This window comes from Leiobunum rupestre, chromosome 2 (genome assembly GCF_980474605.1).
Source record: "Leiobunum rupestre chromosome 2, qqLeiRupe1.1.hap1, whole genome shotgun sequence".
NCBI lineage: Eukaryota > Metazoa > Arthropoda > Arachnida > Opiliones > Sclerosomatidae > Leiobunum > Leiobunum rupestre.
Window position 1 is genome coordinate 40,238,674 of NC_143385.1, and position 72,089 is coordinate 40,310,762.

The 72,089-nt window shown below is 35.4% G+C and overlaps 1 protein-coding gene and 1 long non-coding RNA gene across 2 annotated transcripts; one reads left to right on the plus strand and one right to left on the minus strand.

Moving 5' to 3' along the window:
* Nucleotides 1–20,307: 20,307 nt before the first annotated feature.
* LOC149957507 (uncharacterized) lies at nucleotides 20,308–20,687 on the minus strand. Its single transcript, XR_016478445.1, has 3 exons — nucleotides 20,635–20,687; nucleotides 20,435–20,554; nucleotides 20,308–20,370 (listed from the first exon to the last, which is right to left on the minus strand). It is a non-coding gene; the product is annotated as an uncharacterized LOC149957507 (long non-coding RNA).
* Nucleotides 20,688–57,501: 36,814 nt separating this feature from the next.
* Nucleotides 57,502–59,241, plus strand: LOC149957508 (uncharacterized). The gene is made up of 7 exons (XM_090167068.1): nucleotides 57,502–57,655; nucleotides 57,716–58,244; nucleotides 58,300–58,447; nucleotides 58,498–58,636; nucleotides 58,691–59,009; nucleotides 59,068–59,168; nucleotides 59,228–59,241. Exons 1-7 carry the CDS (start codon nucleotides 57,502–57,504, stop codon nucleotides 59,239–59,241), a joined length of 1,404 nt encoding a protein of 467 aa, XP_090023194.1.
* Nucleotides 59,242–72,089: the final 12,848 nt, after the last annotated feature.

Genomic DNA, 72,089 nt, shown 5'->3' on the forward strand with positions numbered 1-72,089 from the left:
ACCGTCAATGGGAAAGCTCTCAGTATTCGAATCTAGGGTACGAGTTTAAATTATCTTTGGTGTTATTAACCACTGGAATGAGCTACCCTCTGCCGTCAAAACTAAATCCTCGGTTGGTTCTTTTCAATCACGTTTGGACAAGTGTCGGGGCTGGATTTGCTAGTCAATTCCCCATTTGCCTCTTGTAGACATCTGAATTAGTTCTATATTTTTGTATAGCTTGTTGTACTATTTATCGCTTAATCTATTTAGCTTACCCAATTCACCTGTTCTTATCTGTACATATTGTATATTGTTGTTTCGCTTAGTTTTCCTATTAACCGTATCACTTAACGTCTAATCCATCACTTGCCCCCTTTTTTTTGTTTAATTTTTAATATTTATGTGTATTTTTTTCTGTATTGATAATCTTGTTTTGTATTCCTTTATTTTTTATGTTATTCTGGTCTTCGACTGCTTGATGTACGTAATATAAGTGCGTACTCAGGATCCCAATAAGTGAATCTCACTTTCTAAATCCTGACAATAAAGTATTATCATATGTAACATAATTACTCATAAGTATGCCACTGTACCTTTATTCCATCCAAAAATCTTCACTAACGGTTTGTTTCACCACGAACCAGTAAAAAGGTGGACTACGTTAGATTTTAACCTTTTTATTAATCCTAGTAATTTTGGGAGTCACACTATTGGCTACTAACATATTTATTTAAGCCAATGGAAAACCTCTAAATTGAGAAGGAATTTTTTGCGTCGGAATTTCAGTCAGCCGAATGCAAGGTCTATGGAGCTACGCTTCGCTAATATAGGTTTGCTCGCTCGGCGGTATTTTCTCTCCGAACATTCGCGACTTCTCATTGGTTACTGGTAATGACGTTTCTCGCAGCCCTTCGAGAACCGACGGCGCGAGGCTAAAGTCAATGGAAGTGCTCTCTTTCAAAGGTAAATAAAAATTAATTATCTTATTTTCATAGTTCATTTGTATTAAATTTTAATGTTAAACGTTTAATAATATTTGGGGGGTTATAGAAGTTTTTAATGTTTGTTTATTTTGAGGTTTACTTCTCATCCTGTAAAGCTAGGCTTAAGAAAGTGAAAGCTAACTCACTTTTAGCCATAATGTACTTATAAAAATTATACTCAGAGAAACATTAAATAAATAAATAGTGTAAAAATATGAATAAATATAAAATATATATTTAAATATAAATTTAAATAAATATTACACTATAAATATTAATATAAATAAAATACATTATTGCTATTGGGAAGTCAGTTAGGGTTTGGTAACAGAATGTAAAACAATTTTTTTTTAGGATAGGCTCTTTGGAAAATAAAAGAGGCATGCCTGGAACAAGGTGCGCTGTTGCAACATGCAACAATAGTCTAGTTTCAACTAAAAAGAGTGATAGTACAAAACATATTATGTACCACAAATTTCCAAGTGACATAGATAGGAGGAAAATTTGGGTTTTTAAATGCAGAAGAAAGGATAAATTCAATCCATCTACAAGCTATATTTGCTCACAGCACTTTAATATAAGTGCCTACAAAAGAGATCTTAAGTCTGAGCTACTGGGAATTTCAAAACCGAAGAAACTATCGGATGATGCTATTCCTACCGAAAATTTTGGATTAGAAAATAAAAACTGCAAATCAACGGAAAGAAAATCAAGAGCACAACGCAGGAGTCAGCAGGCCACCATAAATGACTTGGTAAATAAATCTAGTCCTTCGGAAATAAACAACCTCCATAACAAAGTACCTGTTGTTGAAACAAACTGTGATAATACGGACCATAGCCTTGATAATATGGATCATAGCATTGATGATAGCCGTGTCAATATGGTTCTTAATTGTGATAATTTTGCTTCAAAACGTAAAGCATGTTGTAAATGCGAGAGATTAGAGAGGCAAAATAAAATATTACGACGTCATTATAGTAAACTGAAAATGAAAGAGATAAAAAATGAAAGGGAAATTAAGGAATTAAAGATTGAAAATGCAAAAGACCGCATAATTAGTAAGGAAGAAGTAAAGCAATTAAAGAGAATGAAGATTCTGAAGAAAGACCAAAAGAAAAAAAAGAATTTCTAGAAAAGTGCAGCAATATTTTAAGTTATGTTTTTTCACCTAGTCAAATAAAGAAACTAATGGGGAAAAAATGGTTAAGTGGTCAGCTGATGATCTCTCTAAGGCTTTTACTCTACGATATCTTAACAGAAGAGCTTATTTGTATTTAAAAAATGAACTGAGATATCCATTACCAGGTTTATCGACACTTCGGCGATATGCGTCAAAACTAGATTTAAGAAAAGGAATTTTAAACGATGTTTTAAGCGTAATGAAACTCGCTGGATCTAAAAAGTCAAATGTAGAAAAAGTATGTGTTATAACATTTGATGAAATGAAAATTGCCTCACAATACGAATACGACGTTAAAAATGATCAAGTGGTAGGAAAACACAATCAGATGCAGGTCGCAATGCTTAGAGGCTTATTTTCGAATTGGAAACAGCCAGTTTACATTGGCTTTGATACAAAAATGACGAAAACACTGTTGTGTGAGATAATATCAGAAGTATACAAGGCAGGGTATTTAGTTGTCTCATCTGTTTGTGATATGGGTAGGGGCAATATGGGTTTATGGAGAGAGATGGGTGTATCTATACATAAAAATTGGTTTCCACATCCTATAGTCCCTGACCAAAGCATTTACTGTTTTGCTGATGCCCCACATGAGTTAAAATTATTAAGGAAAAACCTTTAGAACTATTGCTAAAATTAGATAATAACGAAATTAAGATGTGCCCCAAACTTAAAAAAATTCATTTAGAATGTCATGGGCCTACTAGGCAAAATGTTAAATTAGCTTCACAATTAATGTCAAATACCGTTTCCAAAGCATTATTAAATTTACTACATATGAACCAAAATCAAAACGTTTATGATATACAAACTAAAACTCTGGGCGCATTTATTGGAACTGTAGATAAATGGTTTGACGTATTCAACTCTTACACTGAAAGAAACTCAGTTGAAACAAAAAGTGGTTTTGGACTAAATCTAAAGAAACAAATAGCAGCTATTGATGAAATGAAAGAGTTGGTAACTAACATGAAATGTAAAGGGAAAAATTGCTTACAGCTGTTTCAGAAGGGTATAATCATATCTATAAAATCTCTCAAAGATTTATTTTTCGACATGAGGAACAAATTTAATATAAAATTCATCTTGACTCATCGCTTGAACCAAGACTGTTTAGAAAACTTTTTTTCCCAGGTTCGCACAAGAGGGGGGTTGGATGATCATCCAACACCCCTTAATGCGCTTTACAGAATCAGAATGATTCTTTTAGAAAAAAATCCTGGAATTCTAAATGATAATGGTAATACGGTTGACATGAGTCAAGATGAATTTTTAGCTAATAGTATTTTGCAGAATGAAAACCACTTTTCAGAAATAGCTGTAAACAATAATGATGCTTATTTATTTGGTGATATTTTAAAAAAAGCTTCAATAAAACCTACCTCAGATATATCCCCTTTTGAGGATTTTAGCAGAGACATTTTACGTGATAATTCTAACTTAGCTTTAGTAAATGTAAACCCAACAAATGTTCCTAGGGAAGTTGCCAGCCCCATTTTAAATTCAACAGAAATAGGTACTAGTTCCTTAAACGTTATTTTAAAAAGTACTGAAAACAAAGTAGCCCAAGATGATAATGATTTTTCAAAGCTTGAGGAAAATGGATTGGAATATATGTGTGGCTTTATAGCCAAAAAATTTTACAAGAAATATGATAATCTAGATTTAAGAGACCTTAGTCGTAGTGATCATTGTTATCAACTACCATCTTGGGCTACAACATTATCATATGGAGGTTTAATTGTTCCTAGCGCTGCTTTCTTGAAATCAGTTATTTCATTTGAAAACATTTTTCGTAACTACTTTCCAAACAAAACCCTAACTGATGAAATTAATATCGTTAAAAACATATCAAATTTAATTCACCGAGAATATGACAATTACCCTTTAGATTTAATTAATGCTTTTGTGAAATTAAGACTTGTCATAAGAATGAAATATCAGAATTCAATCAAACCCAGCCAGGAAGATGGTACAAGAAAAAGAGCCAAAAAATTTAAGAAAATTATTAACTAACTGTTTTAAACCCCAAATGAGATATGCTTTTAGGCTAATGTTATTAATATTTTACGTGATATTAAGAATGTATTGCTGATATTTTACCTGATTTTATGTAATAAAACTTTTATAATTTAAACCGTTTCTAATATTTTTCAGTTTAGAAAAAAATATATAAATTTTAACCTATAATTTTAAGTTTTAAAAATTTAAAGTCAAAGTCTTATAGTCGGTAGTATAGAAATCGAAACCCGCGCGCGATTGAGGGCTGCATCTGACGTCACGCACCAGACCTTGAAACGGAACTCTAAGAGAACGAAAATTTACCTCATGCGAGCGAGCACCCGTTGAGCCCAATGTAGCTTTATTGAAATTTATAAACTCGCTCGGTTTGTGCGGATGAAGTTAAATTATGAGTAATTTAGAAAAATAAAAGGTTGGGGAAAATGACCAATAAGTAATCGCTTTCCGAAAATGGAACAAGTCGTCGAAGTGGGATATTCCACCAGCGTTATTAAAACCCATATCAAGCCTAGAAGAGTTAGGCCCAAGGTTAGGCCTAGGCTCAAAAGAATCTGCAAAGACCATAGCAAAGACTCCAACCTTATAGATGCGCCAGAAAAGCTCAACCTGAATTTCAACTATTTTTTCCAATAAACCTGCTTCTTTTATTTGACAATGCAAATTTATTTTAGAACGTGAGTCTCCGAGAACTTCATTAACTTGCAAATTAATTACATTAACAGAACTTGACACTATATTATAGTTCATTTTAGCTCCTAAGCCTTGGTTGTTCAAACCGGTTTGTTTACTAAAATCAAAGATAATTTAAACTCGTACCCTAGATTCGAAATCACTCTCTCGCGCGTTGCCGATAGCGTTTACCCACTTCCCGCCGGAACTCAGAAAAAATTCGCTCCATGGTTTGCGCCTTACCGCAACCACGGCCAACTTCGATCACGCGCTGCCACGCTATATATAGCGCGGCAGCGCGTGATCGAAGTTGGCCGTGCCACAACCGATGGAGCCCGATTTTTCTGAGGTCACGTGCCGGAAAAGGGTAAACGCTTCGTAACGAAACCATCAATGGGAAAGCTCTCAGTATTCGAATCTAGGGTACGAGTTTAAATTATCTTTGCTAAAATAATGGCCGTCGGTTTATCCACGGCCAACTTTGATCACGCGCTGTTCGCGCTACTACAGCCAACACATTCGTCGAAATTCCGCGAGCAAGGATTTTCCCCCCTATAAACTGTACTATAATGTGTAGGAGTTCAGCGCCACGCTCGGTGGTTATATTGTCCCCAATGTAAAAACTATACTAAAAATAATAATCCGCTAGGGGCGCTGACGTCATACACATCTTTTGCTCATAGGTTAACACAGGAACGTCAACGAATGAGATGGCCGCTGTAGCGCGAGAGATGCGCGAGAAATCAAAGTTGGCCGTGGTTTATCAGACCTAGAGCTAATTGGGCGACGGCATTATCAAGGAGGATAGCAGGGAGAGCCGACTCCGTATGTTTTTTGTTAAGTGACTGGTAGACCTGCTAACACTAGCGGCCCCTGGTTAGCCTGCTGAAAACCATTAGTTGGTCGTCTGCTAAATCGGCTGTAACAAAAGGCTTAAGAGAAGTAGGCGGTGAAGCGGTAAATGTAAAATAAATCGAAAGTTTGAAACTCTAAACAAGAACTCCAATTTAAGAACACGTTTATCGAAGCTAAAAAAGTATAATATACTTTTTAAATGTATAAAGATCAGTTTATTGCAGGTAAATAAAGGTTTTTTTTAATGTATTCTAAATGTGCCTAAGTTTATCTAGTTTTCTACTAGCGGCATCACGTTTCGAGTTTTTTTCTATCTCTTTTTTTGCTCTTTCTTTCCGTTTCTTTTAATAATAATAATAATAATAATCAGCTAGGCTAATACCCAAGGCACCACCTTAGGCCTAAGTCATCAAGCGACTTTTGAAGCCTTTAATTCAGGTGGCCGGGTTACAATGCGTAGGAGGGTGGTGGCAAGCCCTGCATGCCACACGATCGAGCCAACAGCTCCCTACACTAACTATTACCGTTAACCTTGACAAGTTTTTATGGAAGGGGAAACCGAAGAGCTCGGGGGAAAACCCCTTAAACCAGTGAGGAGAGAACTTGCAAACTCAACGCAGAAGGAGTTGTTCCGAGTTTTCACCCAGTGCCACAAGCTGGGATCGAACCCGGCTCCTCTTGCTGCGAGGCGAAAGTGCTAACCACTCCGCCACCTCACTATCAGTGCCGGATTAAGAATTAGGCACACTAGGCACTTGCCTAGGGGCCCCCGAGGGTCAGGGGGCCCCGAAAGATCCCACGTCAATACGCTAGTTCAAAGAATAAATTATTTGAAAAAAAAATAAGCTTATTTAAATTTAATGACAGTTTTACGGCATGTTTTTTTTTCAAAATGAAAACAATCAACAACTTTGAAACTATTTTGATTATTTTTTTAATATTTATAATATAAATGAAATATGAAATACTCTTCCGAAAAACACTAAAAAACGAATTCGAGTAAGTCGAGATAAGGTACCGCGTAGCAGTGACGGACTGGCCATAGACTGGGCCTGCCCGATGGCAGGTGGGCCCCATGATAAATTTGGTCAGTGGGACACCTTAAACCTTCAACAATATGTCAACATTATAGTAGCTTCAAAGTATAATAGAAGTTCCAAAACTTTCAATATTAAATTCTATTTTTACTGAATAAAACTAAAACTTAATATTTTATTTAAAAAAAAAGTTCCAATGGCGGTTCAGCGTGGATTCAGTTTCAAAACAATTTTAACCATTTTTAACACATTTTCAAAAGTTTGGCTAAGCCCGAGTATTTGTAATTGTTAGATGAATTGGATGTAAAAGCAATTATGGACAGATTCGCACAGTCATCTAGTGTATTCCAACGATTACTCAAAATATAGTGGAACATGAAACATGCTTTTAAACAACCGGTTAATAAGTAAAAATTCGGCACCGTATACCTATTTAAAAAGCTAGCATTTGTCTAAAATATAAACTAATAATAACAATCTGTATAATTATGTTTACATTTAGTATCGACTGTATATTGCCTTTAATATGTTATCTGTAATTATTAAAAACATTATATCGCTATAAATGGCGACGAACCAGCGACCTACGAATTGCCGTTTCAAAGAGTATTCCAATTGAAAGGAACTGTTACTACTAGAAAAAATCGGGATATATTTTACGCGAAACAAGGGAACACCTTTATTGTGGGCTTAGGTAGTCCAAATGGAAGAAGCGTTGGGACCGCAACCCACAGGTCGCTGGTTTGATTCTAGCCTGAGGCATGCCCAGTGGTATTCCTTGATTTAATTAAAAATATTTCAGCATTTATCCTTCTAGTTTTCGGCAGTAGCGTAGTTCGCACACAATTGAGTAAAAATAATTAAAGCGAAAAAATTATTAACATAAAACAATATTTCAGGGGGAATGTTCCTTTTTCGGAGGGTGTCTCCCCCCTGTCTACGCCTCTGGTTTTGGGTGGGCCCCCTTTGACCCCTGGCAGTCCACATTTTTAGACCCAGTCCGCTACTGCCGCGTAGCCTCTATTTCGTTTTACGGTGATCTATAGAGGTAGAACCGTACCAAAACGACTACCTTGTAACCTTGCATAACCAATCTCTTGTCCACTCTGTGACTCCGTGTCAGGCCGCTCAGCAGAGAGGGGGTTGCCCCACCCTTGTTCATTTTGTTTGTCCCCAACATAGTCTTTCATATAAACATCGTTAGTATTTGAATTGACAACATTTTCCCAGCATTAAACAAATTTGAATAGTCAAGCTATAATTTGGATAATCATGGTCCAGTTATTACTTCCTTTAAGTGGGTGCTATGGCATTTTTATTTATTTTTTGGTTTAAGTTACGTTGTGAGTTGTCACATATGGAATTCAGGAACGTATGTAATTAAGTGCTTGGTCTTAGAGTGGTAGGGCGAAAAGTTAGGTTTTTGCCTAGTCAAATAGAAAAAGGTTGGTTTTTGGGTTCAAACAGAGTTCAAATAGAGAGGAGCATGCAGTGGCATAGCCAGATGGGTGGACCAAGGGGCAAGTCCACCCCCTACGCTACTGAGAGCATGGACGCCGGCAGAAATAATTTCAAGTCATACAGCGAACTCGCCCGATGAAATATACAACATTTACACACACAACGATCCGATAAATGAACGAGCTATAGCTAAAGCTTAGTAGGAATAGGGATATAAGTTTCCCGAAATTGATGTAACACACATTTCAAGTAACTGGATCACTCTTCTTCGTCACTGCACTCCCCAAAAAGTTCAACAGAAAAAACAACAGGGCAAGGCCCAATTCTGGGGGGGGGGGGGGGGAGTAAAGAGGTATTGTATTAAAGGGGCCCCCCCGATAGCCTAGTGCCTAGAGGCCCCCAATGGTCTTAATCCGGCACTGCATGCTCTTCAAAAATCATCTCACTTCATGATGCAACCTCAATCGCAGATAAAGCTTAATTATTTTAAGTTTAATTTCATGACAGATATTTGGTAAATCAACTTCGCTTAACGAAGCTGAAATTGTTTCTCCTATACCTGTCAAATGGGTAATTTTCAGAAAAAGGTCCATAAAAATGTGTTCCATTTTTTACAACTGTCTCTTATACAAGTACTAGCTATGTTCTTTCACCTTTGGCTTCTACCCTTTGACCCCTGCTTGGACTAGATTCTAAAAGAAATTTAGCTTTTCTTGGAGTTAGACTAATTCTTGGACTAGATAATGAACCTGATAGCAAAAATTGTGTTACCCAACAATTTATAAATACTCATGCTCAACTATTTTATTACCCATTACAAATGTGGCTCTTTGACTACTTGGACTAGATTCAGTTGCAAAATTAGAGTCTTTTCATGCTTCACTAGATACAGTAGGTATTAAGCTAGGTAATGAACCTGACAAATATAATACAGGTATAAAATTTATTTATTATTCAGTAGTTTTTAAATAAAAAATAGTATAAAAGTTTAGATGAAATAGTATTAACGGTAAAATGAAATACTGTAAAAGTATATAATGCAAAGCATGTAAAAATATTAGTATATAGTATGAAAACTGGGTTCGAAGGATGAAGCCTGCAACAGACTAAAATGGTTTTCGATACCTCGACAGTTATAATTGTGAAGTTATACTTGTATAAACATGGCTTTTAGTTTTACCAGAATCTGTGCTAGGTTCTTGCAATTCTTGATTCTTATTTTCAAAATATTTCAGTGGAACAGCATTCCGAAGTAGTCTCGATCTATGTTTCAGAAATATACAATATATATATATATATATATATATGTCCATTTTGTACAGAATTGGCATTAACTTGCACATACCTGGAGCTGGGGTTGAAAAACTGACTATTTTCGAAGTGTTCGCTACAAACCTTTTTTTCTGAACCATACACATAGCACTCTTTCCCAATTAAATCTACCCTACCCGAGTTTTCTATCCATTTTTTACATCTATTTTATATAAAAAAATATATCAATGAGCCAAGGCTTACCTAAAAATAAATAATTTATTATAACTAACCTCTGTTTGTCTTTTGGGAAGCCAAAAAAAAGAAATTCCAGTCTTTAATTTACCCTGTGCATTTTCGCAATTTAAACAAGTTGGCAAGCCAAAATATACCTCTCCTCGGAAGAATTGTCCCTAGTGGTATTAATTTCTCGAGATAACCCTTAAAGATATATCTCCGCAATTTAGAGTTATTTGTTAAAAATATTAACCCATTTCTATCCCGCCCGGTATAAAATTTTTATTATAATTAAAATAATTGAGACGAAACGACCAATTTTAATTTATTCACAATATCATAAGTTAAGTAGTTACAACAGTAAGTTAGACGTACTATAACAATGCACAATTGAATTAAACCCTTTTACAGAACAAGTTTATCAGTTAAATATAATACGAAGCAAATTTTAATGAAATATCTACAGAGGCTTTTTGGAATTACTCGCTTACGAAATACTTGCCGCATCTTTAACGCTCATTTTATTTCAACACTCGCCCTTGATGAATATACCGTAGATATCTGGTAGTGGACGACTCGTTCACTTCCTGTTGACGTTGTGACGCATACCACATGAAAAAGACCAATGCCGTCCAATTTCCAATATCATATAATGACTCGCACACCCAAGAAATCATTGACTGCGTTAGAAATCGTAGATATCCAAATATCCACACCAAATGTATTTACAAGAAGCAAAAACCTTACCATCAACAAAGCACAGAGAGCCACTTGACTAACCGCCAGCTTTTAAAGCAATTAACGTTAAATTATCTCCTTTGAATTAACAGAACTATATATAGGTCGTTAAGAAAGTGGACCACCCACAGGGTCTACCCTTTAACCCTCTAATCTCGGCTGACTGCGCTAAAACAAGATTTAACCTTTAAAAAATACCAGATTAGGCCTTCATAAATTCATTAATAAAAAAAGACTTTATTACCTATTATGCTTACGATGCCTGTCTTAATTTCAGTGAATCTAAGCAGCTATCGGTGGTTCTGTGGTAGAGCGCTCGACTGCCAAGCCGAATGGTCTGGGTTCGAAACCTGGGTGGCGCATTTGTTTTTAATCAATAGAGAAACGCTAAATTAGAATTTCTTCGATGCAATAATTTCAATTTCAATTCTATTTCAATTAAACCAAAATTTCGTACTCTATTAAATACGCTTCCGATAAAGCTGAAGGTCTAATTTTCAATAAGGCGTAACAAGTGTTGGTGGTTCTGTGGTAGAACGTCCGCCTGTCAATCAGGAGGTCTCGGGTTCAAATCCCGCCCGATGCGATCGCAAATTGATACTAAGACGAATACCGTGTACAACTGGTGGAAACCCTGCCATTGGACGTTGAGAGGTAGCATTACACTCAGCACTCGGTCCGTCCCAAAGTCATTAAGAAGACGTTGGAGAGAAAACGCCCATATAAACACAACAGACTCAACATGCACATCCATCAGAACACAAACACAACAAATTCAACACTCACAACCTACGCATAAACATTACAAAAGCCGTAATACACCAAACCGTCACGACGGTGAGCGAAAAAACACCATCCAAACCAAACCGCAAATGCATCCGTTAACGCTCACCGTCACACGGTGGTTTTGCCAACCCTTTGAGAAACTGCGTACGCAGTGATTACACTTTGCACCGAAAATGCGAACGCGTTCGCAGTCCTGACAGACAGACACACCCACAGACCCACCCACAGACAGACACGGTCGTTGTATAACCCCTCCTAGGGGACTTTGTCCCCTCGGAGAGGTAAAAAGTACAAGATTTTCCACCGTAATATTTCCAATTTGAGGAAATACTCTTATTTTTTTTGACTTTCGTCAGCCATCATGAAATTCTGATTGCATAACCCCCCCCCCCCCCAAATTGTTCAGCATGGTAACCAGGAGGCACCAGGTTCGCGTTTCAAAAATCACTTTACAGCTTACACCCTCCAAAGGCGGAGTCGGCTCTCCCTGCTATCCTCCTTGGCATTATCGGCATTTGAGATTCGATGACGTCTAATATGATATCAAATATGACGTCAAATTTTACGTAGGGTACGGATGACGCAATATCTGTGAAACAAACCGTTAGTGAAGAAATAGAGCTAGTGGCATACTTATGAGTAATTATTATACATATGCTATTATTATTATCATCTAAATATTGTTCATAGGGATCGAACCCAACATACTTAAATTTTTTTTTCGTACGTCAGTTTGTCTTCATCAAGAAGATAATTAAAATAATCTTTAAACATTTCTTACGTTCTTTTAAACTCATTTTTATAGAACGATAAAGTGCAAAAATGTTGCTGTAATGGGAAATATAAGGCTAAACTGAAAAGTCGTCTACTAAAAATGTCCCCAGAGATGCCCGGCAGCCTTGCACGGGGGAGAGCATCGGGGATGTATAGTGGGTAAAAGAGTGTCTACCCCCTTTAGCGAAAACTATGTATAACGGTGAGCAGCAGTTCTACCAAAAGTAAATATTGAGATAAAGGCTAATACTATCGCCTCGACCTGCGACATCTTATTTTGAGGGGTAAAAAATTCTTGGCTTTGGTGATGCCCATAGAAATCGGATAACAAACTAGAACGATTTTTGAAATTTTGTCGTGGATTCCAATTAGAACTTTTAAAAAACCCTGCCTTTGACCCATGCTTTTCGTTTGGCTGGCAACGAAAGTTACGCCATCGGTGCCAAACTGGTAATAACTAACACTCTATTTCGCCTAAAATTAAATGGCCGACTTTAGCTCGACGCTAACGCGGTTTTTTTTTAAAACTTTAAAGTAACTTATGTTTAATTAAAGTTGAAGAATGGCTCAAAACTGCGTAATCAAATCGTGTAAGAGTACATACTCAAAAGAAAACATATCTTTTCACTGGTTAGTGTTAGAAATAGTTTTCTTTTTATCATAATTTCCAATCGCTAAGAACGCACTAGAAAACGCGTTTCTTTCAAATCATAGAAAGCTAGTTTTTTTAATTAAAAAATGAAGAATGGTTCAAAATTGCGTAAATAAATATTTTAGGAGTAATTACTCAAAAAAAAAACATCTTTTCACAGGTTACTGTTAGAAATAGTTGTTTTACGAGCAATGGTTATGGGGGAAGCCGGTGCACAGTAATGGTTTATCGCGAATATCTACGTTAGTATTGTATGTACGGCCATAAACCCAATTATGAACATTAGGGTCCGGCTATTTCCCACAAACAATGTTCTATGAACATTTTACATACAAGCAATCGTTGTGTCGTATTCGCAGGGTTGGCAAGAGCCAGCCAAACTGGATTAAACCACCCTGGTCTAAGCCGGATTTAACCACCAAATAAAATCCATGGTTAAAACCACTTTTTTTAAATAAAAAAATTGAGAAATTAATTAGAAACTTTGACAAAACTTAACCTTCACTTTTTGTCGCAAGTAGGGTATAAAAGCGGGTAAATAAGTCTGCTATACCTCACAATGTAAAGGTACTGTCACGCGCAAAAACGTAATTTTTAAATCGGGAAATTTGAGCAATGAGGGCTTGATATAAGCAATTTGATCATTTTTTATTAATAGTTTTAACCGGTTTAAACCACCGGTTACAGCCGGATTTAACAATACTGGATTTTTCAATTTTTAAAAAAGCCGGTATTCGCGATTTTAACGTTCTACCCGAAAGTGCCGAAACGCGTCTTACAATTTTGCGCCTTCGTTGACTTAAAACGCATCCGACGCTCTTCATGTAACCGCGTTTAAAATTTACCACCCAGCTAACTCCTGTTATTTTTGCAATAAATCGCTTGAAAATGAAGCTATTGTGAAGGTCGTGTGCGACAAAATGATGGGAAAGTCAGAATAATGGGTCACTTCAATTTAAGTTCATATTGACTGCCGTAAGGAATAAATCCAAAAGACCAGTATCAATGTTTTGAAAAGAAAACACGACACCGATGAGACTGTTCGACATGTAGAACGCGAGCGAATCAACCTACCAAATGATATAAGAAATATTCCACTGGCAAATTTTCCCGTTTATATGAACATAAATGTAATATAAAATACTGTTGAAAAATCGTTTATCGCTTTATAACATTCAAAAATAATATTTTTAATGCGCCATGTAGATAATCGAACATCTGCTCGTCTAGGTAAAGTTTGCGTTGTCAACGCGCGTATTAGAAAGCAAAATGAGATTTTAGAAAGTAGGTTGTAATTCGGAACGATATTAATACTTTTCGCGAATTTGGTCATCAGTGAATTATAAATATGACTTGAGATAAGTTTCAAGGTTTATTTAAAAGCTAGTTTCATAACTTTTCATAAATTGGTTCGTTCTACAAATAACGAAATACGTGGAATTTTAGGCGTTAAATAAGCTTAGAACGTATTTCGTTATTTGTTTCTTATTACCAGGAGCGTTCGCCATCATTTAACTAAGATTTAACGATAGTAATCGGGTTTTTTCGTTTCAAAATACCAGAGATGGGCGAAACTCTGAGGTAAAATGGAAAGAGTGAATGAGACGTCACTCTTTCACTCTCCCTCTCGCTTCTAACACTCACTCTGCAGAGTAGATTTCTCCCCTCTTTCGACACTCGGAAGAATGTAGTTTCCCCCTCTTTGGCCACTCTTCTCGATTCCCTCCGGCGAAAGAGGGACACTCTCGAAACTCTCAAGATTCCCCTCGCATTGTTATTCCAGCGCGCTTAAGAAGGCGGGAAATTCGAATTTCAATAGTTTTTTAACTCTTTAATGGGCGGGAAATTCGAATTTCTATTTATTTTTCCGCCTTTAAGAAAGACGTTAATTCAATTATTGTGTTAATATGTAATCGAACAGATCATTATTATAATTATTTATAATTTTTTATTTATTTCACTTAATTGTATACAAATCAGTTTAATAATTGATATTAAAGCAAATTAATCAATGCTGAACTAACATTTCATAAATAAAAAATAGTGTTTTCGGATTCAGTCGCCGTTATGATTATGATTATAGTAAAATAAATTAATACCAACTATAAAACGTTTATATTAAGATTAAAATGTTTTGTGAAAACTGTTCCAGTTTTAGTTTCAGACATTCAGTAGAACTGCTATTTGCTTTTAGGATTAAAATCTCTTAAATTTTTAAAATAGGGTTTCATTAGCATTGTTCTTAAGCTAAAGGAACTGGATGATTATAAGACCCCTTTTCGATAATGTATTCATTAAAAAATACAAAATTTTCCTTCCTAAGCGAAGCGGCGCCTAATGGGCTGCAGTCCTTTCAGCAATAAGACAGCTCTTTTCTTAGCCCCGTCCAAAGACTATATAAGCTATCGCTACATAGACTGGACTCTCAGGCCTTCAAAAAGGTTGACAACTTTAACCACCAGTGCCACCTAGTATCAAGGCAAATAACTAAAAATCCTGACATCTGTTGTTCGCTATTGACAATTTTAAAACGCCAGCGCCACGTAGTTTCGAGGCAAGAAACTAAAATAAAATTTCTGACACCATTCCGGCAAATTATAATATTATCATAAGTAACATAGAATTTATGTTATTGGCCTTGTAAAATTTCGTTTAAATTATATTATATAAATCAGAAATATTTCCACTTTTAAAGAGTTATTTTATTCAAAACATATATTTTTTTTGCATTATGGTTTAATGCAAGTACAAAATAAATTTATTACTTTTATGTAATTTACACATAAATTATTAAAAGGAGATTATAATTATATTATTGGAGTTTTTTTTGGTAATTGTTTAGATAAATAATATTTTTTCACTAAAATCTTTCATAAAAACTCCCAAACGCAAAGTGTATTTGTGACGAAGCCAAAATTATGATATTTGTTGAATTTATATAGGTAGTTTTTTCTTTGATCTTTACAGTATTGGAGAGTGCCATTTTATTCCATCCAAAGTTTTTTCATTCTCGTTGTTTTCTTTATTTTATTCCAATGGTTTAAAATGGGCAGGGTAAGGCTTTGTAGATAACCTATAAATAAATAAATAAATCCAAGAGGTTATGGGTAGCAAACACTCATTTGTATTATATATCATTTCTCCAACTGTCAAAGATTAATTGACTCAGATGACTGACTTCAGACTTCTCATTTCAGGTGGACAAATGAATAGTTGGTTAGGTCAATTCGTCCATGGTTAGGTTAAATAGGTTAGTTACGGTTGTTTAGGTTAGTTTTGCTAGGTTCAGTAAATTAGGTAATGGTAGGTATACTATTGTTAGTGTTATTAGGCTTCAGAATGAGCAGTAGGGCTTAGGAGCAGGGGGCAAATGAGTAGTTGGGTGACCAGTTCGACAAATTAATTGTTCGAGACAAGGTGCTGAATGAGTAGTTGGCCTTATGAACAGTTGAACAAATGAGAAACATTAGAAGTTAAGCAACGGTTTATTGCCGTATACCACCCACAATCCAATCAGTCAGAACGTGTAATTAGAAACTTGGCCTTTATGATTTAACATATGTTAAAGAACATCATGATCTTCGCGATGCTCATCTCCAACAGTTCGCCATGGCTATGCGCTCCGCAATCCATGAAATTTTAAATCAGTGATTAATTTTTTATCGTTTGTCAAAAACTATTTTACTGTCAGTCAGGGAAAAAATTCCTGTAATTTTTTTAAAAAACTGACGGCATTGCAATATTTGCTGCTTAAAGTGGTTTGGAATGCAATTTTCTTTGAAGAGAGCCTTTTCAATATAGATACTGCCATTCTTTGCTAATATATGCAAAATAGTAGCTATTTCAGCATAATTAAGATAGTAAGCAGTCCTCTTTGTTCTTCGGGTATGTCTTGACATTCAATACTTCCATCAGCTGTTATTAAATAAATAACAGTACCTCCAACAGCTTCTAAAATATCATCTATGTATCTTGGATCAGTTATGCCTCCAGTGTTGAAGTGACAAAAATTCCATTGACCCAAGGTTTGAAATAAAAATCTGTCATCCATGATAATAATTCCTGAAGTTTTGCCCTCGTAATAAGGATTAAGTGTATTTCCAAGCCATTTCCACGATTTTACATTCATTTTGTAGTTTAGCTTTAAATAATGGTTTAATGAGACGATAAAAGCTGCTGGTGCTTCACATCAATGAAAAGAGTAAAAAAATTATCCAGCGTTTAAGCTACTGGAGACTAGAGGGAAATTACAGAAAATTTCATAGAATTTGTATTACAGACTTGGTGCTCTTAAAGCTTGGATTGCACCACTGGTTATGTGAGTGAAGGATTTCTGCTCTTGCCATTCAGATGGTTCTTTATCACTCAAACAATCTTTGTAAACTTACAAGCTGCCACAATTCATCTTTATACCAGTCATGCAAGGGAGGAAGTTGTCAGGTTCTCTGGGATCCTTTACAAAGTCAAATTTCTGGTTAAACATCAACTCCGCTTTATCTTCAGATTCTCACTAAATGTAACTGTTAGTGAAAGCTCTTCTACGTTGAAAAGCTGTTTTTGCACTCGAAACTGGTTCATTCCTACAATAGAGGCCAATGTGGTTGAAATGGCTTGAAACTTAGAACCCGACACTCCTTGATTCGCCGATTTGTTGTCCATGGAATTGGTTGACTGAGAGAGTCTATTAGCGGTTCGTTGAAAGATTCGATGCAAAAAAAATTATTTAAAAACGTGACGGTCAATAGGTTAGCATTTCTAACAATAACAATTTCTGGTTGAGCACATTGCGTCACTAGGAGCACATGGTTGCTTCAATCCTTCCAAACAAGCGAAAGCCGTGTCCATACTGAGGGGCCACAACTTGTCTATATTCGGTAGTTAAAGGTTTTCTACACAAATTACAGATCATCTGGTGTTGTTAGATACTCGAGAACCTGCTTGAATAACATCCCATTCACGATAATAGCATGGTCCCGTTTGGCTAGGAATGTGAAGAGCGCTCCAACAGCCGAAGGCTAATGAAAAAATATTTGTATTACTGGCAATTACGAAAATATTTCATTTTATCACGACATAAATACCAAAAAGGCTTCACTGACAACCATGATTTGCAACAACATGTCAACTAAGCGTTGCTTCATAGCAGTTCCAGACTTGGTGTTGAATTGATGTTCTTCAAAAGCCTTGCAAACATTTTATTGTATACAATATAAAATGTTGCAAATAGAAAGATAAACAAAATTAAAAAAGGACTTACAATAACCAGAACATTAGAGATGGAGGAATCCCCATTATTGGTATCTACTGGTGTTTCAAACCATGGTATTGGAGAATAGCTTGATAAGGGACAACTCACTGAACCCTTGACTGTTATAAACAAAACAAAAAATATTATTCAAGAATATAATGGACATAACACAGTACACACACCATCTTTAAAGTAATTGAGCGTTCCTCTTTTGATCTCGAATCATTTGATCCTTTGTATCCATCCTCTGTAATAGTTGATTTTTTTTTCATCCTTGAGAAAGCCGAAGATTGAACTAATTAGAAAGATGGAACTTCCTTTTATCAAATTGTCATTTGTAATGTCAGTAGTCAAGCTTGAAGGTTGAAAAGAAATTACCGCAATCAATCACATCCTGAGTTTTTGTTAGTTGCGTAATTAATTGCTAGTGATGCAACAATTCAAAGATTGAAGGCCATAACAATAGGTTGCAAGTGTACCTCTAAAGTTTCAACAACCTAAATGTGCTACTTTTAGCAATTTGGTGTTTGGTTTTTTGCCCTTTTTCTTTTTCTTGTTTTTTTCCCGTTCCTCGGATATATCCCAATTGATGAAAATAACCGCATAATAAATTCTCATTCTTAAATAACAAGAAATTATTTTTCTTTTGAAACCTGGACAAATATCATATCCATCAACACCTTCTGTTTCTTGAATTAATTTTCTTAGGATATCAGGTTCATGCATTTTTTCATTAAAGACTTTTATGAAAATTTTTTCAATTTGTAACATGAAAGCGGTCACAACGTCAGAGGGAGAAATCAAACCTCCAAAATCTCCTTTTTTATAGGAGTATGCCTTTAGATGGGTGAATGTTTGGCTTTGAATTTCCAAAAACTCTGATTCGGTAAAAAAGCGGCAAATGTTTTTATCAGATTCACACTTATGGGAATCTCTCACTTTCTTTATAACACTGCCTGTCACGTATGACAAAGCATTCATGTCCACCGTGGTTCCAAAAGCCTCAGCCACTGCCTTCCCATCAATTTCTTTAATACCAGAAACCCTTTTCTTCTTTTGAAGGTTTGAGCCAGTGTCTTCCTCTTCTCCTAAATCCTCTCTTGAAACCGTATTTGGTTGTTTATTCAACGACTTTAAACTGAGAAGAATGTCAGCAAAGTCTTCTTCACAGTTTTGGCCGTCGCTGCTCAGCAGAAAAGACTGTGTCAACAACTGCTTAAAAGCGTCCCTGAATTGCATGGCATTTGGATTTTGGCGATTTCCTCCTTTTTGCCGTATGCTGCAAAAATAATTTTCAAGAGGGTCCTGGTTAAACCGCCTTGTAAACAAGAAATTTGCTCCTTCTTGATGGAGATCGTTCCATAGCCCTTTAACGGCTGCTATGGTGAGTAACCAGCCACCAACACAGAAAATCCTGATGCTTGGTTTAGGCAAGATAAATTTGATTGATCTGAGCATTTCCACTGACTCATTTAGAGTTTTATGGTGGGCAGAGTTTTTAGTCATCATTCTCCGAAGCTCCTTGGTAGAATTGTACTTTGAGGAATTGACTGCATCAAACATTCGGTCTACTTTGCTGATAAAATCTGCTGTGTACGCAGCTTCTGCTTCAAGTTTTCCTAAAGTTTAATACACAACAAGGATTATAATTAATACAGCTGAAATTTATGGTAGAAATTTAATTGACGTACCAAATGCTATGCAAGATGACATTCCTGCCGATACAGTGTGGGAGAAAATTTGGGCAGCATCTTTCACCCTCATCTTAGAAAATGATGTAGGGTGGATGTGCCTTTTCTTTAGTTTTGGAGCTAGGCGCAGAGGTCTTGTGCAGTCGTACTGATAGAACTGATCGACATGATGGAACCTCACTGGTTTGCCAAACACTTCCATCAAATAGGTTCGAAAGTTGGTTCTCAGGCTTTTGAGCAAATGGGGAGGATCATAAAGTCCATAAATTTTTTGGCCATGGTGCATGAAAAAAGGTTGTTCCTCGGATAGCTTCAGGCGGTTAAAAAGGGACCTATTCGCTGGACCTTGATCAGCAACAAAATTAATAATTATAATAATGATATCTTCTTTAGTTTGTTATTAATGTTATTACCCATTTGGAGATCCTCACTCAATTCATTGTCCAGTTTCACCTTACTGGCCGGTGAATACTTGGTCAATGAACTCCCTTCATTATCATTGATAAATATATGATTAACTAGCCCTAAAATACAATATATTAGTCATTAATTAATATAATTTGGTTTTTTATGCATAAGAAAGTTACTTGTTAAATCAATGGATGATTTTAAAGGTGTAGATGACATAGGTATTTCTTCCTGAGAAATTTCCTGGATGTTATCTATATTATTGAAAAATTATAAAGGGATATTTAATTAGTTCTATATACTACATACTCAATGATTTACAAAAAATACCTGTCAAACTGTCAGACAGAGAGTGTACTGGTCGGTTTCCAATGCCACTTAAATTATTATCTAAGGAAGATACTTAATGATTAGAATAATAATACCTCCATTAATATGATATTCATGTCATTACCAAATGGGAAAAGATCTCTTCCACTCAATCCATTGGCCAGTTTAACCTTACTGGCTGGTGAATACTTGGTCATAGAATCTTTAGTTAACGTTCTTTTCACTTCAAGTGATGCTGAACTCCCTTCATTACCATTGCCAAGTTACAAAAAGATAATAAATTAGTTCTATATACTCTATACTCAATTATTTCGGAAGAAATACCTGTCAAATTGGCACACACAGGAATTACAATTCCAACTAAAGTTGGAACAGCGTTCCATCCCCGACTTTTTTTAGAGTCATTCATGAAACAGGTAGTTTCAAAATGATTGGCACACACAGTATATGACTTATTTAACAAGACATAACTTTTCTCTTTTAAGTCACTACGACCAGAGTTGGCCACCCAAAACTTAGATCTATAAATTAAAGCAGCTACTTTAGTTTTTGGTTGAATAGAGCAATTTATTATCTCAACAAATAACAAGCTTACCTTTGTTCATCTTTAGGAAATTTAAAAAATGACAAAGATTCCCTATTGTTCCTGGCGTTTTTACAACTTATAAAAGCGCAAAAAGAGCTACTGCTATAGGGTTCTAAAAAGTTCTTAGCCATTGATTATTTTAAGTTTTAATTTCAAACTTAACAAAAAAAAATATTTTGGAGCTTAGCAAAAGAAAACCGTTGAAGTTGAAGAATTTTGAATCATGAAGAGCTAAGTGACTGACAACCAATTTCTTTTTTTTTTAATGAATATTTCTTTGCCTCAATACTTGATGGCGCTGATGCTTGAAAAAAAGCCATCAACTTATACTCCATAGACCACGCCAGTCTATGTAAGCGTAGCTTTATATAGTCTTTGGCCCCGTCGTCGAAAAAGGGTCCTAACATCTTTATCGCTTCCCCCTCGTAAGCCCCAATTGTACGCGTCGGCGAGCGGACTGGGGTTATTTCAAGTGCCTTGTACCTCCTGCCGTTTTTGACAGTGCTATTTCAATAATGGATTTAATCCTTCGTCGTGGCGAGGGAGGGAGAGCGAGCTGACCGGTCGCTATCAATAGAGGGATTACCAATGGGGAAGTCAAAAATAATAACCAATACAAAACCGATTAAAAAGAGTCCATGACGACTCGAAATTGATACATTAATTTCTTTAAAAAAATTGACACCTTAATTAACGTAGTAACATACGATCTGCGCTAAAAAGTTTAATTATGTAATTTCCCCAAATCCGCCAAATCCACCAAATCTTTGGTCCGTTAAATATATATATATGAAGTTTTTTGTTGTTTTATCAAAAGTAACATAAAACATAAGAAAGTAAAATACTAGCAACTCTGTAACCCGTAAGTTTGATACTCTTTGTGATTTGAATTTTTAGTCGATTAGGCCGTCGCGCGAGTCTAAAAATGTGTGTTTTTTTTATATATATTGGAGCGCGCTTCTTAATATTTCAGTGAAGAGATCGCGTGATTTGATGCGCGCTGTCTGAAAAAACTACACGCTCCTAACTTAAACAGTACAATGAATAATTTCATGTTGTTTTTAATGCAAATTCTTGAAAGAATAATTACAAGTTAATACTTGTTTTTAAATTAAAATGACTATTAGTTTCAAACAATGTGTAAACCTGTGGTTATAATTAAGGGGGGCATAAAACGAGAATGAAGGCGCAGAAATACATAATATTGCTTGTTTAAATCCGCATTGCTTAATCAGGATGAGAAAGTACATAGGAAAACGGGGTAAGTTATATTTTTGTATACTATTCCATGTGTCTGGCTCTTGAATTCCTACTTTAAAGTGGCTTGACGAAAACGCAACGGTTAAAATACGTGGTTCTGTTTATGGAATTCTCCGCTCACCGAATACGCGTTTTCCACCACGTGGTTTTGTTGACATTCTTTTTTCGTCACGAGTGAGATGACGTTTAGGTTAGGAAACTGAGGATTACGGGACATTTGCTTGAGCAGTTCGTTTAAATAATCGAGCTAGTCGGCGCTTTCATATTTAACGTAAGCCAATAATAATAATAATAATAATTTAATTTAAGTTATTCCAAAAATAAATAGCCACTGAATACGCGTTTGGTTGTGTAATATATTTCGTAGTAGGATCGTCCTGTTATAAGTGTTTTGTATACAGTTCGGTGGCCCGTCGCGTTCCCCTTATTGAATAATAATAATAAACATGAAATGTAGAAACATTTATTTGATTTTATTTCGAACTATATACACAATTTTATTTTTATTATTTTGAAACACCTAAAATTGGTTTCTAATTTCCACCGCCGTTAAGTCCATCTTGCATCGCTTTTCCGGGGGGCCTTTAAAGAGTAAGTGTTATAGATTAAAACAAAATCTTTTCAAGCGCTTCACTTTCGATTTCATCATACTTTTGTCGTCCTCAAGGTTCAGCCGTCTCATTTGGAGAGGTCGTCGCCTTCTCAAAACGAGGGGACCAACACTGATTGCCGGAGGGCTGGGACTATCCAAGCCACCGAGCTCCCAATACTTTTCCGGGGTTTTGGGGGGAAGTGCGTGGCTAGCCCGGTGCTTGGAAACGTTGTCTAACGCTGCACGCCTCTCGTTGACGGGCAAATCTTCGTAATACTGCGGGGAAAAAATATTTCGGTTAATACGGTCATTAGTTAATTTTGTATATGTTATCTGAAACAGTGTAAGTAGAAGGAAAGTGAGGGCGAGGCGTCAGTCCCGGGGTCGGGGTCAGGTTCGGGATCGGGGTCCGGGATTTAAGGGGTGAAATGAGGGTAAAATCGTCGAAAAGTCAATGTATTTAGGGTATTCCTCGCGACGATTTGTTTTCCCGTATATCAACATATTATGTCCAGGCCAACTTGTTCATTTATCTACGCTTATCTCGAAAGATACTTGAACGTATATCTTATCAAGTTTTATAGTACGGAATAAGTTGAAATGATGTAAAAATTGATAACCTAGGCGGCGCGTGCGCAGATTACCCCGGGGGACGCGGTTAATTTGAATTGAAGTGTTTTGACGTCATTGAATATTCGTTGTTAAAGTAGAATGGAAATATTTTTAAACTTCATTTTAATATCATTGTAGTACGCTTGGCACTTGAACCAATCTCACGAGTATTTCTTAAAACGAATATCTCGATCGCGTTTTATCGTACGAAATAAGTGGAAATTATGTAAGTTGTATGATTAATAACCTAGGCAGGAAGATAGCGCGCGCGTGCGCGGATTACGTGGGAGGCGCGGATTGCCCGGGCGCGCGGTTAATTTGAATTTAAAACATGGATTCCCTCTCCGAAATAATTCATATACCCAAAATTGGAACGCAAGTTTTTCTTTTTAGGGGAATCTCTATGGGAGTTTAACATTACAATAAAGCTAATAGGTCCAGTTTGGGGTACTTTTGGTCCGAAATGGGGTACATAGGGCCAAAAATGGTGACTTTGGTCGTTTTAAGGGTACTTTTGGTAATTTGGTCCATTTTTGGGTACATCAGAAAAGCAGTTGGAAAAACGAAGAGCCTATTTTTTCCACCCATCTCCAAACTCCAAAAATGTATTGCTTTAATTTATTTATCCCTTCCGTAGGTATAAAATAAGATAAAAACCACTTACCTATATTTTAATTACGGTAAATTAAAAATACTTAATTAGTGTACTAAGTTACGTTTAAAAGAACCTTTTGTAACAATTCCAATATGTAAATATAGGTAAGAGACAAGGCTACCATCTATAGAAGCGTTTTACAGTTCATTTAAAAATATATATATTTTTTTTAAATCATCATCTCGTTCGTAATTGCCTTTCTATCTCTTCAATTTTAAAAGTATCCTAATTAATTCTATATTTTTAACATTAACAAGTCTCCAAATTATACCAACTTTTAACCAATTTTCCCCAATTGTACTAATTTTTAACATAATTTCCTAAATTATTCTAATTTTACCATAAGCCAACTTAATTTCAAAACTATTGTCTATTTATGAAAATTGAGTTTTGTACGTATTTTGAATCGTTTCATTTTTATCCCTAAAATGGGTGATTTGTAGGAAATTTATATTATTTTTATTGGCTTTACGATATTTCAAGTTAATTTATAAAATTTATAAATGCCCCCACACTCTCGATCTAGCTCCCTACTATACGTGTCGATTTATAATATCAAAATTGAACCGTCATGAATAATCCATATAAACGTAAAAGACGCGGGCGTCTTGAAGTCCAAGTTTCGTTTCCACTGAAATAGAAACAACAAGAGGAAAGGGTCTTTCTGGTGACCTAACATTTAACATTGCTGGACGTTTTATATTTATTGTGTTCTGTTACTTATAGTCATATGGATTTCCATTCATTCGAGGAAGTTAGTGAAATAGTGGAAGAGTATAATAGGACGTGGTTAGATATGCCAGAAATAAAAGAACATTTGGACGAAATAAAAAAAGCATTTAAAAAAGTGGGAATTGAAGTTAGAAGAAGCTTGTCAAAGGGAAATTGTACTGAGAAATAAAGTTAAAGATATAAAAACAAATACAATTGGATTGAAAATATTGCAAGATAGTTGGAAGGGAGCAGAGAAGTAAAGGGATAATATTGTATGTCATTTATTGGCTTAAGACCTGTTAAATAAAATATGAAATAAAATAAAATATAAAATAAAATATGAAATAAAATAAAATGTAAGTAGGAATACTCGGTGATAATTCTTAACTTTGTCTTAACTTTGTCTTAATGTATGTATTTTATAGGAATTGTTCATTTCCTGTGTCTGCTGACAAAGGGTTAATCGTTTATTTTATAAATTAATTTATTAAATTAAAAAAAATATATATAAATATAATAAAAAGTAAATTACATAAATCCATCGGAATTGATTTGCGGGTGTTCGGGGATTTGATAAACATCGTTAACATTTCTTATTGGACGAGGGTACGTACGTTATAATGCTATATAAAAATAATTTTTATCTAATTGTGGTAAAAAAAAATAGAAAAAATGTTAATAACTTCTAAAAAGTTTTGAAAAGGTTTTGATATATTTCAAAATAAAATACCGGAGGACGCGGTTAATTTGAATTTAAGAGTGTTTTGACGTCATTGAATATTCGTTGTTAAAGTAGAATGGAAACATTTTTAAACTTCATTTTAATATCATTGTAGTACTTAAATATGCTTGGCACTTGAATCTATATCACGAGTATTTTTTTTAAACGAATATTTCAAGTTTAAGTATGAGAAACGTATCGTTCTCAAGTATTGTAATTGTACACGTGATTCCGTATGAGGACCGGATAAATTCCTATATACGTAACGCGATACACTTCAAAATGCGTATACGTAGAATGGAATTAATTTTAAACCCCATTTTAATAAATAATATATCGAAGATCAATAATTTCAGAGTATAAAAAGGGAAAACCGTATAATAGTTAGACCAGATTTCGAAAGTTCACCATCTGTATTATATTGGAAGTGACTCCGAGGAATCTTAAAATGTAAGTAGGAATACTCGGTGATAATTCTTAACTTTGTCTTAATGTATGTATTTTATAGGAATTGTTCATTTCCTGTGTCTGCTGACAAAGGGTTAATCGTTTATTTTATAAATTAATTTATTAAATTAAAAAATATATAAATATAATAAAAAGTAAATTACATAAATCCATCGGAATTGATTTGCGGGTGTTGGGGGATTTGATAAACATCGTTAACATTTCTTATTGGACGAGGGTACGTACGTTATAATGCTATATAAAAAATAATTTTTATCTAATTGTGGTAAAAAAAAAATAGAAAAAATGTAAATAACTTATAAAAAGTTTTAAAAAAGTTTTGATATATTTCAAAATAAAATATAAAGAATAAAGAAATTATACACTAAGGTTCATAGTATAGCTAAATATTAGTTATTATTTCTATAGTGAAATGGCATCGAATAATCTTCGATCTTTATCTGGAGAAATTGATACACCTTCATCTATTACAAATTCGGTAATCTATATAAATAAAATAGTTTTGTATTTATATTATATAGTTACTAAGTAATTATTTTATTTATATTTAGATAATAGGAAGTAATAATGAATCTATTGAATCCAATGTAAAGAAAATGCATCAAGATATTAACTTGGAAAATCCAAAAGATGATTCACCAGTAAGCAGTATTCAGATAATTAAAAATCATAAACAAAAACCGACTGATTACGGTGCATCAAGAGATTATATTTGTTTATCTTCGAAAAAAGGTGAATCATTAAACATCAACAATGCGGTAATTTACTTATAATATATTTTATATGAAAATAATTAAAGGTTTTATAAATGATTAATTTATATTATAGATTATAGGTGGATCTAATAGCAAAATAGTATACGTCCAGGTAAAGTATTGTTTTATTTAGAAGTTTAAATTTTAATTTAATGGTTTATTTTAGAATAACTATATGTTAAATGATTTATTTTAGAATAGCGTTGATACATATGGTGGTAGGACAACATTATAAAGTAGGTATATTGATTTAAAAAAAACTATCGATTAATTAAACATTTTAATAATATTTTTACATAGCTTCGATAGTATCCAGAGATTGTACGATTGTTATTACAAAATGAAACTAATTTATTTTATAATCTAATTTGAATTATTTATCAATAAATATAAAAAATTGTTTTGTTTTGTATTTAAATGTACACATTTTCATGCAAAAAAAAAGTTTTTTTTATCATTTTCTAGTAAGCGATTGTAAATTAGTTATTTTAACTCTTGCTAATTCTAATTCCTAGCCATTGTATTAGTAAGCAGATTTTTGCTCGATCCATTGTTACGTTTGTTATATTTTGTGTGATATGGTTAATGAAAATAAAAAAAGGTCTCGACTAGCTCATTTCAAATGGGTATACGAATACGTTAAATTACATTCCGATATACAAATATATACTCTTTACGTTCAATACGTTTAAATAGCTTTCTAAAATGTAAATATAGGTAGTAAAATACTGCAAAAGCCTCTGACTCTACGTTCAATACGTTAAAATAGATTTCAATACGTAAATATAGGTGAAAAAATACTAGAAAAACACGCATACTATTATTTTTTTTTTAATTTTTGGAAATACACAACATCCCCCAGTTACTTCGCAATATGACGAACTGGCTGCTCTCTTTGTCCCTAACATATCACAATTTAAACACAAATATATGCGTGGTAATGCTTTTAATACACCTGGTGGAATTCTTATACTCAAAATTCTTTTAGATTGGAAATAAACAGCTTTACGATACTTCAAACAGATTGAGTATCCGTCACAGTACCATGCTAACCCTCCGTCAGTTGGAACATGAAAAACTGAACCGTCACAATATATACAGAAGTAGCTACCAGTTCTTAATAATGACGTGATTCCGTCTTTCTTCAATTCTTCGACAGATATTGCATTCACTAGTGGTAAATACACGCGTGGTTATAAATTCATATATAATTCTTATAATAGTTTCTAGTGAAGGCTACCATTAATTAAGAATTAACAACATCACCAAACTTTAACATTACAACTAAATAATTAAATATAAAAAATAATGTAATTTCTAAGCTAGCTTTAAAAATACCCGAAAACAATCTTACTTTTGAAAAATGACTCTTTAATATCATAAATCGTCTGTCATACTCGGAAACAATTATTTGATCACTGATGTCGTTTCTAATATTTCTTCAGCTTTTAAAGAAAAAAAGAAATACTCGAGAATGGTAAAATAGTCTATATTGAAATTTAAAGTGCGTTTAAATTGAAGTGATTCTTATTTTGGATTCCACTTTCACAATGGGAAAAGCGTCTTTCTCAAATGTTGTAATTGTACTAATAGATATGATTTTAAGACCTATTTTAATCAATAAGATAGAATCGTTCAATACTTTGCAGGTATCAAAAGAGGGACTCTTTCAAATGGATAAATCCGTTCGGTCTAATAGTAGATTACGCACCTACAATCCATGATGTTTACATTTAAATTCAAATTATAACGAATTGAAAGTTTGAAGAAAATATTAATTTAGTTTGTAAATTAAATCCTTTTATAGTACTTTGAAGGACTCTTTATACGTTTTGAACTTGAATAAAATTAAAAACAATAATCTAAGATACCCTTTAAAGTTAAATTCCTTTAGAGTTTATCAGTAAAACCACTTACTTTAAGTATTTTTTAATCCGTTCGGTCTAATAGTAGATTACGCATCTATAATCCATGATGTTTTCATTTAAATTCAAATTATAACGAATTGAAAGTTTGAAGAAAATATTAATTTAGTTTGTAAATTAAATCCTTTTATAGTACTTTGAAGGGCTCTTAATACGTTTTGAACTTCCAAAATAAATTAATGTACTAAGTTACGTTTAAAAGAACCTTTTCTAACAATTCCAATATGTAAATATAGGTATAAGGATTGAAAAAATACTTAAAGAAACTCAGCGTAAATTAGAATGGAAATCGGCTCCGGTAACGGTTTGGCAAATTTTAATTCTAATCTCAGGTTACTGTTTTTTACAATATGCAAGTGATTAGCGTTGTTATTAAGCTCCGAGGTATCCAAAATCAAAAAGCAGGCTTTAATTTTCTATTTTTGTTTGAAAATAACCAAAACTATGCAGTTTTTTTTAAAAAGAATCTCGCAAATTATACTAACTTTTAACAAAATATCCCCAATTATAATAACTTTTAACCAGGGATAAAAATGAAACTATTCAAAATATCTACAAAACTCAATTTTCGTACATAGACAATAGTTTTAAAATTAAGTTGACTTATGGCAAAAATTAGAATAATTTAGGAAATTCTGTTAAAAATTAGTAATTTTAATATTTTTATATTTTTATATTTTTTTTATTTTAATTCATTTTATGTTATATTTTATTTTATTTCATATTTTATTTTATATTTTATTTTATTTCATATTTTATATTTTATATAACAGGTCTTAAGCCAATCAATGATATACAATATTATTACCTTTACTTCTCTGCTCCCTTCCAACTATCTTGCAATATTTTCAAACCAATTGTATTTGGTTTTATATCTTTAACTTTATTTCTCAGTACAATTTCCTTTTGACAAGCTTCTTCTAACTTCAATTCCCACTTTTTTAAATGCTTCTCCATTTCGTCCAAATGCTCTTTTATTTCTTGTATATCTAACCACGTCCTATTATACTCTTCCACTATTTCACTAACTTCCTCGAATGAATGGAAATCCATATCACTATAAGTAACAGAACACAATAAATATAAAACGTTCAGCTTAACTTAATTATTAATTTAATTAAACTCATTTATAAATTTTATAAATTAACTTGAAATATCGTAAAGCCAATAAAAATAATATAAATTTCCTACAAATCACCCATTTTAGGGATAAAAAAAATGAAACGATTCCAAATACGTACAAAACTCAATTTTCATAAATAGACAATAGTTTTGAAATTAAGTTGGCTTATGGTAAAAATTAGAATAATTTAGGAAATTCTGTTAAAAATTAGTACAATTGGGGAAAATTGGTTAAAAGTTGGTATAATTTGGAGACTTGTTAATGTTAAAAATATAGAATTAATTAGGATACTTTTAAAATTGAAGAGATAGAAAGGCAATTACGAACGAGATGATGATTTAAAAAAAAATAGATTTTTCAATGAACTGTAAAACGCTTCTATAGATGGCAGCCTTGGCTCAAAAATTTATTTTCCTTAAAAGGTGTTATACATTCGATAAGCAGTGACGAGAATTCCCGTCAATCAGAGTAATATTTTATTAGTATATCTCAAATTTTTCTGAGTTTTCATCAACATACCAAGAAACAAGATCCCCAATGCAGAAAACTACGCGAAAACGCGCCGGTGTCGAAAAACGTGCTCATTCGCTTAAAAACTACGCGGAAAACGCCCTTATACGGAAATATACGCGGTAAACGCGCTCGTATGCGGGAAAGTTCCCGGAAAAACCCCCACTACCCAATGCCACACGCGTCTTATATAACAGTTTATCTCTTTAAAGTATTGAATCACTCGACATAATAAAATGAAGTTTAAAAATATTTCCATTCCACTTTAACAATGAATATTCCATGACGTCAAAACACTCTTAAATTTAAATTAACCGCGTCCCCCGGGAAATATTTTATTTTATTTCATATTTTATTTTATATTTTATTTTATTTCATATTTTATTTAACAGGTCTTAAGCCAATAAATGACATACAATATTATCCCTTTACTTCTCTGCTCCCTTCCAACTATCTTGCAATATTTTCAATCCAATTGTATTTGTTTTTATATCTTTAACTTTATTTCTCAGTACAATTTCCCTTTGACAAGCTTCTTCTAACTTCAATTCCCACTTTTTTAAATGCTTTTTTTATTTCGTCCAAATGTTCTTTTATTTCTTGCATATCTAACCACGTCCTATTATACTCTTCCACTATTTCACTAACTTCCTCGAATGAATGGAAATCCATATGACTATAAGTAACAGAACACAATAAATATAAAACGTCCAGCAATGTTAAATGTTAGGTCACCAGAAAGACCCTTTCCTCTTGTTGTTTCTATTTCAGTGGAAACGAAACTTGGACCTCAAGACGCCCGCGTCTTTTACGTTTATATGGATTATTCATGACGGTTCAATTTTGATATTATAAATGGACACGTATAGTAGGGAGCTAGATCGAGAGTGTGGGGGATAAAAAATTAATCTAGGTGAAAAAAAAATATTATAAATAAATACCGATTCAATATACGAACGAAACTTAATTATTAATTTAATTAAACTCATTTATAAATTTTATAAATTAACTTGAAATATTGTAAAGCCAATAAAAATAATATAAATTTCCTACAAATCACCCATTTTATGGATAAAAATGAAACGATTCAAAATACGTACAAAACTCAATTTTCATAAATAGACAATAGTTTTGAAATTAAGTTGGCTTATGGTAAAATTAGAATAATTTAGGAAATTCTGTTAAAAATTAGTACAATTGGGGAAAATTGGTTAAAAGTTGGTATAATTTGGAGACTTGTTAATGTTAAAAATATAGAATTAATTAGGATACTTTTAAAATTGAAGGGATAGAAAGGCAATTACGAACGAGATAATGATTTAAAAAAAAAATAGATTTTTAAATGAACTGTAAAACGCTTCTATAGATGGTAGCCTTGTCTCTTACCTATATTTACATATTGGAATTGTTACAAAAGGTTCTTTTAAACGTAACTTAGTACACTAATTAAGTATTTTTAATTTACCGTAATTAAAATATAGGTAAGTGGTTTTTATCTTATTTTATACCTACGGAAGGGATAAATAAATTAAAGCAATACATTTTTAGAGTTTGGAGATGGGTGGAAAAAAAAAGGCTCTTCGTTTTTCCAACTGCTTTTCTGATGTACCCAAAAATGGACCAAATTACCAAAAGTACCCTTAAAACGACCAAAGTCACCATTTTCGGCCCTATGTACCCCATTTCGGACCAAAAGTACCCCAAACTGGACCTATTAGCTTTATTGTAATGTTAAACTCCCATAGAGATTCCCCTAAAAAGAAAAAAACTTGGGGTTCAATTTTGGGTATATGAATTATTTTGGAGAGGGAATCCATGTTTTAAATTCAAATGAACCGCGCGCCCGGGCAATCCACGCCTCCCAGGTAATCCGCGCACGCGCGCGCTATCTTCCTGCCTAGGTTATTAATCATACAACTTACATAATTTCCACTTATTTCGTACGATAAAACGCGATCGAGATATTCGTTTTAAGAAATACTCGTGAGATTGGTTCAAGTGCCAAGCGTACTACAATGATATTAAAATGAAGTTAAAAAATATTTCCATTCTACTTTAACAACGAATATTCAATGACGTCAAAACACTTCAATTCAAATTAACCGCGTCCCCCGGGGTAATCTGCGCACGCGTCGCCTAGGTTATCAATTTTTACATCATTTCAACTTATTCCGTACGATAAAACTTGATAAGATATACGTTCAAGTATCTTTCGAGATAAGCGTAGATAAATGAACAAGTTGGCCTGGACACAATATGTTGATATACGAAAAAACATATCGTCGCGAAAAATACCCTAAATACATTGACTTTTCGACGATTTTACCCTCATTTCACCCCTTAAATCCCGGACCCCGATCCCGAACCTGACCCCGACCCCGGGACTGACGCCTCGCCCTCACTTTCCTTCTTCTAGTGTAAAATTACAAATAGAAAATAAGTTATACTTTATCGCACTTCTCGCAAGATTGCCCCTTGAGGGCTGCCTTCTCTGTTTTGGTCCTAGGAGCGCGTTCCTTATATTTGAACGGCGGAGTCGGGGACCGTTTCTCATCTTTCGGAGGGCAACTTTATTGCAAACAAGTTCATTAATATCTAGTGGCGGGTTATTTACTACCAGAAAACATACCGATCGAAATCAGAAACGTTTGACCTGATTAAAGGCCGTTTCATATTTGGGGGTCCCCCAAATCCACAAAGAGCTACTGACGAGCCGACTCCCCAATACTTAATTGGAGGAGTGGGTGGACTCGCCGAGTTTCTTGGCGGTCGCTGGGGTGACGACATTCTGTTCCGGCGCGTCTTTTTCTTCAGCGGGATCATTCAAAAGCGGTATCTCCTCTCCATCTACCGGAATTAGTATTAAATTAAACGTTTATCATTTCTTGACGGATAAAGATATTACTACTTTTAGCTTGTTTCAGTGCTTCAATTTCATCTTCAAGAAGCTTAATATTTGAAAGAAGCTCCTTCTCTCGTTCCTCCGAAGCTAAAATATGTTCCAGAAAATATAGCTTTTAAAAACTACTTCCTAAAATTTATAAATTTGCTAATAATTACCTTAAATTTTGAAACGATGGTATTCCATAAATAAAGAAAATAGCTCTATCATTCTATTTTAGGAAATTAGAAGCGTTAAGATTCTACCACGTTCCCTTGATAAACTAAAATTTTAAAATATTTACCCGTCTTCCCAGCGATAAAAATTGTGTCTTTCTCAAAACACATGAAAGTAGAAAGTGGCAAACGACAACGAGTATAACCGTAATTACCGTATATATAGGCGAGGGGGCATAAATGACCTTGGTACCTTTTATAGTTAGATGAAGGGCGAGTAAAACCCGGGCAACTGTTCTCCAGACTTTCAGGCACCTAAATCATTTCGACCAAAGAAAGACAAGTTCGTCGATTGACCAATAAATATTTGGTGTCAAAGAGAGAGGGGGAAAGAACCTCAACCCCTTTTAGGTTGAGATTGGCTGATGGAGTCCAGACATGGAGGCACCTAATTGCGCATCTTAACAAAAAGTAGCGGGGAATTTTAAGTGAAAGCTGTATATTTTGGGATTTGGAAGGAGACTGGAGTCTACTCCCGTTCTCTCCGAATCGTTTCATTATGGAAGGTATGATCCTCGTGACGTATTTTCGTCCCCGCGACAGATTGTCGGTTGTTGGGTTTTGGAAACATTCCATGAAGTTGGTCAAGTGAGGGGGTTAGCCGGGTACAACACCTTTTACACATCAGCTCACACTAGCGTCCTAATATTTGGCGGATTCAGTAAATTGGAGGGATTAAAATCCAAGAACGTTGGTACTATACTGTCCGCCAAAGATATGAAACGCTAGTAAAAACCAGGCCTACAGATTGAAACACGTTTTTTCTATTTATCATAAAAGAATCGCGATAAAATCTAATTAACTGGTGTTCGACTTGAGTACTACAAGCCTAACAAATTAATGAAAAATTATTTTCGAAAAGTAGCTACCTTTATGATCGGGGAAATAATGTGGAAAATATTTGTTACATGTTCTGAAACAATTCGGTACAAACAAGTCGCATCTTTAGAAATTTGATTTCTCCGTAATCCTAGTTGATCCAAATAAGGCTAGTTCTACAGGTGAAAGCTACTCCTGAGATATTAAAATTATTTTAAAAACGTCACGTTAAATTTTTTAAAATTGAAAAATATTTTGTAATTCTTCTATTTGTAAATAATTTGTTTTAAACTTTATAACCATGGACAATAATAACTTTTACATTTATAATCGTTACTTAAATTAATATTAAAGTTAATCAAGTTTTTAAATAAAAATTGAGAATATCGAGTATTTCGAATGATAATTATTTCTTAGGGTTTTTGTTTGACTTAAATAATTCTTATACTTTTTTTAGGGTTTTGAGGTTTAAACCAATACATGGTGACGAATTTTTGAAACTGACGCATTATCAGTAATCATTTCGAAATTTAAAACAAAATCACGGTGTAATATTTAGGTTTTTACACACAATCCTAAGGACTTGTGTATATTAGTTTCACGTGCAGTGTAGCCGATGCCGATGCCGCCGTGTCGCTCATATCTCTTCAAGATTTAGTCCCATTTCACCCAAAATCATTTCTCGCAAACTACTTTTCACCCAATCCCATTTGACCCAAGTCCATTTCACCCAAATCTATTTATCCCAAAAAGATATAAAAACGACATCATACGATTCTTCGAACTTCTAACCCATTTCATGTTAACCGAAACACCAACTGCGATAAACCTACTACTTTAACATCTTAATATATGAAACTTAAAAGAACTTGTTTTTTTAAAAAGATTAAACATGCAATACAAATGTATTCAAATTTAATTTAATTTTCAATCTATTTTAACTTGTTTTTTTTTAAGATTAAACATACAATACAAATGTATTCAAATTTAATTTAATGCCATAAATAAATAACTTTATGAATTTTGGGTGAAGTGGCTCTGGGTCAAACGCTACCACTCTTATCTTTTGGGTAAAGTGGGAATTGGGAGAAGTGGGTTTGGGTCAAATGGGAACATACCCTCTTCAACAGTTAGGTCTAAAAAAGTCTCGTTCGAATGTACATACCTCAGCATCGATAGCCTTAAATAAATTTTTGAAATCGGAGCCGTAGAAGTTGGGCAAATGCCCAATTTACTATTTTTGGTGGTTTCGCTTTGTGTGGTAGATTTTTTTATTTAAAATTAAGTCCGATAACGTTAAAAAAATATATTTGGTTAGGTTAGGATTCGGCGGATCTACAAACTCGGTTATATCAGTAAATATTAAATTTAAGTATAGTTTTAAGGGTAATTTATGGGACCCCAATTTTCGCGGATTTTTATTTTCGCCTGAAAGTCGTTCCTTAATTTAAGTCCGATTTTCATGTAATTTTTATTTTTGAATAGCTGAGGTTTCAATATAACCTAGTTTGCGCAGAAGTAAAAATAAGTGTGACACTCAACGTGTGAGCAGAAGTAACCAGTGAGAGTGACACTCAATGTGTGACCATAAGTAACAAATAAAGGTGTTACTCAACGTCTGGCCAGAATTAACAAATAATGACCAGAGAAGTTTGCTGAATAGCTCAAACAAACTTAACACATCAGGAGGATTGTGTGTATTCTAACCGTCGTACGTCTGTTTAATTTCTGATCTACGTATGGTAGAAGCGCAAAACAAACATGTTTTTGTAAAATGTGATATTATTTACACCCAAAAATCAAGACAATATAGTTCGGAAATTAATAAACGAGGGTATTAATCTCCTTTTTTCTTTGTTTGTAATCGCATCGTGCATTCCATATACGAAGAAGCCTCTTTGCGCTCCTAGAGAAAAAGGAACATCAAACTAACCTATAGTAGAAATTTGACAAACGAAGAGAGTTGTACTTATGTTAATTACGTAACTTTCGACATTCGCGGACTCAGGTTGACGCCATGTAAAAAAACTGACAATGGGCCAGCTTTTTGTGTGTAATCACTATATAGGTAGAAAAATTATTTTGAACAAAGTCTTCGTGTCTGTATGAGTACCTTTTTGCGCAACTAGATGCGGCTTAGCTCTTTCATATATTAGCATTTAATAAGCTTATTTAAACAAAATATGATTACCAACATTTCGCGGTGGAAAATATTGACATATCAATTTAAGGTAATCGTATTTCAATTAAATACCAATACTATCGGGCTCACATTTATTTTATATTTTAGGGTATTTTGTATTTAGGTTTTAGATTTAATAATTGTTAGGATCTATCTAATTTAAAATGAATTTGATTGAGATGTTAATACTAATTATAATTACGGGGGACACAAAAAATGTGTAAGTTTGTATTTCTGTGTATTAAATTTTTGCAGGACCCAATGCACGGCAATATCAGGGCCTATATTTTCCTTCAATTCTGACACGGTCGTAAAAATCCTCCTCCATTTATTATCTTATATTTCCTATATTTTTATCATAGTCTGTGATGTAATACAATATAATAGTTATCAATATGATAACTATTATATTGTATTATAATATATAATATTATTATTGTTGTTATAAAAATTGAAAATTTATTTTGCCCTTTTACGCAGTTTGTATTTTTGGTTCGCCTTAGGATTTGATAAAAAAATAGCTAATAGCTTCAGAAATATTTCGATTTAAATTTTTCCCGTGTTCTTTCCGTTTAGAAAGTGCTTTCTGAAAGTTGAGACGCGTAGGCACCAAGATCATGGTATTTCCCATCGCTTCATTGTATCTTGTCGCCTTAGTGGCTTGACCATCTACGCCTTGGAATTGTCGACCTTCCGCGGGCGGGTCAAATATTGAAAGCTGGAGACAATCCGTCGGCTTCGATTTGCACCAATTTAAGCATCGAAACTTATTGGAAGGGGGTGGTGATGAAGGGCCCAGATCTTGGTATAAAAAGGCAACGTAAACAGGAATGGGCCACAGTTTCTTGTCGATTCTCGAGTCTTCAGAGATATTTTTACGCCGTTTTTCTTAGTCTTAACTAATTTTTTGTCAGTTTCTCTTAGATTTTACTATACGTTTAGAGATTTTAGTCTTAGTTTTTCTAAGATATAGTCATTGCTTCGGAGACCAAGATGTAAATATTTCAATTTTATCCTGTAATTTCATTTCTCTTCCTAAGGTTATTCCAAAGACAGCTTTTTTTATTCTATTAACAGCATAAATATTCCTTCTCTGTTTTATTTTTATTTTTAATGGTAAAAAAATATATATATATAAGAATCTATTTCGCAATTTTTTCTGTATGTCGACAAAACGCGTGCTACACTCTCGTAACATAATGTCAAAAATACAGTAGTTTTTGCGGTTTATTTGACAGTTAGCTGCAGTTTCCGGTAAAAAAACCACATTTTTCTGTAATTTAAACAAGAGCATACTGTTTTTCGGAATAACGGCAATTTAGATTCAAAGTATCTGTAATTACTGTATATTTAAAGGTTCAATACTGTTTAAAAACAGTAAGACGCTGTTTTTCGCATTTTATTTTATCTTGCAATTAAAAAAAAACAGAATGTCGCTGTTTTCAGGGAAATCTTTTTACCGCTGTGATATAAACAGCACGTTGCTTTTCTTAAAACGGCACGTTGCTTTTCATAAAACGGTATGTCGCCTTTATTAATACGGTACGTTGTTTGTAATAAAATAGTACGTTGTTTTTAATAAAACGGTACGTTGATCTTAATAAAACAGTGCGTTGCTTGTCAGAAAAATTCTACATTACTGTCCATAAAACTGTACGTTGCGTTTCGTAAAACCGTACTTTGCTTGACATTAGACAGCACGTTGTTCAAACAGTACATTGTTTGTCAGAAAACAGCACGTTGCTTTAAATTAAACCGTGCGTTACATTTCATAAAACATTAAGTTGCTTTAAATGAAACTGTACGTTGCTTTAATGGAACTGTACGAGTGTACGTTGCTTTAAATCGAACTGTACGAGTGTACGTTGCTTTAAATGAAAATGTACGTTAATTTAAATGAAAATGTATGTTGCCTTAAATGAAATCTGATGGCGTACTATTCATTTCCCAGGGGTGTCTCCAGACGAACTTTTTTGGGGGGCACCGTATTGGTTTGTTCGTTGGAAAAAAAAAGTAAAAAAAAATAAAAACCTCGAATTCCGTGTGGTAAATATCAATTTCCATGGGCGTTTTTCCCCGATATTCCTTTCCAGAAGCTAGTTTTGCCGCCAGAGGTCGCAACGCTTCCGTTCGTATGTTATAATAAATCGTCGTGTTCTAAATTTCTTCAAACTTTATGTTCTCTGGAAAATTGCAAATACGTTGTTTCAATCGAAACAGTATATACAGGGTGTCCACTAAAAATGAACCAGGGCGAATATCTCAAAATCTTTTTTAGGTACGATTTAGAAATTTTCAGGTCACATTGAGGATGCAGGGGGAAACCTACTTTGAAATTTCGATTACCTTGAACCATGTCTTCAAGGTCATCTCAAAATTACCTCGAGAACCGTTAAGCATGATTCACACTATACCACTTAATTGTCTACAACTAATTGTAAACAAGTAAATTGTATAGTGTGAACAGAAAAATTGTAGCATTGGTCACAATTTTTTCTGTTCACACTATACAATTTTCTTGTTTACAATTAGTTGGATACAATTAAGTGGCCCAATTAAGTGGTATAGTGTGAATCCTCCTTTAGTGTTAGAAACTTGGTTCCACTTGGAAAAGTGTTCCATGTGTTGTTTTAAGTCTAACTATCTTTGATCTGGTCGAATTTGACCAATAGGAAGCCGAGAAATGTTAGACGGAAAACAAGAAGGTCATTAAGTAGATTTGCCTAGCAAATTTCAGTACTCTAACTTGAGTATCTTTAGAGCTATCAGCTCCCGAATCTCGTCTTCGACACATTATCAACTTAACGACCTTCTTGTTTTTCGTCTAACATTTCTCGGCTTCTTATTGGTCAAATCTGATCAGGTCAAAGTTATTAATACCTAAAACGTCACGTGAAATACGTTTCTAATTGGAACCAAGTTTCTAACACTAACGGTTCTGGAGATACATTTGGGATGACCTTGAAGACATCGTTCAAGGTCATCCACATTTTCATAGCAGGTTTCCCCCTACATCTTCTATGAGACCTGAAAATTTCAAAACAGTACCTAAAACAAATTTAAGATATTCGCCCTGGTTCATTTTTTAGTGAACACCCTGTATAAATGTCATGGAAACATTACGTAGAATCTAACAAAATAAAAAATGGGTGATTCTAAGTATACTGCTATCATATTAATTTCTAGATCATAGACGCTTATTTGTCATGGACCACAACCCTATGGAATTTAAATGTACTAATACGACCTGGTACGTAGCCTCCACTACCGATCGTTCTGTTACTCTCAAACTGTTTGCGTTACAAATCAAACGTTACGTCAATCGATAAGACATAATGTCGCCATTGTTAATCATTATGAAATTGGAGTTTAAGAAGTTGGTCACAGTGGCGTAGACAAGGGGAGGGTTTCCGTGTCCAACCCCCCCCCCTTGGGCCTACCTTTGACTGTACTAAATTTTCACCCCCTTCTTTTCCCCTTCCTTAACATTTACAAACTTTGACCCTCCCCTTGAGGAATTTCTGGCTACGCCACTGGTTGGTAATTTGCCCATTTCAATGATTTTGGCAGAATTCTATTACACTTTGCAGCTACTGAGGCTAGAAGGGTGAATCAATTTTCCCCATTAATATTTAATTTATTTAGTTTTTTACGATTCAGGTGCAACACTTAAGCAGATACAATTTCCTTATACAGGGCTTTTGTTGCTTGGAAAAGTGGCTTATTTCAAAATCTATGTTTTCTAGAAAGATGAAACTTTCAGTGTACGCTCTCTATACCGGGGACACTCAGTAACGAAATTTCATCGAAATTGTAAAACATTTTCACGTTTTTTGTAAATGTGATTTTCATCGTTTGGTGTTACATGAAAATAGTCAATGAGAAACGTTTAGAGTGTCATCGAAAACGTAGAAATATCGCTGGTGCTAAGAAAAAAACCCAAAAAAAAAACAATTTTTCACCGAAAAAACGCGACTTGAAAAAGCGACGAGTTGGGCAAGCTAAAAGAAATTTCCATTATAATAAGTAAAGTTGGATAATTTTTTTTAACAGTCACAATGTGGAAACCTTTTGTTCAATTCAATAAACAGCACAGTAATATCTAGGAGACAGTGATGGAAGTAGGTGTTAAGCTTACATGATTTAAATTACTTGTGTGAAAAAATATTAGAATTTTCAAGAAAAAGAAAATTTTATTAACCAATTACTAACAAAATTTTGTACAGGATGTATGTTTTAACTTGAACTTTTTTCTTAACACACCATCGGATTGTGTGCACCAAAATGTCCATGACATCTTGTTTGCCACATGAGCGTTTTAGGTCTTGAATTTAAACTAGATAACATTTTTTCTCACGTAATTGAACGATTTAAATCTGACATAGCACGTTTAATTCTATAGTATGAACTAAACATTAGTTAGGAAACCCATGTTCAAAATTGTTTTGTGATCTTCTTTACTGTTTCAATTTCTTCTTTCCGCTTAAAATCGAAAACATTTTTATCAAAATTGCTTGTTCTTTGCTCGTTTTTCTTAGTTCGCTGACAAACATACACAATTCCTAAGTTTCACTTAGTTTAATTTAATCGAAACGCAGTATAATAGGTATTGAAATAAATATTTCATTTCCAATTTAAAATATTAACCATTGTGACCGATATATATCCACAGTACTTTAATACTACAGTACCACCTAGAACGAAGTTTGCTAAGCGACTACCCGCTTGTAGTACCGCTTAAGTGGGGGGCCTTAGTATTTTCACCCCTATGAGCTGCGCTATACGCGAGTCGCGGCTTAGTGAACATCGCTCTGGGCGGTGCTGTTTTTTTTTTAACAACCTACGGTAAGGTTTAAGACTTAGCCTTGGTTACATTCCTTTTTTACAAGAAGTTTGGCATATTTCCATTTCATTGGCTATATTCGGTTTGAAATCTACATACTTATCTTCAATTTAGGTCGATTTGAATTAAAATCAGAAGGTTAAGCCAGGTTTTCATGGTCGATTTTTAGCGGAAATCAAACGGCAGAAGCCGACGCGGAATTTTATTTTTTGGCTTATCTTGTCTTGTCACGTGTGCAGCAATCACCCAATAGCGCGGCGTAAAGTAGTATCTTTTCTTATATATTTTTTTCGCCACAAGGGCTACACGTTTATTTTTTTTCAACAATAGACGTCTTCGAGTTATCGACGCTCAACTGTTCCGCTAAATTTCGACCATGAAAACCAGGCTTTAGTTGCTTTGCAGTAACGTAGAAAACTAAAGTTTTAATTGGGTTAATTAGCCATTTTGCGTCAAACCAAAATTTATTACGCACTGAAGATGCATTTGAATTTCGCATCACATTCAACGTATGGCCAAAAGTAAAGATATGCGTGTGACACTTTCAACCTAAAGTCATAATGAACCCAAAAGTCTGAAAAAAGTGTGAAACTTATCGATGCCGTATATACTAGCTGAAAGACCGCAAGAAGTAAAACCACTCATTACATAGTCAAAACCATGTAACTCATTACATAGAGTTAAGACCACGTAGCTCATTACCAAGAATTAAAACCACGTAACTCAGTACTAAGAATTAAACCACGTACTTAGCAGTTTCCCCTCAATAAGTACATTCAAGAACCGATCAACGCGACTGAGAACGACCAAACGGGTATCCAGGGCCGTGCTTAGGTGTTCAGCGGCCTTGGGCGAAGCGGTCTTTTTCTATGGGCGAACATATTTTAGTGACCCTCGTATATGTACTTTTCAATGATAAAAGTTTAGCGGCCCTGGGCGGCTGCCCCGCTCACCAACCCGTAAGCACGGCCGTGCAGGTATCGTACGTTTCCAAGACATACTCTTTTTCAAATTTAGTAGGCGGAGCTAATTTAAGGGAGTAGTCTTAGTCGACATCTGTCATTATTGTAACGACTTCGGGGGCGGATCCAGACCATCCAGTAAGGGGAGGGGCGATCATGGGCGCCAGCAGAAATGTTTGCAGGGTATGGGAAAATGGCAAGCTAACTAGAATTTGTGTTATAAATTGTCAAAATATTCAACTACAACCAATCAAGGTTTAGATGCTTTACTAGACTTACAACTAAACTATGTAGTCTTCATCAAATAAATATATTTCAATAACTTGAAAAGTTTCTACAATTAATTTTTCAACATTTTCTAAGATCGCCCCCATCGCCCACCCCCCATGGATCCGCCACTGAACGACTTTCTCAAAACGTCATCGGTTGTTTCGTCTGCTGCCTTAATACAAGTCGGGAAAATGCCGAATGGAGGGAAAAGCACTAAATCACCAGAAAAAATAAGGTTAAATGTGAAATATTTGCACGAAATTAGTATAAATGCCGTAAAAAATAAAATTTTGGACGAAAGCAATATTTAATGAACGTTTTTATTGGTGTTTTACTGAAATCTTGGAAAACAACGGCGGCCATGCTTAATGACTCCTCATGAATTATGTTACACTAATGCTAGGGTTCCACTAGCCTTCGTTTTAAATTTTAAGACCGAAAAAAATAGCACGCGTCAAAGAAGAGCAACGGCCGATAAATGCGTTAGTGGAAACCTAGCTTAAGCTTTATTTTAGTATCATTTACCTGCATAGCAGTTGACAACGTCTTTGGTGATGGCACAATTGGAAAATAATATTCCTCAGTCATCGTAATTACTAATGAATAACTTACCGTTTTTCTTGCGGTATACACTAGCTTTACATTGAGATCTGTTAATCCAGAATTAATAATTGCTTTCCTAATAATAATTTCTCTAAATTTGGAGCGAAGCTGAAGTTTGAAAACAATCTGTACTTCCTTCTACACCCGCCATTTTCATGTAAAATCACGTGACAATTAGTTCCGATATCAGTCAATAGAGGGCGACAGAAAAGTTGAAGTGGGCGAGGTTTTCTAAAATAAGTAGTCGGTCTCGCCACTAAAGCCCAAGGCTAGGTTTGGTCGTTCTCAGTCGCGTCTATCGGTTCTTGGTACATTTTACGTTTTTCCTATGCGATATGCGTTTTTTAGGTAGACGTTTTTCGTACATAGTTATTGTATTCTAAGTAAGTGTACAGAGTGATTAAAGTGTTACTAACAATACTAACAATTAATATACATATTAAATAAAATATTGCTCATAGTTAATGTACAGGCTGATTAAAATATTGCCCATATTTATTTACAGTGTGATTAAATATTTATCATAATTGATGTAGAGGGTGATTAAAACTTGCTCATAATTAATGGTACTGGGTGTTTTAAATATTTGTTGTGATTTATGTACAGGAAGGTTTAGTACACGTCGTGATAATTTTCTTGCAAATGTATATTATAGTATGATTGCAGATGTTATTCAAGATTTAATTTCACATGCAAGATCTATTTAATTATGTACACAGTAGTTAATGACTTGAAATTGAACTATAATATGGAAGATGTACTTAAAAATTGAGATTGTGTGTACTCAGATGTACGTAACATCTTAATCTTCAGCTACGTATACCATATTCCTAGAAATTTTGCCACATCTCTTTTAACGTATTAAACCTAAATGTTTGGTATGATAGAAATTTACGTGAACCTAGAATTATTTCGTAAAGAATCAAGCTCCAATTTAATTCAAATTTCTAGTCAACAACAGATGAAAGTAGTTTGTTTTTGTAGGCGACTCTGTTTTATGATATACTGCGCATCAACGTGAGCTGAACTTAAACCTGCCAGTTATTTTTTAAAGCTATATTTTTTTTAAGTAGATGTAGAAGCCACCTACCTTCTCGCGAGAAATTCCTTTCAGTGTTTTAGTCGGTAACTAGCATATTATTTGATAAAAATATAGGGACCCCCTTAAGCCCTGGGGCCCACCTGCTTTGCATGGTCTGCGAGGACCTTTTTTACACCACTGGACGACCTAGATTTACTCTACCCACCTCATCTTTCCTCCGCGATAAACTATAAGCATAAACAACAATGTACACAGAAACTATATCAAGAAATTCATCGCTCGAACCAACACTCAAATCTTATCTAGCTCTATTTAACTCTCTATCTATTTTCAAAACTTGACATTTATACGTCAAATACACAGTTGCGTAGTGAGGAGGGTAGGGGCAGACGCCCCGGCCATCGGATTCTAGAAGACGTCCAATAGTAACTGATAATGATTAGGTTTCGTGGCTGCGCAATTCGGGAAGCTAGGGACGTGGCTTGAATTGTAGTATTTTACCCAGGGTGCCAAATAACTGCTGATACTCTGTTACCGGCCGTTTTAAAAATGATGATAAAAAACCGTGTGTTCTGTTCGTAAAATTCGTTTAACAAGTAATCGGCCTACTCATTCAAAGGTTTTGTGTCAAATTTGTCACGTAAAATTTAAATGTATTTTCAAAACTGAATCCAGATGTTTCCTCATTCCGTAAAACGTCAGGGGGTCGTCCAACCACACACCGCGGTATCGGCTCTTAAAGCCTTAGACACCAATAACTCGCTATGTGATTAATCAGAATATGTGAATAAACACGGATGAGATAATTGTCCGGGCTACGCCAACGGGGGGGATATAAGGGTAAAGGGACAGTCGGACAGAACACCTGAGGCGGAAGTCTGACAACCACGCGATAAGTGGTGAGCGGTCGTCCTCACGCGGCCTTCCACATTCTGGGATTACAGGAGTTCGCCACACTCCCGGCTCGGACAACACTCTAAAGCTTGGTTTACACTAACGAATTTATCGGCTGTAACCTAACTTTGACAAGTGCATTTGTTTTTCGGCCGAAAAAAAAACAAAAAATGGAACGAACGCTAGTAGAAAACTAGCATAAATCCGTTCGCCAAAAATTAAATTTACAGTTAATTTAAGGCTTGTACGAAAAATATTCATATAGCGCGCAGTGAAAATGACGGTTATTTTTGACTTTTAGGTAGGTATATTGAAGCTATCCCGCGACTTTACGAAATAGATAAGAAAATCAGACTTTTTACGCTTCTTCAGTGCGCATTAGCTATGTGGCGTTTACGTTGAGTAGCCGCTTTGCCGTTGGCTCACATCCCAAAATAAGTAACCCTCGTTCATAATTTTAGAGGAACAAACAAATATTTGTGTAATATATTCCCTTCGCCATTCCGCTTTGCGAAGTACAAGTGATTACCCGTGAATCATCCGACAAAGCATTGGCCGATTACGGAGACTTTCATCGTGGATAAAGTTTACATTTTGATCAATTGTGGTAAGTGAATTTTGATTACATTTAATATTATAATGTTAATGATATTAGAATCTGGGGTGTGGCGAAAAGTTTTTGGTGGGCCGAGGCGACACAGTGACGTAGCCAGAGGCGTAGCGAGGGGGGGGGGCAGGGGGTGCATCCGCGTCGGCGCCGTTTGTCAGGGGGCGCAAAAATGGCGCCCAAATTACTAAAACGAATATTGGATTATATATTTAAATTATTGCTAGGGCATACGGGCAAATATGAGTTTTGCCCTGGCCGCCAAATAACCGCACTACGCCACTGGACGTAGCCAGAAATTGGTCAAGGAGAGCGGGGGTTCAAGTATTTGAATATTAAAAGGCGGTTGAGAAGGGAGCGGAAATTTATTACAATCATAGGTAGGCTCAAGGGGGGTTGTCACTAACCCCTCTCCATTGCCTTCGTCACTGAGACGAAACGCACTTTGAGCCAAGTCAAGTCGAGAGGGTGCTGATGAGTGCTTTCTGAGTTTGAGGTGCAAGCGGAATTTGGATTACGGAATTGTATAGTCATTGTGTAAATAGTCTTAGTCGATAATTCAAAATATCGGTCAAAACGCCGCCGATCAGTTTAGTAAAATATTTTCGGCGGCGTAATCGTCGGCCATTTTCGGTGTGGAGATACAGGCCGGGAAGGCAGGCAAAACTGCCAGATTTCGATAGACCAAAAACGGCGAACTCTTTCAAATGTTTTCGTTTTAAAAAAACTATACTGAATCATTTGTTTCATTCGACAAAGTCAGATGAATTAAAATAAATATGTACATGAACAAATAAGGTTTGGAAGTGGTACTATTAGAGTGTAAACTTGTGTGTGTTACTCCGTTAGAGTAAAACGATCAGCTCAACAACCTTGGGTTTGGACGAATTGTGGGCAATTTTTATACAGCTATATATAAGCACAATTGACCTAATAGCTATAAGTAGGGCACTGCATATTCCCTCAACGCATTTCTTATTAATATTTTGGCTAGCTTCTAAACTTTGGAACTGTCAGTCATAGATACCCGAAAATCAGTGCCTATACCGATCAAGTAAGCCTTTTAATGTTTAAATTGTACAAATAATGCTTCATTTTGGTAAAATCCGTTATATTGTTGAATCTAAATATACAATTTTATTACTATAAACACTTTCCAGTTTTAAGTTTTCGAGACCTAAAAGCGCCTTCACTTTTATTTATTAACCAAAAACCCATTTTAAGACATTTTCTCAACAATTAATCTTCTGATTAGGCAAATAGTTTATGACAGAGTACAGACTATCATTATTCAAAACCTGTGCCATACGTCTTTTACCTTACTTTTTACGTATTGCCATCAATAATGTATTTTTAATACCTAGGGATAATTATTATATTGAAACGATCGTCGGTCACTTTGAAAGGCTTTTCCCCCGTCTTGCGCGGAGGGGGGCAAGACCAAAGGAATCTAGCGTCTGTGTCTGTTGATGTCATTTTTTTGTAGCTAATAAAATACCCGAACGATTTGATTTATATTAAACGGTGTAGCGTAGTAGTAGCGTAGTAGTAGCGTAGTAGTAGCGTAGTAGTAGCGTAGTAGTAGCGTAGTAGTAGCGTAGTAGTAGCGTAGTGTAGTAGTGTTGCGTTGCGTTGCGTTGCGTTGCGTTGCGTTGCGTAGCGTTGTGTAGTCTGGATATTTATTGATTTTGAAAATATGTTTCAACCAAAGCCCGTCGGCCCTACCCGATGGACCCCTTCGGGACCGGAGGCCCCACTGAAGCCCTAGGCCCGCGGCATTTGCCGCCCACGCCGCCCTGTAGCTACGCCACTGAATCTCCCTAGGTATAAATAAATACATTATTGGCCATTCTGTCATATTTAATAAAATTATTCAATGTTTCAATCAGACGCAAAACGGCTTTTGACACTTACACGACTTAAAGCTGTTTACAATGCATTTTGCTTAGTGGCGTAGGAAGGGGGTTACATGGGAGTGATCTGCCCCTCGTTTTAACCCTGTATGTCATTGGGAAAAGAACAACTTGAAGAACGGTTTTAATTCATTTTAAATAAATATTTGAAGTCAAGACTTCTAAATGAAGTATTCTAGTGCGGTTTTATATGTCAAAGGCAATTTGACTTAACCCTTTAGTGATAACTTGGGTAGTAGCTTAGCTGATTCGGTGATACCTGAGGTTCTATTCCCTTCAAATTACTCTTGGTTCAGTTTTAAAGGTTTTGTGGAACTATAAATTTTAATACGTTTTAATCATTATGATCTTTTTAAATTAAGGTACACTGCAAAAATCAATCCATCGGACAAAAAGGGTAGTAAAAAGCCTCAAACCCAAAAGTGCTATCATTAATTAATAAAATAGCAAACTATGACTGGTCCAACGTGAGGTGAGATTTTACAAATACGTCGGCTGTTTTTCTTGAAAATACCATTTTTTGACAATTATAGATTAAAAAATAAAATTTAAATAAAATTATTTTTTTAACGGGTTTTAAGGAAAGGCCTAGATTTCAAAATAAAAATATTTGCCGTAGTTGAAATTGTATTTGTGATAGTCATATAATTTTTCTATGAACTTTTTCCTTATTTTGAAATAGCTTAATGTACAAATTTAAAGGGCAAAATAAACAACATCAAATGAAGCTTTCACAAACAGTTTTTTCTTAGATAGTAAATGAATTAACTTATTAAAGACTGTAGTTTTAGAGTATATAAACAACAGAGAAACAAATCAAGTGAAACACTTCGTAACGAAAGATTTTAAGTGATAGTCATGGGAATGCTTATGAAATGAACGTCAAAGGTAATACATGGATCCTCAGATTTATGAAACAAAGACCAAAAGTGCAATAACCGTAGAGGCACCGTTTCGGAAAATTTAACCATTACTAAGAAATAACTGATTTTAAAACAGAAATTAACGTTATAATGACAGTCGGTATAATGGTTTATAACCGTAACTAACGCTTTATACTTACAAGGAGACTACCCGAGGTGTTACACACCGATTTTGTTCAAACTCGGGGCATTGGTAGACCTTCATGTAACTTGAAAAATCCTAAAGGGATTTTATTCAATGGGCAACGGGTTTGCCATGGCAACGAAAAATGTTTTTGACAACATAAAATATCATGAGATTTTGACCGATTTCCCTGTGAAACAAATTTAAAAAAATTATAAAAATGTGACCAATTTTGATTTTTTTCGTCAATTTTTATCAATTTTTTTTATAATTTTGGTATTTTAATTTTTTTTTTCAATTAAAATCGGTCAAAATCCCATGTTATTTTCAATGGGAAAATTTCCATTTTAAGTTGTAAAAAACATTTTTCGTTGCCATGGCAAAACCGTTGCCCATTGAATAAAATCCCTTTAGGATTTTTCAAGTTACATGAAGGTCTACCAATGCCCCGAGTTTGAACAAAATCGGTGTGTAACACCTCGGGTAGCCTCCTTGTTAGTCAGCATAATGGTTAAAACTATGCGAATGGACTGTTTTTAAAACAGTAATTTACGTTATAAAAACAGTCGGCATAAATCCATAATGGTTAAAACTATGCAAATGGACTGTTTTTAAAACGGTAACTAACGCTATGTAAACAGTCAAAATAAGGGTTAAAACTCTGCCAATAGCCTATTTTTAAAACAGTAACTAACGCTATATAAACAGTCGGCATAATGGTTAAAACTATGCCACTGAACTGTTTTTAAAACGGTAACTAACGCTATGTAAACAGTCGGAATAATGGTTAAGACTATCCCAATCTACTGTTTATAAAACAGTAACTAACGCTATATAAACAGTCGGCATAATGGTTAAAAATATGCCACTGAACTGTTTTTAAAACGGTAACTAACGCTATGTAAACAGTCGGCATAATGGTTAAAACTATGCCACTGAACTGTTTTTAAAACGGTAACTAACGCTATGTAAACAGTCGGCATAATGGTTAAGACAATCCCAATCTACTGTTTTTAAAACAGTAACTAACGCTATATAAACAGTCAAAATAAGGGTTAAAACTCTGCCAATAGCCTATTTTTAAAACAGTAACTAACGCTATATAAACAGTCGGCATAATGGTTAAAACTATGCCACTGAACTGTTCTTAAAACAGTAACTAACGCTATATAAACAGTCGGCATAATGGTTAAAACTATGCCACTGAACTGTTCTTAAAACAGTAACTAACGCTATATAAACAGTCGGCATAATGGTTAAAAATATGCCACTGAACTGTTCTTAAAACGGTAACTAACGCTATATAAACAGTCGGCATAATGGTTAAAAATATGCCACTGAACTGTTCTTAAAACGGTAACTAACGCTATATAAACAGTCGGCATAATGGTTAAAACTATGCCACTGAACTGTTTTTAAAACGGTAACTAACGCTATATAAACAGTCGGCATAATGGTTAAGCCTCTGCCAATGGACCGTTCTTAAAACAGCAAATACTGTTTTAAAACATGTAATAATAACAGTTTATTTAACAGCATTCTGTTAGTATGAAAACAGCTCCTTTACTTTCAATAGAACGGTAAGTGCTGCTGTTTTAACAGGTTTATTTTACTGTTTAATTTACTGCTATTGCTGGCATCTGCGAACGCCAGTAACTGCTGTTATTCTAACGGCGTTTTTTCCGAGAGTGTACAATTTTAATTTGCGTATATTTTTAAATATTTTATAGGTCTTTGAGTAATAGTGAGTTATGTGGGGATTTAGCGTCTTCGACGCCAGTCTCCTCCAGCAAGAGGGGCCAGAAGCGACCCGCGGCAGCCTTGTTCGAAGGGCGTCGGAAAATGGTGCAAGACCAAGAAATGGTCGTCACATTCTCGAATGGGTCCTACGGGGGGAAAAAAGTCAATGACTATTTTTCATACGTGGGGAATTATTCGGGGGCCGATGGGGTGACATCGTCCAGCTCCGTCGTGGCTTGCTGTAATGTATGCAGCCGCGAAATTGTAGGAAAGGTCTCTTGCTCCTGGAATCTAGAACGCCACCTTGTAAGTTTATATTGTTGTCGCCCATCAATTTCCTTTGTTAGTTCCACATCGAGATATATATATCGAAGTGGGACTATTGCTATGGACGGATTGTCGTTAAGTGTTGTTGTTTGTGTGTTTGTGTGTTAGTTGTGGAAAAGCGACGACACGGTAGGTGGAGCTGCGAAAAATAATTTATTTATGTATTTTATATTGCTGGCCTGGCCGGGGCTCGAACACAGACAGCCGCTCGCCGCGTAATCTCCTACACCCGACGCCTCTAACAACTGCGCCACACCGCTCTGTACAAAAATTACTCGGAAAATCTAGACTGCGTTCAGGAAGGGTCAACGGAGAAAAATCGTTTTTCCAAAAATCAAACGTTGTTGAGACTGTTGTTCAACGTGATGTAGTATTTTACTGTACCATTTTTTTGCCTTTAAGCTCAACATTAAAATGGCGTCTTCTATGTGGTCTGGAGCCGAAAATATCAAAAAAAGGAAACTTTTCTATTTCTTAATTAATGAAATTTCTAATGAAGACGAAATGGATTTGGATTTATTCCAAATTAATTATAATCCAATGCAAAACTTAAATAAGAAGAAAAAGGTGGTTTTAGGACTGTTAGCATCCAATCAGTTTAAAAGGCAAAGGCCTAAGCCAGTACGAATACTAAATTATGTTGAATTGATCGTGCCGAATTACTTAGATAGAGATTTTAAAAGCCATTTCAGAATGAGTAGACATGCTGTCGAAGTAAGTGAATTATAACATTGGTTTTGCTGGTTTTTTACAAAGTTTGTCATATAAATTTGTTTATCAGCAATTGATTCAGTTAATTGGCGCAGCTTTGTCAACGATTAAGGAATTCTTACGAATAACGCCTGAAAAGCGGGTTCTTGTTTGTCTTTGGATATTGGCCACTCCGGAGTCCTTTCGAAGTGTCGGAGACAGATTCAATTTGTCTAAAGGCAATGCACATTATTTATTTATTGAGTTTGTAAAAATAATGTCGGAGAAGAGGCATGAATATATTTTATGGCCATCAAATCGAAGCATGGAACTAACAAAAAAACATTGCAAAACCAAGTATGGATTTCCAGGGGCCATTGGAGCTGTGGATGGCTGCCACATTGATATTAAAGAGCCTGTCAATGATAAAAGCTCTTATTATAATCGTAAAAAACGAACGTCGATCCTTTTGCAAGGTAACTTTTTATAAACAATTCAATTTTCCAATTAATCATATATCTTAATTATGGACAGGTATTTGCAACGAGGACCTCTACTTCATTGACTTATGCGTTGGCTGGCCAGGTTCGGTGCATGATGCTCGCGTTTGGAAGAACAGCTGCATATATACAGAACTTTTACAGGAGACTAAAAACACTTGTGGTGGTCATCTACTAGGTGATTCCGCATACCCACTAGATAACTTTTTAATGGTTCCGTATAAGGACAATGGACACTTAACTGCTAGGCAAAGGAATTATAATAAGAAACATAGCTCCGCTAGACAAATGATAGAGAGAGGGTTTGGACATTTAAAAGGAAGGTTCCGTAGATTGAAAGGTCTAGACATGTCACTTATTGGGGAGATTTCAGAAGTTATAATGTGTTGCTGTGTTCTCACTAATTTCTTATTAATAAATGATGGAAATGCTGATGTCGAAGAATTTATGGACATGGATCTTGTTACAGCAGAAGTTTTTGAAGAAGCAGATGCGAGAATAGCTTTGCAAGCAGCTAAAAACAAACGTGATTGCATAGCAGAGTCTCTCAGGCTGACTGAGCATTAAAATTTTTCAAAGAATAAAACTTGTATCAGAACAGTTCAATTGCCATTAAATAAACAATTTTATAAAAATATACCATTATTACATTTTTAAAATAGCTTCAGCCATTTTGTTAAGTGCGGCATTTTTTTCATCTAATCTTTTCAGTATTTCTTCTTGAAAATGTTTGGTTTGTTGATAGTTGTTTTCTTCAATTATTTTATTTTCTTTCGACCATTGTTCGAACCATTCAGGTGGGGCAACGGGTAGTGAAGTTTTCCTTTTCTTGTGCTTTTGAATAACAGATGTTTCATCATCATTCATTGAGGACATTGAAGATGATTTTGATAATGAAGAGGCAGAATTTAAAGACAATGCAGATGGTGTACGATGAATATCTGGTGCAGAATTAATTGATGATGTAGACATCGAAGATCGCATTGTTGATGGTGAAGGTATAATGTTTGATGAAGATGTAGAACTTAAAGATGATGTTGAATTAGCTTGGAAAAGTGGTCCCTCAAAGTTACTTGCAATATTTGTCACATCTATAAAACAAACTAAAATATAAAAATTGTGCCAGTATGTATGTGATTTTCAGAAGTTTCAACAACTTTCGTGAAGAAAAAGTTCTTTAAAATCAGTTAAACATAGGTTTAGTTTGGCAAAAGCGCATGCGCCGATGTTGCTGTTGTAACTCAACCAATCTGCTTTACCTCAATATTAATTACTTGCCTATGGACGATTTACTTGTGTATAAAACATTTACAGGTGTTATCGAATGTTCTGCTGAAAGCACTTCATCCATAGAATCAAAATACTCCCAACTTTGTTTTCCTCTACCTGTTTTGTTGGATTTATCTTTTATCTTCTTATAACTATACATTTATTTCCTAATATCAATATTGTTATGTATAATTATTAAATTAAGCAAATAAATAATAGGGGAGAAGTACGAATTTAGCAAAGCGACACTTTTCAGTGTTTTCACTGATTTTTGTGACGAAATAGTTTGGCCAGAAAAAACCTATTTTAGTATATTTCCCAAATCGAGAAAACTGCAAAATATTACGCTACAAATACGTACTACCCCTATTTTCTTCTAGTTAAGCACATACGTAGCTTTAAGGTTCCGCCATTTGGCATCAGAGTCATCACCAGAAAACATGTATCCTTTTTCTTTTAAATCCAAACTAATTTTATCCCATACATCCTTTTTTCTTCTTGAATTTTCCAGCACTTCTTTGTGAGTTTGAAAACAATTAATCAAAAGCAAAATAGAATTTTTAGTCCATTTCTTCTTTGGTAAATGCGCGTCATCAAAACTCTCCTCCAAATTCCCTAAATTAAGAAATTTAAATATATTCTCAAACAAACCTAATATCTTTCAAAACCTTTACCTTCATCGTGATTTTGGAAATCATTGATATTATCATCTTGGGTACTGTCTTCAACAACAAAATCTCCGGGTGAGCGTTCATACGGTGTAACCCCAACTTCAATGGCTTTTTGAAGGCAAGCGTTTGCAAATACTTGATCAAAATTATGTACATAAATTATTATTTTATTTATTATTTCTCTATTATGTCTACAAAAATATCATAGGCATTTTTGATGAATTACGTATTAGCAAATCAAGTAGGCATTGAGGTGGATAGTTCATTAAAGTCTAAGCAAAGGCTTAAATAAAATTACTACTTCACAAAGAAAAGTTCTTGATCTAACCAATAATTAAAGTAATAATTAAAACACAAAATACCTTTTAAAATTTTATCATAGTCGTCCCTTGTCACTTCAAATTGATAAATATTTCCACTATTGTCGGATAAGGCCACCGTTTCATAAGCATTCGCCATTGCAATTTTTTTCTAAACTGCCCGTTGTTGCGTTGAGCGTCGAAAAACCTGCTCTTACTGCCGTTGAGTTCGTTGATCAAGCGTTGAGCAACGTGACGTCAAAACCGGAAACACCTAAAATCGTACAACAAGAAACCGGACTCAACGGTTGCTCAACGTTGAGTCCGTTGAGCCTTCCTGAACGCAGCCCTAGTCTTTCCTTGCAACGCGGGGGGGATTTGTCAAGTTAAGTTGTCGCAATTCTCGTTCCTTTTTCCGGGTTTTTTTACGTATATTTACGGGTTTTTTTACGTATATTTACGGCGTTTTAGGGTCAAGCTAACCTCAAACTTCGCCACCCCCCGCCCTAATTTCGACCCCTGCGGGTCGGACTGGGGATTTGCGGACAACCATATTCCGTTCTCTTTTCGTATCACATAGGCTTTTTCGCCCGACAATTTTCTCCCTCGCCCCTGAATCGCGAGGCCCCGCTGACGGTGCGGTCTGCGGGTCGGACTGGGGATTTGCGGACAACCATATTCCGTTCTCTTTTCGTATCACATAGGCTTTTTCGCCGGAAAATTTTCTCCCTCGCCCCTGAATCGCGAGGCCCCGCTGACGGTGCGGTCTGCGGGTCGGACTGGGGATTTGCGGACAACCATATTCCGTTCTCTTTTCGTATCACATAGGCTTTTTCGCCCGAAAATTTTCTCCCTCGCCCCTGAATCGCGAGGCCCCGCTGACGGTGCGGTCTGCGGGTCGGACTGGGGATTTGCGTGGTGGCACTTTCTATAGCGGTACAAGTAGGTTGTTAACTAGTAGTGCCCGTAAAGGCAGGAGAGATAGATCCGTTAGACATTGCAGCAGAGAGCATATAATATTATATAATAATAATTAGTGTGGCACTTTCTTATCGAAACCGTGCTTGGTCAGAAGTAATAAGTGTGGCACTTTCTTATCGAAACCGTGTTTGGTCAGAAGTAATAAGTGTGGCACTTTCTTATCGAAACCGTGTATGGTCAGAAGTAATAAATAAGTGTGTGTGGCACTTTCTTATCGAAACCGTGTTTGGTCAGAAGTAATAAGTGTGGCACTTTCTTATCAAAACCGTGTATGGTCAGAAGTAATAAATAAGTGTGTCACTTTCTTATCGAAACCGTGTATGGTCAGAAGTAATAAATAAGTGTGGCACTTTCTTATCGAAACCGTGTATGGTCAGAAGTAATAAATAAGTGTGGCATTTTCTTATCGAAACCGTGTATGGTCAGAAGTAATAAATAAGTGTGGCTCTTTCTTATTGAAAGAAACCGTGTATGGTCAGAAGTAATAAGTGTGGCACTTTCTTATGGAAACCGTGTATGGTCAGAAGTAATAAATAAGTGTGGCACTTTCTTTTGGAAACCGTGTATGGTCAGAAGTAATAAATAAGTGTGGCACTTTCTTATCGAAACCGTGTATGGTCAGAAGTAATAAATAAGTGTGGCATTTTCTTATCGAAACCGTGTATGGTCAGAAGTAATAAATAAGTGTGGCTCTTTCTTATTGAAAGAAACCGTGTATGGTCAGAAGTAATAAGTGTGGCACTTTCTTATGGAAACCGTGTATGGTCAGAAGTAATAAATAAGTGTGGCACTTTCTTATGGAAACCGTGTATGGTCAGAAGTAATAAATAAGTGTGGCATTAGTAGAAGGAAAGTGAGGGCGAGGCTCCGATCCCAGGTTCAGGTTTAGGTTCGGGATCGAAATCCGGGATTTAAAGGATGAAATGGGGGTAAAATCGTCGAAAAGTCAATGTATTTAAGGTATTTCTCGCGACGATTTGTTTTCTCATATATCAACATATTGTGTCCAGGCCAACTTGTTCATTTATCTACGCTTATCTCGAAAGACACTTGAACGTATATCTTATCACGTTTTATCGTACGGAATAAGTTGAAATGATGTAAAAATTGATAACCTAGGCGGCGCGTGCGCAGATTCCCCGGGAGGCGCGGTTAATTTGAATTTAAGAGTTTTTTGACGTCATGGAATATGGGACGCGGTTAACGTGCGCGGATTGGGGCGCGGTTAATTTGAATTTAAAACATGGATTTGAGTGTTTTGACGTTATGGAATATTCGTTGTTAAAATGACGTAGAATGGAAATATTTTTAAACTTAATTTTAATATCATTGTAGTACTTACATATGCTTGACACTTGAACCTTTCTCACGAGTATTTCAAACGAATATCTAAAGTTTAAGTATGAGAAACGTATCGTTCTCAAGTATTGTAATTGTACACGTGATTCCGTATGAGGACCGGGTAAATTCCTATATACGTAACGCGATACACTTCAAAATGCGTATACGTAGAATGGAATTAATTTTAAACTCCATTTTAATAAATAAGATATCGAAGATAAATAATTTCAGAGTATAAAAAGGGCTTATCAAGTTTTATCGTACGGAATAAGTTGAAATGATGTAAAAATTAATAACCTAGGCGGCGCGTGCGCAGATTCCCCGGGGGACGCGGTTAATTTGAATTGAAGTGTTTTGACGTCATGGAATATTCGTTGTTAAAGTAGAATGGAAATATTTTTAAACTTCATTTTAATATCATTGTAGTACTTAAATATGCTTGACACTTGAATCTATCTCACGAGTATTTCTAAAAACGAATATTTCAAGTATGAAAAACGTATCGTTCTCAAATGATACTTGAATATACTATAAAAGGGGTTGTATAGGCTTGTGGGATGTCATTCCACGGTTAACTATATTCAATATGCCTAAAGCTCAGTATACATGTCCTACGTGCGCGAAAAGTTTCGCTACCAAGTCCCCCTTAAATCGGCATGTTAGAGAAGTACACGGCGATAGACATAAGTTTGTCTGTGAAGTATGTGGTAAGACTGTTGCTAGATTGGAAAATTTCAAGAGTCATCAACGAACTCATGACTTGAACGCACCCGGCCCTTCTGAACCCATGGACCTGTCTCGCACACCGTCACCAATGCAACGTTCGCCATCACCAACCCGTCCACCTTCACCTAGTCTGCTTCAAGACATTCAACTGCAATCTATCCAACCATCTACATCAGCTTTACCCGACAACCCAACACCATCACCTGTTCCTGCCTCATCAATACTTGATGAAACACCACCAGCATCCCCAAGTATGGTCCAGGCCTTGAATGATACGTTAGCATCTATCCGTTACAATGCCGAGGACTATGATATTGATGCGGCTATGTTTATTGGACGTTATCGAGCTGCTTTTCGTAAATTTCTAATGGAAAGACTTGCTAGTAAACGTGGAATTAAGTGGTTCTTACTCGTAAGATCGATTTATATGAGACCTTTGGGAGGTGAAGAGCAAAGTGCGGAAGTGAGACCCTATTTCCGGAGCACTATGCAAACAACATTAACGCTCGATGTAATTGAAGACCAGCTGAATGACTGTATTGAAACAATACAGTCAGCAGCGGAAAACTTTGAAGCGACAGGTATGTACTAAAATTTATATTTAAGTTATATTTTGAACTAAAACATTATATTTTTGATAGGATCGGGTTGGGTAATTGACCGTGTTCTGTATGTAGAATTAAATGTAGCATCTTACCAACCGTTGCGGGGGTCATCGTATATGGAACTACCTGAAAAACTATCTCGACGTCACGCGATTCTTAATATTAGAAACGAAAATGATGAGAAATGTTTTCTCTGGTCAATTCTAGCTAAACTTCACCCAGTTTCTAAGTTTCATCACCCTAACAGTGTTTCCAAATATACACCTTATGAAAATGAACTTGATACCAGTGATATATCTTTTCCTTTCAAATTAAACGCTACGGAACTTAAAAAATTTGAATTAATGAATAATTTATCAATATCTGTGTTCGGCTTTTCGGGAGACATATTCCCCCTTTACGTAAGCGCTAACAAGTGTTGTAAGGAAAGGGAGGTTGATTTGCTATACATCACCGACGAAACTAAAGATATTGACGATGGGAATAGACATTACTGTCTTATACGAGACCTAGGAAAACTGCTACAGCATCTAACAAAACACAGAAATACAAGTTATTATTGCAGGTAATTTAGTTTCCAATATATTAGTTTGAAATATACTAATTATTTTCTGTATTAGAATGTGTCTTCACCGATTCAGTGGAAGCAACGCTGAACAGCGACGTGATGCGCATATCGAAGAATGCGCCACTCACGGCGTTCAAAAAACAGTTTTCCCTACTAAGAAGAAGACGGTTTATTTTGATAAATATGAGTGGACAGAAAAGGTAAATATAAAAATTATTTAATTTAACTCTTAATGAAATGAAATTATTAGGTGCAGTATGTATTTTACGCCGATTTTGAAGCAATCCTACCGAGAGTTCAAGGATGTGATCTAGATCCCGATATAAATACCAGCAAAGTAAACATGCACATCAGCTGCGCGTATTCGTGGGTGCTTGTTGGACCTAACGGTAAGTTATTTGACAAAATTCCCTTTTAGATATATTACAATAGGATACTTATAGGTGTACCTGTTCGAACCGATTGCTATCGAGGACAAGATGCAACTCGAAGATTTCTGGAGTCTATTCTGGAATTAGAGAAGGAGTTGATGGAACTCATTGAGACAAATGTACCAATGATTATTACCCCGGAGGAGGAGGAACAGTTTCAAGCTGCTACGCATTGCTACATTTGTCAGAAGCAGCTAAATCAGGGAAATATGCCCGCTGTTCGAGATCATTGTCATTTCAGCGGCAAATATAGGGGGCCAGCGCATAACGTCTGTAATCTTCAAAAGAAAGTTCCAGAATTTATCCCTATTTTCCTTCATAACCTTAGCAGGTGAATTTATTAAGTTAATTAACCAGGAAATAAACCTAATAATAATAAATCTTCATAGATACGATTTACATCTTATATGTCAGGAGATTGGTCATTTTAAGGAACAGACACTTGACTGTATTCCTTCCACTAGCGAAAATTATATTTCGCTGAAACTAGGTAAAATATATTTAATTATGAATTTAACCTTAACATTAATTTTATTGTTTTTTAGGGAGATTTCGGTTTTTAGACTCTTATCGATTTTTAAGTGATAGCCTCGATGCTCTAGTATCTAATCTCGTTTTGGAAGGAGCCAGTAAATTCCAGATTGTTAAGAAATATTTTGAAAGTGAGAAAGTTCAACTGCTTTTGCGGAAAGGGGTCTACCCGTACGAGTATATGGACGATGAAAAGAAATTTGACGAGACGATGCTGCCACCTAGAGAAGCGTTTTTCAGTTCATTGAAAAATCAAAATATTTTAGAATCTGATTATTTACACGCCCAAAATGTTTGGACAGCGTTTAATATTCAAACATTAGGTAAAATTACTATAGTATAAATATTTCAAATCTCTTAACCTCGGTTTTCGTAGGGGAATACACCGACCTCTATGTGAAAAGCGATGCGTTGCTCTTAGCCGACGTTTTTGAAAATTTTAGAACATTATCTATAACCCATTATAAATTAGATCCCGCTCACGCTTACACCGCACCAGGTTTAGCCTGGCAAGCAGCTTTGAAGATGACCGATGTTCGCCTCGATCTCATACTTGATATAGATCAACACTTATTTATTGAAAAGGGTAACGCTTTTGTGATATTTTAAATATTATTGTATTTACATTGAATTTTTAGGGATTCGAGGCGGTGTTTCAATGATCTCAACTCGTTATTCTGAAGCGAATAACAAATATATGGCCGACACATATGATTCGTCTAAAGAGAGCAGTTATATATGCTATTTAGGTAATTTACATTTTTAAAAAAAATAAATAATTTTTTTATTTTTATTTTTTTTTATTTTTATTATTTTTATTTTTATTATATTAATTAACTTAATTTAACTTAATTGAAGATGCTAATAATTTGTACGGTGCTGTTATGTGTGAACCACTACCGCTAGGCGACTTCCAGTGGGTTCAGGAGGATGATTTGCAAACACTCAGTGAAAATATTCTAAGTATTCCCAATAACGTTGAAAACGGATACATTTTAGAGGTAAATAACAAGTGTTATAATTATTGAATTATATTTTTAAAGAATTGTTTCCTTTGCAGGTGGATCTTGAATATCCTCCAGAGTTGCATGACTTACATAACGATCTCCCAGTAGCGGCGGAATCTAAAGTTATTACACATGATATGCTATCTCCATACTCCAAAGATCTCTTAGGAAAATTAAATATTAAGGAGAATCAAAGTCTACCAAAACTTCTTCCTAATTTAAATAATAAAGAGAAATACATAGTACATTACCGCAATTTAAAATATTATGTAGAATTAGGTTTGAAAATAACCAAGGTTCATCGAGCTCTAACCTTCACTCAAGGAAAATGGTTAGAAAAATATGTTAGATTCAACACTGAACAGAGGAAATTATCCAAGAGTTCATTTGAAAAGAATTTCTGGAAACTAATGGTTAACTCTGTTTTCGGGTAAATCAATTTAAATAATTTATTGCTGTTTTTTTCCCTTACTTCATTTAATTCTTTAGAAAAACAATGGAAAATTTACGGAAGCATATAAATTTCGAGTTGATTCATAAACCAGAAAGAATGTTAAAAGTTACAAGTTCCCCGCAGTTTGAACACTTTACCATCTTTAATGAAGAGTTAGCCGGCGCTCATAAGAAGAGAGCTAAAATTGTTCTTAACCGGCCTATATTTACCGGATTCACCATTCTAGATTTATCCAAGGAGCTCATGTATCGGTTCCATTATGGATTCATAAAAAATACGTACGGGGACAAAGCATCACTATTATTTACAGACACTGGTAATTTAATTTAATATGCATTTTTTATTTAAATAGTACTAATATATAAAATATTTACAGACAGTTTAACGTACAACATTGAGACGGATGATGTTTATAAAGACTTTGAAGTTCATAAAAACCGCTTTGACTTCTCTGATTATCCACCTTCGCATTTCCTTCATTCTAATCAGAATAAAAAAGCTCTCGGTTATTTTAAAGACGAGACAAATTCGCAGTTAATTCAAAGCTTTGTAGGACTTCGTCCAAAGCTTTATTCTATTAAATTGTACGGGGAGTCTAAGACCGCTGAAGAGATAGAAAAGGAGTTGCGATTGGGGAAATCTTTAGAGTCAATTTTAAACCATAAAAAGGTTTGTAAGGGCGTTGCCATGAACGTTATTAGAAACGTCATCCGCCACGAAGACTATGAACGTTGTCTTTTTAATCAAGAAACCATGTCAGCCGAGATGATGCGTATAGCTAGTTTCAAGCATGAACTATTTACTATAAATACTAGAAAACTTTGTTTATCACCAAATGATGATAAGAGATACATTCTACCCTGCGGGGTTCGTACATTAGCGCACGGTCATAAAGATATTGAAAAATTATAATGAATGCTTGTATTTATGTATATATAAAAAAAAACTGCTATTGCTATAAATTGTAAAAAATTATTTTATTGAATACATTTTGCACATAAACTCTTTAATCATTTTATCGTTTACATATTTATCTTTCTTAAACCTAGACACAATGTTATACATTTCTATTCCTTTACACCTGTTTATAGCAAAATAGATACAGAATGCTCCACACGTATTACTAGAATTACTCTGTAATTGATTAGAATTAAAAGTTACAGTTTTACTGTTTCGTTCAATAAAGTCATTAAATTTAAAATAATCTGGCGGGTTTCCAAAGGAATCCATGAATTCACAATTTTTATGTTTAGAAAAATATATTAGAACCCAGTGTTCTCCAGGTTCAGCACTCGTATCGGTATTTACAATAAATAGAGAAGGGAATATTTTTACGTATTTAGGTAGCTTGTCAGCCGCGAACACGCCTTGAAATATACTTTTAGTACTTAAATCTTTTTCAAGTATTTTAGTTATCTGTAGCGAATCCATTAATTACTGTAATCGAAAATCACGGTTCGATTTTTATCAATTTCAATCAAATTTTGAAACTCGGCGTAAATTAGAATGGAAATCGTCTCCGGTAACGGTTTTGCAAATTTTAATTCTAATCTCAGGTTACTGTTTTTTACAAGATGCAAGTGATTAGCGTTGTTATTAAGATCCGAGGTTAAATTGTACGCGAATAAACAATTTCCGTTAGGGTAATCTTCCCGACTTATCTGATTCCCTTCATCTACGTTCCACTGATTAGTTTGAATGAAAAGATTGCAATACGCTTGAATATATAGATTTTCCTTAAAGTTTAGAGATAACGCCTTATGAGGGACGCTGCTACCGTCAATGTACAATCCAATGCTTGATAAATCGAAATGTTGAAAGTTGTACGGGGATTTTTTCAAATCTCCTAGAAACGCTTTTTGTTCCACAAACCCGATAACAACTTTCTTAGGTGCTTGTCCGGTAAATAAATGATCTTGCACACTAGCCATAAGACCAGCGGGTATAGAAAATGAGGTGCACTCCGAACGAGTTACAGGATATTTAGCGGTTCCATATTGTAACGCCTTGGCTTGAGCGAGCGATAGTTCCGGTATCACTTTAACTTTCCTCAGATAAAGGGAAGCTGATAAAATCTCCACTTTACATTTTACGTCGGAATGAACGCAAAAAGCTGCTCTATTTTTATCGAATTTAAATTTCAAATCAACCATATTTAATAAAAAACGTGGTTGTTGACATAAATCAGTATGGACTACGCCTAACAAGTCAATCGCCCCTTTTTGCGCTAAACTCGCTCGTTTAGAGAAACCATCGTTATCGAAAAATGAATCGAACTTTCCAGGCGTATCCCGATAGAAAAGTGAACTCGTTAAATAACTTTTTTTCGCAGAATCTCCGAACGTTAATAAAGTTTGTATCATACTTTTATAAGCGTAATTTTGACTGGAAGGTGTTACTGATCTTTCATTAAGAAATACGTGGACGTCGCTAAAAAGCGAATGAAGAAACAAATTCTCGGGGGCGATATTGTCGGCTGGAGTTCCGGCGGCCCCACCCGCAACACCTGGAACCGCGGGTTGCGGTAGTTGACCATTATCTTTAGTTACCTTAACTCGAACGTGCAGCAAAGTTTGTGAAAGGTCTATATACGTTTCAGAGTTACCGTTGATAGAAAATGTAATTGATGCGTTATCAACTATATTTGATATTGGATTATACTCAACCCATTCTCCACCAATAATCGAAGATTGTGTCATAGGTACTTGAAACAAATCTAGCTCGGAATTTATACACTCAACTGAGTGTGGGTGTAAAAGGGACATTATGAGAATATATCGGAACGTTTAGGGAACCGTCCTTTCGCTATCCTGCCTGCTGTTGAAATGGCGCTTTTCGACTGAGTTCGTTTCCTTTTATTTCCGGAACCCGTCATTCTTTTAATATGATCCGTAGCTGAAGATGTTAGTCTCATGGCTTCATCAGCTGCTGAAGCTAAAGTTTCCCTTCCAGCGTTAATAGAATGCGATTTAAGCGCTGTTTTAATTGGGACTCCACTAACAACATCGGTCGCTACTTTCGCTCCGGTACTTAAAAGTTTTTTCCCCAAGTAAGAAGCGCCTTTCTTCAGTAAAGGTACCGCGAATCTAAACGCTGAAGATAATATATTTCCTAGTCCATGTCCTCTTTGCACGGCTAAACCTCTATATACAGGTATTCCACCGAAACCAACCTGGTTTAAATAGTAACTTTCATAATCAGTTCTTGAAGGTGAATATTCAGACCTCATGATGTTAACTGTTCGCTCTCTTAAGCTAGAATGAGGGTGTGTCCTGAATGATTAAAGGTTTATAGTGAAGTCCACATTTTACGGGGTTTAAAATGTAATACAACGTGAGCTTTTCCACTATGAAACTGTATTGGCTCACCTAAATCATCTGTTATATTAATCTCTATAGTCTTAATATTATTACACACGACTGGTAGGTAATGAGGTTGTGAAAATATTTTTGTAGTTGTTTTCCCATTAGACTCGGCTTTCTCTTCGACGCTTATGATTCTTAATAGAGGTGCTAAACTATCCCCAACAACGCTATTTTCAACCAGATCAGAATAAACGAATAAGGAATGTAACCCAGCGTTCATATCAACTGGGTAGGGGGTTATCATTGAATTTAAAATGGTGAAATCATTATCTCTTCTATCCTTAAAACCTAGTAAAATCGATAGATCGGGGCCAATTACAGCTCTGATTTTCGGTTGCAATTTAACTTTAATTCGATTAGAATAATTTAAATAAGCGAATGTAACTTGTTCTTCTTCTTGGTTGTGGACGTTCATAACATGTAATAGTTCTTCCGGAGTTTTATAAAAACCCGCGGGAACTTCAATTATTTTATCATATTCGAGAGGGTCTTTAACTAGAGGGTTATCAGTCATTTTATCATATTCGAGAGGGTCTTTAATAACCAATAGATTAGGTTTTCGAACGTTATGCCATGTCCGAGGATAGCTTATTTCCGCTAACCCAACTTCGTACTGTTCCTCAAATCTTAACGGTTCAGCTAAATACGTTCGAAATTTACCAACGCTATTATCTTGGTAATATAATGACGAGGAATCTGAAGGTAGCGTTACGTAAAAACTCATTTTAAATCCACTTCTTGTATCCAAGAATTAAATGTAGGGTCGTAATCTTGCCACTTGACATACAGTTCTACGCGGCCGTCCGATTTTTTCCTCTTTTTTATTACTTTTTCGATTATGAAATAACAGTCTTTTAAATCTCGACCAACAATCTGAACCTCCTCTCGATAGAATACTCCTAAAATGGGGTTAGAATTTAAATCCATCAGCTTATATACAGGTGGGTCACGTGGTAGTCTCTCAGCTATTTTAAACAATTCTGTAGTAAAATTCGGGCTATATTTCTTATCGAAAATTGATAAATTTCTACTTATTCTACAAATATCTCCAATTTCAAACGCGTATGTTAACGGAGGAGAAAAATTTACCGAACCGTAAAGATTTTTCCATATTTTAGCAGAGTTATCTAGAGTAACTTCTGCGGGTTTACATTTAATTGATCTGTGATAACTATTGTTATAAGCGTTTATAATATCATCTAAAACGTCGATATATTTAAGGGTGTTATTCTGCGTGAAATAGCGATATAAACGAGATTTAAAACTTCTAATGAATCTTTCAATAATGGACGCTTTCATTTCCGATCGGGTAGCGAAAAATTTAATGTTCCTTCGTTGTAATTCACTCTGCACTTCTTGACAGACAAATTCGTTTCCATGATCACTTTGAATTCTTTTCGGTTGACGGCCTTTTTCAAAAACGTTACGTAACGCTTCTAAAATTGTTACACCTTTCTTATTTTTAACCGCTACAGCCATAGCGTATTTGCTAAATATGTCGATAATACATAATACATAGCGAGATCCTGAATTATATTTAGACAGCTTCTGAAAATCTGCCAAGTCCGCTTGCCACTGTTCGTCAATTCCATAAACAATAGTTCGATTTCGTTTGAATCGTCTTCTAGCAGGTTTATGCAGCGTATATGTATCCTGCTTTATTAGAAATTGTTTTACTTTTTCCAATGAAACCTTTAAACCTTTATGTCGAGCTGAATTATAGAGCGTTCGAACTCCAGCGAATGACCCTGGGTCTGCGGGGTTAGTATAGATCTGCTCAAGTTCTTTCTCCATATTGGGTAATATTTTGATGTAATGGTATGTAACGCCAAAAAAGGAAATTAAATAATTCTAATATTATAATAACTATGATAATTAATACAGCTGTGATAATTTTCGGTGATTTTGAAAATGATTGTGATAAATAGGCTAAAAGTCCTAAAGAGACCGTTTCTGTACAACCTTCCATTGTAGGCTTATACTATGAAATGAGAACAAAATTATCAGGTTAATATATTTTATTTAGTATGTATCCAAGGTCTTAGAGGACTAGGTGAAGATGATGATAACATTGAACTACTTGGTGGTGTATGAAATACAGCGAATGTTGTTAACAGTGTCAATCTTACAGGATTTTTAATTAAACGTTTTGAAATATTTGACTTATGAATACCCTCGTAAAACTCAGTAACTCCTATAGGATCAATCACTGTTCCAGGCGTTTTTCTCACAGCGTCATACAAAAGATCGATTATATTAGATCCTCCAATCACTTGTCCTCGAATAGAAAGCTCTCCTGAGTTAGTCCATCTAATATATCTCGGATCTTCCGTAGTCGCTCGGTATAATGAAATCGCATCACTAACATAAGTTGCAGGTAGAGAATAAGATATTTGCGCGAACCAAGTTTTAGGTCGTTCAGAGTTTTCAATAACGGGAGAGATTTGCTCTTTACGTACGTAAGTTAACCGTCGTTGGAGAGTTTGATTGTATAATGCTAATTTCTCTGATTCGTTTAAATCTGGATTATCTAGAATAGATTTCATTTCATCATCGAGTGTCTTCTCTTTTTGAAGTTCAGGTGTTTCTTCTGTTTTGGAAGGTGTATTGTTTTTTAATCTCTCCATTACATCTTCAGGTACTAGAAGCATTTTTCGAGCCATCATCGGTTTATAGCTCGGCTTATTGCACTTCCGGCGACTGAGCTAACGATAGATAGCAGTGGCGCTAATAAAAATGGAAGAAAACCACCTTTTTGTACCAGTATCTTTCGTCGTTTTGATATCGGGTTCTTCTTCGACACGTTTCGTATAACCGCGCTATGTTTCTTTAACCGCTTACGATGACGTTCTGACAGTTCAATTGTTCCGTGCAATACATTTATACAACATTCAACGAGAGCCAATATAGCTTCCTTGCTAGCGTATTTAATAGCTGTCTTTCTTTGATTTAGATTACAGGATGTTAGGAAACGTAGAAAGTCTAGGTTTTCCTTTACTCGTTTTGAGACATCCATTTAGAGATTTTCTTAGCCTTTCTTAAAGCGCAATGAACAGTTTCGGAATGAAAAGGGCAGTTTAATTCAACGTCTTCTAGTTCTGATAATTTAGGACAGCCGATATCTTCGATGTTAGTTACTGGAACACCGAGGAGTGTCGATAATACTGCAGCTTTTTCTAAACCTTTAGTGAAAAACGAAGTAGCTTTTTCCGCTATCTGATTGCAAATGTCACGTCTCGTTCTGTAAGGACGTTCGCCGTCATTCCATCGAAGATGACAAATGTTATGAGATATCCATCTGCATTGTCTTTTATCTTCGTTTGAAAGCTCTTTGAAAGGGTATGGAGATTTCAAAGTAAACACTTCCGATTCTTCAGTTTCTAATACTACGTAAGCTAATTCTTTAATAATCCACTCTCGATTAACCCTAAAAAAATTCCCTTCTATAATACACTTCATTTTGGAATAAAGACAGCCGATTCTTCACCCGGTATTAAACCTGTTCGTAGTAAATACTGATCTGGGGTGTGAGGTTTCAAGTCAACTAATAAATACCCAAATTTCCGTGACGTAGCTTGTTGAAACGCATCAATAACGTATTTGCTATTGGTTGGAGATATCTGTCTCGCGAGATGATAAATTGTTGATTTATCTCGTGGTGATTTAAAAATAAATAGATAATGAGCATTTAAATTCAAAGTTCTTATTTCTTTTCCGGGGTAATAAAGGTTTTGCATTAAAATTAGTACGGAGGTGTTTCTGTGATGAGATCCACGAATAAATAAATTAGTTACATCTTTATTATTAGATATCTCGCATAACAAATCGTCTAAAATAACTAAATTCCTAATTTGCGGGTTTAATATATTAACATCGAGTAACCCTTCGTGAAACTCGACTGAAGGTGTGTGTTCTAATATTGATTGAAATAGTTTCGGCTGATACTCGGTATAACACCATATTATCCTCTCCGGAGGAGGGGATATGCATGTCTTCTTATGTTGAATCAACCGTCCCACCAGGAATGACTTTCCGCATTGGGTGGACCCGGCTACAAGCCCATTCATTGGATGTTGTAAGCTTAAATCCATAATGGTTAATGAGAATCGGAACATTAGTGCAATCAATTTTATTAGTTTTTTAACAAGTTTTTAGCATTGCATATTATTAGTGACATTATATTATTTAAAATTTCTTTCGACAATTCACAGCGAATAGTAAACATTTCAATAATATTTTCACAATCTACCGACATAATTATTTCATAAAAATGCAAATCTACGCGCTTAGAATAATCCGTCATGATACAATCATGCTGGAGTTGAGATGGATGATCAATTTGGCAGCCATTGCACGCTTTCTTCAGAGCTTCGTGTAATTGTTTAATTACAACGTTAGTCATCGCCTCCTTTATTTCCTTGATTTTCTTTAAACACTTCTGAATCGACTCGTACTGGTCGAGGAAATTCAACCAAGAAGATTGAGCGAAAGCTACCCCCTCTTTAGTCGGTAACAGTTTTCCATAGTTTACGCCATAACCATGGTACATTTGTCTAACATCTAAAACCTTTTGTTGGGCAAATCTATGAACCGAAAACCGTTTGGTTTCAGAACCTGTGAAAACCCACGAAGTTTCAGCTTCGTTAATGAAATAAGCTTCAATGGCATCTTTCTTTGTCCATAGCTCTTGCAGTTCCGCTTCTGTTAGTTTGATACCCTTTGTTAAATCTAATAGACCGCAGTGGATGGTTTCATCTGCATAAACGATTAACCCTTTGTCAGCAGACACAGGAAATGAACAATTCCTATAAAATAAATACATTAAGACAAAGTTAAGAATTATCACTGAGTATTCCTACTTACATTTTAAGGTTCCTCGGAGTCACTTCCAATACAATTCAGATGGTGAACTTTCTAAATATGGTCTTACTATTATACGGTTTTCCCTTTTTATACTCTGAAATTATTTATCTTCGATATCTTATTTATTAAAATGGAGTTTAAAATTAATTCCATTCTACGTATACGCATTTTGAAGTGTATCGCGTTACGTATATAGGAATTTACCCGGTCCTCATACGGAATCACGTGTACAATTACAATACTTGAGAACGATACGTTTCTCATACTTAAACTTTAGATATTCGTTTGAAATACTCGTGAGAAAGGTTCAAGTGTCAAGCATATGTAAGTACTACAATGATATTAAAATTAAGTTTAAAAATATTTCCATTCTACGTCATTTTAACAACGAATATTCCATGACGTCAAAACACTCAAATCCATGTTTTAAATTCAAATTAACCGCGCCCCAATTCGCGCACGTTAACCGCGTCCCATATTCCATGACGTCAAAAAACTCTTAAATTCAAATTAACCGCGCCTCCCGGGGAATCTGCGCACGCGCCGCCTAGGTTATCAATTTTTACATCATTTCAACTTATTCCGTACGATAAAACGTGATAAGATATACGTTCAAGTGTCTTTCGAGATAAGCGTAGATAAATGAACAAGTTGGCCTGGACACATTATGTTGATATATGAGAAAACAAATCGTCGCGAGATATACCTTAAATACATTGACTTTTCGACGATTTTACCCCCATTTCATCCTTTAAATCCCAGATTTCGATCCCGAACCTAAACCTGAACCTGGGATCGGAGCCTCGCCCTCACTTTCCTTCTACTGGCATTTTCTTATCGAAACCGTGTATGGTCAGAAGTAATAAATAAGTGTGACACTTTCTTATCGAAACCGTGTATGGTCAGAAGTAATAAAAAAGTGTGGCACTTTCTTATCGAAACCGTGTATGGTCAGAAGTAATAAATGTGGCACTTCCTTATTAAAGGGAGAGTGACCGAAAAAACAGTTGGTCTCATTCGATAGAACTCTTTGACGCGCACGCAGTGCCGTTAATTTCCACCCCCTCCGATCAACCCCCGTAAAGGGAGAGTTACCGGGAAAAAAGTTGATTTCATGAGGGTGGGCGGTGGCCAGTCTTTAACATAGGATGGTAAATTATATATCAAACGCTAGGAAATCATATGGCCTCAACAGCTTTTGTATTGGTTTGCCCACCCGGGTATCCTGAGGGTGGGCGGTGGCCACTCTTTAACTTAGGATGGCAATTTATATATCAAACGATAAGAAATCACGTAGCCTCAACAGTTTTTGTATTGCCTACCTGTGTCTACTAAGGGTGTATTGGTTTGCCTACTCGAATACACTGATGTGGAACTAATATTACGGCCTGGGCCGACTTGTTTTTAATATTTTCATTGAGATCCATACTTCCACTTTTATTAGGAACTAGTACACCAGATATCTTTGGAAACGAAGTCACCCGACCAATGCTACCGTATTGACCTGTTGGGGGAAGGGTCTAATTCTTCGGCGAAGAAATCCAAATTAGATCCGGCCGCGAAGAAAGCTAAGCAGGAGGCTTTCAAGCGCCTACTCGTTTACATGGTGGCTGTGGACGGCTTGCCGTTTACCACGGTTGATGGGAAGGGCTTTAGAAAGGTTTTAGAGTTTGCCAACACAGACTTGCACGTCTTTAGCCGGAGGTGCGTAGTCGCGGAGTTGGTGAAAATTGTTGATAAAGAAATTAAGCCGAAAATTAAGGTATCTATAAATACCTTTTTAATATATTATAATTTAATAATCTTTGACTATTTTTTCAATTGTGGCATTTGTAATATTTTTATTTGTTTCAGACCATTCTAAGCAAGGTGGCGCCCGGAAACTTGCATTTAACGTTGGATATCTGGTCCAGCCGACGCCAGCAATCGGTAATTGGAGTACGTGTTCAATTTATTGACGAGGACTTCAATTTTCGAAACCTATTGCTGGCGTTTGCCCATTTTCCAGGAGCGCACACCGGCGCTGCGATTTTGGCCAAACTCAAGGCTATTTTAGCCGAATTTGATCTATCACCGTCTTCCGTAAGAGATTCTATTACTATTCTATTACTGTGGCGAGAATTTAATTATAATTTTCTGTTTTGTAGATATCCTGGGTTTGCGCGGACAACGCGTCCAACATCACAAAAGCGGTGAATTTGTTGGACGTCGTTTCGGAGCCCTGGGAGTTTGGTTCGCCTCCAAGTCCATCGACGTCCTCCACTAGCTCGGACTCCATCAATTATAGTGATTTGGAATCATCACTTTCCGAAGACGAAGGCAGTATCGTTCTGGACGACGGCAAGTTTGATTTCCAACTCGCTAACCAAAGGAAATTTTTCTCTTGTATATATGTTTTACCTCGTTTATAGGATGGGATACGCTTAATCAAATGTTAATTCCTTCAACTTTGCCCGCGTCTCCAACGTCATCCCCGGAGCCCGAGAACCTCCCAATTTTCGGAATGTTTCATGACACGTGGATCCGGGTCCGCTGCATTTGCCACTCGTTGCAGCTGGTGGTTAATAATTCCCTCAAAACCATAGTAAGAGCGGAAGTGATGGTCAAGCGCGTCAACGACTGGGTGACGTTCTTCCATCGCTCCTCCAAATGGAGCGAAGCGTTTCGGAGGAGGTCACCCGGGGGCCTGGACGTCAAGGCCATCGTCGTTACTCGGTGGAATTCCATCTTTATGGCTATGGAGCGACTCGTTCAAGTAAGTGACATTTTGAAACCAATGTCGTGACAGGGTTTCACTAATACTATGTCTTTTTTTTCCTTTTTTACCCTGTTACTGTAGGATGGAATGCTTGCGGCTCTGAAGAGTACCTTCATCGAGGCCGAAGCGTTTCTCGAAAACCTGCCAAGCGAAGATCATCTCTTCCAGATGAAGGAGATACTGAGGTTGCTAAGGCCCATAAAAATCGCCACAGACAACTTCCAGAAGCGAGCTCATCTGGTAATTGGAACGCTTCTGGATGTTTTTGATCAGATCCCGGCGGCGAATGCTCCTTACTTTTTTGATTTTCGGGAGGAGCTGCTGTGCAGATTAAAAACGCGCTTCTTTGAGGAAGTGGTAGACCCGCAATATGTAGTTGCGGCGTTGTTAGACCCTCGAGGGAAAACTGCATTATTTCCCGGTAAGATAAAGC

Coding starts and splice junctions, on each gene's coding strand:
- LOC149957508 (XM_090167068.1), top strand. CDS start 57,502: ATGAGACCTTTGGGAGGTGAAGAGCAAAGTGCGGAAGTGAGACCCTAT. Junction 57,656..57,715: donor GGAAAACTTTGAAGCGACAG/GTATGTACTAAA, acceptor TATTTTTGATAG/GATCGGGTTGGGTAATTGAC. Junction 58,448..58,497: donor AATATGAGTGGACAGAAAAG/GTAAATATAAAA, acceptor TGAAATTATTAG/GTGCAGTATGTATTTTACGC.